General features: G+C 36.5%; 1 protein-coding gene, 1 long non-coding RNA gene and 1 other non-coding gene across 5 annotated transcripts; 1 reads left to right on the top strand and 2 right to left on the bottom strand.

Moving 5' to 3' along the window:
• Positions 1-14,392: 14,392 nt before the first annotated feature.
• LOC122047006 lies at positions 14,393-22,154 on the bottom strand. Of its 2 annotated transcripts, none has more exons than XR_006130457.1 (4): positions 21,746-22,154; positions 21,522-21,658; positions 21,328-21,421; positions 14,393-14,669 (listed from the first exon to the last, which is right to left on the bottom strand). It is a non-coding gene; the product is annotated as an uncharacterized LOC122047006 (long non-coding RNA). The 2 variants fall into 2 exon arrangements; XR_006130456.1 differs by having other exon boundaries at positions 14,393-14,661.
• Positions 22,155-22,620: 466 nt separating this feature from the next.
• LOC122049506 (adenylate isopentenyltransferase 5, chloroplastic-like) lies at positions 22,621-24,138 on the bottom strand. Of its 2 annotated transcripts, none has more exons than XM_042610879.1 (2): positions 24,017-24,138; positions 22,621-23,859 (listed from the first exon to the last, which is right to left on the bottom strand). In XM_042610879.1, the coding sequence occupies exon 2, from the start codon at positions 23,850-23,852 to the stop codon at positions 22,764-22,766; it is 1,089 nt and encodes a 362-aa protein (XP_042466813.1). In that variant the 5' UTR covers positions 23,853-23,859; positions 24,017-24,138; the 3' UTR covers positions 22,621-22,763. The 2 variants fall into 2 exon arrangements, with proteins under 2 accessions (XP_042466813.1, XP_042466812.1); XM_042610878.1 differs by having other exon boundaries at positions 22,621-23,868; positions 24,017-24,112.
• Positions 24,139-36,057: 11,919 nt separating this feature from the next.
• LOC122049845 lies at positions 36,058-36,163 on the top strand. Its single transcript, XR_006131099.1, has one exon. It is a non-coding gene; the product is annotated as a small nucleolar RNA R71 (small nucleolar RNA).
• Positions 36,164-72,089: the final 35,926 nt, after the last annotated feature.

Below are 72,089 nucleotides of genomic sequence, written 5' to 3'. Positions count from 1 at the left end.
TCCTATCAAAAAATAAAGTGTCTGGGATCTACGCCCACTGACCCCAAACAAACACGCATGAGATATTAAATTAATATCTTTCTTGAATGCTTTATTTTTTGACATATTCACATAGAATGCTTATTTTTTCATAATGTTTTTTAATACAAATGTATAAGAGCACATAATCCAAAATAAAAAAAAAATGAAGAGCTATCCTTTAAGAGTGCTAACGATTATACGCCTGACACAAACATTACTCATACTGATGCACGATAACCCTCTCTAGCACTGCAAATAAATAAATAAATTTTAGAAATATTAAAGTATTTTAAATTTAAATTAATTAACCCCTTAATTATTACAAGTACAAGTTAGAAGATATTCTTACCGATAAGATGGATACTAAGGTGTCATCAATTCATTATCGTCCACACCGAGATAAAGTGGTGAATCTCCCGCTGCCATATATACTTACGCCAAGTGTGAGGAAAATAAATATATCTGCTAAAAATTTACATTATGAATAAAAAATATTATTCAAATAATTAAGAAAATATCTCTTAAAATGAGATTTCATTGATTATGCGACCAAACTTGTAAGATATTGTTCAAAATTAATACGTTGGACTCAAAAATAGTCATTTTATCCAAATGTTTAATCAATCAACTAAGATCATCTAGACGGATATCCTCTCTAGAGATAATCCTATCAAAAAATAAAGTGTCGGTGGGATCTAGTAGCTCAGCCATTCCAATTGCAAATGGTTGAATCCCCATAGTGACCATGTGTAGGACAAATAATTCTGTCGTCTGTAATGCAAAATAAAAAAAATGATTAGTAAAACTAAATAGAGTAGGGTAAAGTAAGTTATAGAAGAAAAGGCAGCGTGCAAGTAGCTAATGTGCAAAACATGCAGCATAATAAATTAATTGGTTCACTGTATGATTTTCATACGGAAAGGCCGCGCTATTAAGGAAAGACATGTATTGCAATATAATTAAGAAAACTAAAAGTAGACTAAATTAGTGCATTTAGTTACCATAATATTAAATATTAAGAGACTAAGAAAAAAAGAAATAACATAACAGAGGAATTATTGCTATTAAACTAAAAATTTAAGAAATAACAGTTTTGACAGAAAAGTGATGTTAAATCGATTGCAATCAAGAAAAGTACAATACAATTAATGATGATATAGAGATTAAATTTATCTGAAGGGAGCGAATTAAAACAAAAAAATCCTACCAGTAACATACAAACCGTTAAATCCAAAATTGATAAATAAAATCACTGCAGAATTATTTAATATTGAATGTTATGATAAACAACATAAATTTAAAAAATATAGGCGTTACCTTGTGGAGGAATACTCTGGCCCGGGTTTGAGTTTCGTCGAATATCAAAGACGATCGACGTAGAAAAGATCATAATCTCTCTCACTACAAAAAAAGTCATTGTATCTTGGGAGACGATTGCAAATAAGTTGTAAGTATCTAGACGGGATAATATTATCTTAAGGAAAGAAGGCCTAGCCTTCATCTTGACCTTAATTAATACTCTTATCCTTAGGGATAAACTTATCCGAAAGGGGTGTGTCGATATCCAAAGGACTAACTTGACGACTGACGAGATTAGGACTGTAATGACGATATCGAGAAGAGTATGTCTATTATTCAAAAGGGTGCATCGATATCTGAATGGAGGTGTTGAGAGTTTAAATGGGACAAGATCCACTTTACCATACCAAGCTCTACCGATTAAAGTCATCGACTAATCGTCGAACCGAGCCCAATTGTTGGATCAACACCACAGATCCATCTCCATCTCCATCTCCATATAAAAATTTTGAATAGATATTAGAGAAGTTTTTCGGAGTAATAATACTTTTTGATAGTGTCATTTATTTTTCTATTTCTTGGTATTCTTCCGAATCAACAAATTTTAGAAAATTATTTCTAGTGTTTATGATTGAACCAATGGAATCACTCGTGCCCACAAGATAATCGATATCCCGCTCAACGTCAGTTGGTATCAGAGCTCTAGATCCTAAGGATGATTGTCATAATCGTGGTTGTGGCATATAGTTTTCAACTAAGGAAATCTTGCACTGCGATTGTAACACTCAAGAAGAGATACTTGAAGATCTACCGAGATAAGTTGCAAAAGTTATCCTAGCGTCTAGCGGTGCAAGATTGTAAAGGTCGTAAGTTCTCTTATCATAATTTTGTTTCATTTTGAAAACTCCTATCGCAATCACGAAAGCGGTGATCGAGAGGAGCAGTATAGAAATATCGGGTTTTCAATTGATCTTCCTGAGTTTTTTTGTACGCTATGAGCTGAGGAATTCATTGATTTATTTAACAAAGTGGAGAAAATTTTTTATTATGAGACAATACTCAATCATATAAAAATGAAATTGATTGTCGTCAAACTCAGAAGCCAAGCATCAGTTTGGTGGGAGCGGTTGCGGCGATCACGTGATAGACATGACAAAGTCAAGATTGCTTATTGGGAGAAGATGACAAGTCACTTTTTTTTTGGTTACACTGAAACTTTGTTCCATGGACGATTATGTTTATCAATGGAGAACAATAGCTTCGATGCCTAAGATGACCTAGACAGATTAAAAGATGATTTTGAGGGGCAATTTGACCCAAAGGAGCATGATAAGAAAATGAACGGAATGTTCAAGGTTGATTATTGTGATGATGAGGATACCGATCATCGATTTGAGAGCCAAGAAGAAGGAGATCTAGAGAAGCTCGATTTCGATAAAGAAGATGAATTGCTTGGTCGTGGAAAAGAGTGATTCGAGGTAGTTCGGGAAAGTAGTTGGGGCTTTATTTCGTTTATGTCTCTAAGTGAACTTATGATCCCAGTAGAGATATCTTGTTAATGATCTATGTGTAATTGAGGTTGAAGTTAGTGCTCGTAAGGTTGAAGATTACTGGAGTTATGATATGTTGGCCTTAGAATCAAGAAACGACTTGTTACAAGTTGGTGGATCGACGAAGATTTTCAAAGTTTAGCAGCTATTAGCAGATTTAGCTGATTTGATGTCAGATAATCATCTTTCTGAGCTACTACTTAAAACTATTCTAAACTCGAGTATTATTCCTGATACCATTCTAAATTTGAAGATTAATTCTTTTAAGTCTAGGATGATTGATGTAGAAGGATTCGCTAGATTTTATTTTAATTTTATTTTCATTAAATTATTTTTTCTATATTTTTGACAATTTTTTTCTTAGAATTTTGGATCTATATAAGTGCTTTATTAGTTGATATAAGGAAAGTTTTTTGGATTAATAATATTTTTTGGTAATACTATTTTTCTATTTTCTAATATTCTTTTGAATTAATGGGTTTTAGAAGTTTACTTTCGACGTCCATGTTCGAACCAACAAAATCTAAACTATCTGTAGGCTAATCACAATTCCATTCGACAAGATTCATTTCAAGAATCGACAATGATCCCTCCACTGCCATTTGTCTTTCAAACATCACACTATCCATCTTCTCATACCATGATCACCCTTCACTTGTCTTGTTCAAATGTGTTAGGATACTCTGAATCAGTCTTACTCTTTCCTAGTCCATGCTTCGAGCTCACTGCAAATTGCTCCCTCTTTTGCTTCTCACTCGACGACTTCACCACACTCGCAGAAGCTTGATAAACACTCGCCTCTGCGGTTGCAACATTAGTTTCACGCCTCGATCGTGTACAATTGTGAAATTTGAGCTTCATCTCGAATCCAAATATTTACTGGATATCATTTTTCTAATGTTTACTAATTGCCAAAATTTTAGTACCATTTTTCTATATAAAAAAAGTTAGTATTCAAAATATTTATTTATTATCTTAATATATCTTTTTTATTTAATTTTTTCTCAAAAATTTTTCTAATATTTTCTACCAAGAATATTACATTTTTCTCTGCTAGGCTGGCTTGGGTTGGGCTGAAGTGCTTCATCCAGCCAGCTATCTCCAAAGTTGTAAGTTTAAGTCATCAGGTGGGGCTATCTCCAAAGTCACCTCCATAAATGATAAACCCAATGTTTACCGTCCTAATCAACACCAACTTTCAATAAACCCTAAAGGCAGCCAGACAATCAACTATGAACATTGACCAAATCAAACAAGTTTATTAAAACTAGAACAACTGATGAGTGAGTTTGGCTAATAGAAAGTGTATTTTTGCAGACCATTTATAGCAAACAACAAACAACAACTAACAATATTTGGAACCAATTTTTTTTGTCAAACCCATAACGACCACTACTGCCGGTGCCCTAAACATGTTAATAAGAATTTTAAAAAGCTTATGATACTATCAACAGAAATGACAAAAATAACTTTTCTAACAGTTGAGTTATTATTCAGAACTCTATCTCGCAACCTAACATTGACTAACATTTATTTATAGTATTGATAGTAAGTAGCGGTGAGTAAAAATTTAGTAAAATTAAATTAATTAAACCGATCGAATTTAGAAATTTAGTTGAGTTAATTCAATTTTCAATGGTTTTTTTAAAATTTGGTTCATTTTTCAATTAATTATTTTTATTTTGAAATTTATAATTCGATTAAACTGAATAAATTGAATAAAGATATTAATTTAATTAAATGTAATTTTTCAATTTGAAATTTAAAGATAAATAAATTGAAATTTAAAAATGTAATTAATTAAATAAAATTTAAATTTTATTAATTTGGTTTTAAAATTTTAAATAATTCGATCGAAAACTGAATTAATCGATATTTAATCGGTTTGATTTCCTCGATATTTTAGGAAAATTTGATTAATTCGGTTGGTTTGAAAAAAATTTCAGTTTGTTTAATTTTCAATTTGTTTGATTGGATCGGTTCAATTTTAACTGAATGCGTAGTAGTGATACACAATGAACTAATGTCAGTATAGACAAACTAATTAATTTTTAATAACATTGATGTAGTTATAATTGCACTGATATTTTCCTTTTCTATAATTCAAATAGTTTCATAACACATTAATTTTTAATGTGGCTTGCATTTAATTATTTACATGTTATATATATTATGAATTAATTCTTTCTTTTGTTTCACCGCAAGTGAGAGAATTGTTTGATTTGCACGTCGTCACCATGGGGTCTTTAAGCTGCGATGGTCGAGCTACTAAATTCCACCGGCACTTTATTCTTCGATAGGATTATCTCCAGAGAAGATGCCAGTATAGATGATCTTGATTTATCGGTTAAAAATTAAGATATGTTTTTGAGTCTAGTGCTGATTTTAGACGATACCATGGGAGTTTGGCTGGATGATTAATTGAATCTCATTCTCATTAAGAGGTAAAAAAAAGTAATGCTTATTTAATTATTTGAATAATAGTTTTTATTCATAATTTAGATTGTGACAATTTGATTTAATGTAGATACATCTATTTTCCTTATATTTGGCGTAAGTACATGGCAGCGGGTGATTCACCACTTCATACAGGCGTTGACGATGATGTGTTTTAACATTGGTCTTATTGGTAAGAAATCAATTATTTTTTAACTTACTTTTCAAATAATTAAATAAACATTATGTTTTTTACCTCTTAATGAGAATGAGATTCGATTAATATTCTAACTTACTCTTGTACTAATTAAGAGTGCATGGTTAATTTGAATTTTAAATGTTTTAATATTTATAAATTTATTTTCATTGAGAAGGTACTAGAGAGAGTTTGCGATGACTACCACTTAGTGCATCGGTATGCGAGTCACGTCGACATCAGGAGCATACTCCTGACTACTTTCAAAGCATAACTCTTAATTTGCTATTCTAGATTATATTGCAATTGTATTAATGTGGTACATTTGTATACTTTTAAAATGAAAGTTAAAATATTCAAGAAAAATTTTTATTCATTACTTGGGACTAGTAGCTTAGTTTTCTTGGGACTCCCATTACATTTTGATTATTAGAAAAACACTCAAGTCCAAGAACTTATATAAAAATGAGTAATAATTAGGTACCCTTTCGAGATAGGTTACTAGAACAATATCTAGCTTAACATTGAGTACTACTTTGAGACCTTATATAGATAATTTAATAGCATTAGGGAGGACGATTCTTACGTGTAAGCCATGTAACTGTCTTTTCACTAGACACCACAAAAATATAGAAAATAGAGACGGAATTTTTCCATCTCTATTTCATCACTAAATAAATTTTGTGATGGAATAGCGACGAAAAGTGTTCCGTCAACCAAATATCAGTCGTTACTATATTAGCAACGACAATATAGACATCCGTCGAAAAATTTAGCGACGGATGTTTAAATTTCCGTCGCTAAAAGCCAAACAAAGCAATAACTTTGTCAAAAGTATTTAGCGACAGAATATTGAAATATCCATTTCTATTAGCGACAGAATATTTAAATATCCGTCTCCAATATAGATGAATATTTAAACAATCCGTCATAGAATAGCGACAACATATTTAAAATTCGTCGCTATTTGCGACAGAATATTTAAAAATCTGTCGCTATTTAGTGATGGATTGTTTAAATATCTATCGTTATTTGGTCCGCAAATAGCGACTATCGATATGAACAATAACTACTTATCTTAAACTAATAAGTAGTTTAGCTAACGGACAGTTTTAAAAATACATACATGCATTTCTGAATAAAAATATGCCAAATTTGAAAATGATTATGGAAATATATAAGACTATCAGATATGTATATAATTATTAACAAAAAAAATATTTTTTTATTAAATTAAAAGTTAAGATAAATTATACATACCTCAAAATAATCTACTCTATAGGGGACTCATCGGGATCCAGGTGTCCTGTGACTCCAAACGATGTAGGCGAATCATCTGTGAATCCGAAGATAATGGCGCTTGCAAATGCTTGCATATGACGAACTATTTCCTCAATCTGAACCTGTCGCGGTTGCATGTCTCGTATCTCTGTGTCCCTCTTAGTCATCGTCTGCTCTAATGATGATAGTCGAGTCCTCATTTTCCTCCCACAATTCTCACACCTCACTAGATAAGGAGGAGGAAGTAGGATGCCCCCTGATCTCTGGAGTCCTCATCCACTCATATATAACTTTGGCCTAAGAGTCAAGCCCTAGAGGGATGTCTTCTTCTTTCCATCAACGACATCATAATAAATGTCATTAACTACATCAGTGGAAAGAGGTTGTGACTCCTCCCCTCTGCATTAGGCTAAGACGCCTCAGTAACCCTAGTGGTCATTACTTCCTGTGTCAAAATAATATTTTTAGTAATCTCCACATAAAGTGTATAATTATATTCACAAAATTTAATATACTTACGTTAATTGTTGAGGAACGCTGATCAACAAATGACACATCCTTCTTCTTATGAGTTTTATTAAATATCTCCCAACAAGTGGGAGGTCTCTATAATTCAGTTGTCTATGTACAGAAAATACAAATACATTAAAACAAATAACAAAACATATGTCAAAAATATTTATATAACTTAATTTTAAACAAACCAAGTCAGAGACATGCTCCACCATCGAACATAATCCAGCAGTATGCTTTGTGGATTCGGTGCTCGGCTCAGCTGGCTCTGAATTGCGATTGTTGCATGCAATCGCTGAATTGTGCTGCCAACGCTGGGCAGCCCAAATGGCTCTCCAAGACTGTCAAACTGCATCAGGGACCTCAGATGGCCTGGTGCTCCTCTGCCTCCACTGGTACAACATGTCCCTGTACAGTTTAGAGTAGTAGGCATTCCAAATTTTTTTGAACATTTTCTCCTAGCTCTCCTCCCAAACATATCTTTTCTACAATAATATATTTTGACAATTAATATCATGTTAACTACAAATATGTTTTTATTCTAAATACTTATTAAAAACTCGTCGTAATAAAAATTCTTCATATCTTGGTCTACGAATCGCCATGTAGTATCAGTAGGAGACAATCGTTCTTTAAACTTTTTTGATATATAGGATGTTGCTTGGTGACCATATGGGACAAAACCGCATGGAAAAATATTGCATCAAATATGTTAAATTATTAAAAAGAAGTTAAAGCACTGAAATACTTACTAAATACATAATTACTTACCAGTCACCAATGACTCGCAACACAATTTGGTCACCATGCAGTCTCTGTGTTGGTTGCATGACTATATATGCAAATTCACAGTGTAAGATATACACAGTTGATATAATATTGTCAACTAGGGAGATGAAAAAAAAAAAATTCATAAAATATACCATGACATTGTTAATAATTTTTAATCACCTGATGTCATTCTGAATCAACTAAATGAACATCTTGTAAGTTATCATCGCTAGACTCCATTGATATATCAACTTTCTCATTGTTAGACATCTCTCCAGCATCTATTTCCTAGTAAGTGACATTAACATCTACAAGTAATTGTGATGTAGATTGTATTTCTGAATCAACTGAGTATATCTCGACTTCTTCATTTTGATATGCATCATGGTTTTGGACAGTTATGGTGTTCAGCATTTTTATAGTTGATCAAAGCTTTATCTAACACACTGCTAACCATTCACTAGGTCTTCTTCTCTTTGTTGGGTACTCAAGATAGAATACCTGACCAACTTGTACCGTAAAGATGAAAGACTCAAACTTGTTGAATCTTTTATTCGCGTTAACCTCAACTAAATTGTAGAAACGATGGATTCTAGTACCTGTTCTTGAAGTTGGATCATACCATGAGCATCTAAACAATACACATTTTTTTAAAGGTAAAGCTGGATACTCAATCTTGATGATTTCCTCAAGTCTACCATAATAATCAAATTGAGTATCATTGTCGTTTATGAATCCTTTTACACAAACACCAGAATTATACGTACGTCTTTATGAATCACGTTGGGCCACATGAAATTTGAAGCCATTAACATAATAACCGGAGTAGACAGGCATGATGCAATATTTTTTAATCTTTCATTTTACACATTTGATATTCTACGGTCGTTCGCCTATAACAGTAGTAATTATATAAATAATTTAGTCTTTCATCTTGCACATTCTAATACAGTTGCATTGTAAAATAAATAATTTAATTGCTAATTTACATAAATTTGAAACTAATATGCAAATTCATTCTCTAACTTGGTCTCTACCTCATTTGCACTTATTAATAGATTTTGTAAATATAGTTGTTGTTCATACAAGCTGTCAAAGAAGGTAATTTCAGGATACATTAGATAACATGTAAAATATTCTTCAATACTGTAGTATATTTATACCTAAACTATTACCTTATGTATGGTTTGACCTCTTCACAGTGCAAGAATATGTATGTCCTTGCAGCATGATATTCTTATTCATTTAACCATCTAGTAATAGTTGCACCCATTGTCTTACCATGAAACTTGAAAATAGAAAGCATCTTTGAGTCTGTTGGTTGAGTATCATCAGAATTTCATGAACACTTACGATGTCTCATTTTCACATGATCAACAAAATAATAAGAGCAGAAGGAAGTTGTTTCTTCAACCAAATATACATTACATATTGATCCCTCAACTCTTGCTTTGTTACTAACATTATTTTTTAATTTCCTTAAAAATATTTCAAATGGGTACATTCATCTGTATTGCACAGGACGACTAAGTTGTGCCTCATAAGGTAAATGAACTGTTAGATGTTCCATAGAATAAAAAAATTAGATGGAATATTCGTTCAAGGTTACAAAGTATCATTGGAATGTCTATCTAAAGGCGAAGCATATCTGCGAACATAATAACCCTTGAAGTCAAATCTCTGAAAAATAGACTCAACTCTGTAAGTGCTCGCGAAACATTGTTTGGAAATAGATTATTGAATGTTATTGGAATTAGTCTTTGCATAAACACGTGACAATCATGACTCTTTATTCCAAATATTTTTAGCCTATTCGTATCAACACAGCGAGACATATTCGAGACATCCATCAGGGAATTTGATTGCTTTCGACCAAGTACATAATGTTTGCTTACCTTTTTTGTCTATTGTATAACATGCTTTCAGATATTTACCAGTTTCATTCTGATGCAACTTAGGTTTGTTTACCAATTGTCTTAATTCATCGCATGATTTTGTTACGTCTTTAGTTTTCCCATGAACATTCATCACAGTATTAAAGATGTTATAGAATAAATTTTTCTCAACATGCATTACATCTAAATTATACTGAATGAGTAAATACTTTTAATATGGTAGCTCCTAAAATATGCTTCTTTTTCTCTAACCACACTTGTTTACTCTTGCAATGTATTTATTTATATCATCGGAATCATCCTGATATACTGGAAGAAATCCATAACTGTCACTGATTTTGATACTAGAGGAAGTTTTCTAACTATTTCATTCCTTTTGATTTTTTTAATTTTTTTTTTGAATGGGTGATCACATGGTACACATTTTTATCAAACCAGGATATCTTTCCACTATAAGGTAATGAAAATGCATCAGACTCACTCATCCAATGTGGGCATGCTAATTTGTCAGCCGTGCTCCATCCTTACAACATTGAGTATGCTAGAAAATCACTAATCATCCATAACCAAGCAGTATGGATTGTAAAGTTTGATTTACTTTCAATGTCATAATTCTTAGACCCTACATTCCATAAATGCTTCAGCTTAGCAATCAAAGGTTGTAAAAAAGTATCTATTTATCATTTTGGATTATGAGGACCTGGAATAAGCACAGTAAGAAATATGAATTCGTCTTTCATGCAGATCCAAGGAGGTAAGTTATATGATGTTTAAAATAACTGGCTAAGATGAATATTGTTGTCCATAATTTTCAAATGACTGAAATCCATCTACGGAAAGTCCAAGTCTCACATTACGTAGTTCCATTTCAAAGAAGGAAAATATTGTATCAAGATGTTTTCACGCCAGTGAGTCACAAGGATGACACATTATATCCCTCGTGCACATAGTTTTGATACCACCTCATGTGACTTGCTGTTGCGGCAAATGCATACAAGCGTTGGAACCTAGCAGTTAATGGGAAGTAATACATGACTTTCAAGGGAATATTTTTCTTCTTCTTTCCAGACATGTGACTACTCTGCTTATAATGAGGGTGATTACACATTTTACATTCCATCAGTTCGCTATCTTCATTCCAAAAGATCATGCAATTATTGATACAACAATGAATCTTCTCTACAGGAAAACCAAAATCTCTAATCAATTTCTTTGTTTTGTAAAAGCTATCAATCATGCAGTTATCATTGGGAAGCAACTCTGACATCAATTAACACATTCCATCATAACATCATTTAGAGAAATGATGTTTGTTGGAACCCCGTGGTAGTTTTGATATGATCAACCAAGTTAAAGTTAGGTCATGTTGTGTTTGTCCCTTGTGTCTAAGTGTGCAAGAGCTTAGGAACACAAGAAGTCGAGCGGAAGACGCAGCTAGCGAGAAGGATGACACGGAAAGGGACCCGACGGGCTCGGTGCATTCGAGGGACGAGGTGCTGCGGAAGAGTACACTAGTGGACGAGAAGGATGTGTGCGACGTTCCGAGAGATGAGAAGCCGGAGCGGAAGCCTACTCGAGGAGAAGGCCGGAAAATGGGTCCAGGTGAGCCCTATTTCAGATGGCCGCGATCACCCAGGCGATCAGAGCAGCAAAAGAGCGAAAGGAGGCTGGAATTGCTGTTGGAGGAGCTTTCAAAGTGAATTGAAGGCGCCTCCGCACCTTCACTGTGGAAGGCGCCTTCCATAGATGGAAGATGCCTTCGATGAACAGTACGAAGGCGCCTTCCAACCCTATGGAAGGTGCCTTCGACTAGGTTGATTTTAGCCGTTACCAAAGGATAAAACTTTATTCTTTGGCGCCTCGCTGAAGGTGCCTTTCAGCGCTATGGAAGGCGCCTTCAAGCCACGGATAAGATTTTCCAGAGGCTATAAAAAGACCCCTGGACCTAGAAAATAGACAACTCCTATATTTTTTTCCTAGCAATAGTCTGAGCAATTAATGTCTCCGCCTTCACCGAAGGAGATTTTTAGAGATTTCATTGTCTTGGATTAACAACCATGTAGGTTGTAACCACGTAAACCCTGCGCCTCTTCCTTCATTTTCTTATTGTTTATTTTAATTATACTATTGGTGTAAATCTGAGTTGAACGGTCGAGAAAGGTGTTTGTTTTACTTTTTGACAAATAAACTCAACCCCCTCTTGTCGGCCTTATCTGGTCTAACAATGTTCTTCCTTCATGTTCAGTAATCTTGCAATAATTGATAGTTGAGAATGGTCAGAAGGAATGTCTTCCCACAATTTTCTCTCACTAGCGTTCAACATGTCATACATTTTCTGAACTTCGGGCATAGGTGTTTCCTTTATATTTGATTGATCATATGCATTCATTGCATCGTAAACCATTGATTGCATTGCATTTACATCAAATGATTCCTCTGGAGCAATCGGGCAGGACGACGAAGCAATGGAAGGTCCAATTTCTTCAAATACATACAGCTCTCAATGACAATACCAGTTGTAATAATTTGGAACAACTACATACCTACATATATGAGCGTTCACTATATCCTCATCACAGAAAGTCATATTTCTAGATTTGTGCTTATTACATGGACATTTTATCTCGACGTCATTCAAATATTCTAGATGAGACTTAGCGAAGTTCACAAACTCTTCAACCCTAGCAAAAAAATTTTTGATTGATAAATCCATTATCTAACCTATTGTACATCCAAGCCTTGTTCATATACATTGTATCCTAAAGGGGATAAAATTTAGAACATGATTAATCATGCAAGTAATATTAATATGGTTAATCATGCAGGTAATATCAATATGATAGTTATCTAAATAAGCAATATAGTATCTAAATAAACAATATGCATATACACATAAAATATACTAGTAGAGTATTTACACAATTGTGCAAGAGAAAAATAATCTACTGGCCTGGAAGCAACTTTGCCAGAGGCAGCCGGCCACGGTCGTGGCCTGCCAGAGGATGTCGGCCTCGTCCGCGGCCTGCCAAAGGCTGTTGGTCGAGGTCGTGGCCTGTCAGAGACTATTGGTTACGACCGTGGTATGTTAGAGGCTGTCGGTCGTGGCTTGGCAGAGGCCAGCGAGGGCGACCAGGCAGAGGTCGCCGAGCGCGGGCAGGCAGAGGCTCGGCCAAGTAGAGGTCATCGGTCGCGGCCAGGCAGTGCCTGGCGGGGGTAAGGAAGAGAAGTCAGAGGAGGAGAATGTACCTTAAGTCGAAGGAGCAGGAGAAATGATGTGAAGAGAAAATGAGGAAATCTGCCGACCCAGAAGCAACTCTGCCAAAGGTAGCTGGCCACGGTCGTGTCCTGCCAGAGGCTGCCGGCCTCGGCCGCGGCTTGCCAGAGGCTGCTAGTCGCGGTCGCGGCCTGCCAAAGGCTACTAGCCGCGGTCGTGGCCTACTAGAGGCTGCTGGCCGTAGCCGTGACCTGTCAGAGGCTGTTGGCCGCGACCGTGGTTTGCCAGAGGCTGCCAAGCGCGCCCTGCCAGAGGTCGCCAAGCGCAACCAGGCAGAAGTCGCCAAGCGCAGCCAGGCAGAAGCCGCTAAGCACCACAAGTCGCGGCCAGGCAGAGGCCGTCGGTCGCAGCCAGAAAGTGCTTGGCGAGAGTAAGGAAGAGAAGTCGGAGGAGGGGAATGCACCTTAAGTTGGGGGAAAAGAAGCTGGAGGAGGAAATCGCCGGAGGAGCAGGAGAAATGATGTGAAGAGAAAACGAGCGCGCAAGGAAGATCGACAGCGGCTGCACCCTAATATCCCAAATATTGCGATGGAAATTTAATCCGTCGCTATTAGTGACAAATAATTTAAATATCCGTCGTTATTAGCGACAAATTAAATTATCAGGTTTGAAAGGCAGAAACATATGCAGATAACACTAAGTGACAAAAAATTATTATCCGTCTCTAATAGCGACGGTTAATTATTACCTATCGCTATTAGCGATGGATTAAATAAATTATCAAATTTAAAGGCAAAAAATATATGCATATAACACAGAGTGATCGATATTTAAATTTATCTATATGAATGACGAAATATTTAAATATCCATCACTATTAACGACGGATTAAATTTCATATTTTAGACCTATTGCTATCAGCGACAGTAATTAATTGGACTATCGCTATATAAAGATAGAATTTAAGTGTCTGTCACTAATTCTATCGGTAATAGCTTTTTTTTTTAGTGAGGAACTCTGGGAACATTGATAAAATAACTTGGATTGATAATAGATGTTTTAAAATTGAGTTACATTGCATAGCACACAGAGAACTTTCAGGATTAGGTCACAATGAAATAATTCGCATGGATATGCTCATTAAATAGACCACGGAGACCTTAAATCAAAGTCTTCTGTTGCTAAATTGGAGACCACATCTCAATGCGGTTCCTTATTGAGATAAGGATTTTCATTAATCCAATCAGTGAAAGGAAAATACATTTCAGTGGTTGAAGTGAAAAGGAGAAAGAGACATCCCTGTACCAAATAGAACTTTTAGAACTTAAGCAAAACTAGTCATGTAAGGAATACAAAGGAGTAGCAGAGTCAAACTCGATTTTGAAATTAACAAATATGATTAGTTTTGCATCACTCTTTGCATCGATTTCTTTGTTGGGCTGATATCTTGGTAAGCAGGATGGTTCACATGCATTCGGCTAAGCCCTGAAATACTGAACAAGTTTGAGAAAACATCTAGCTGAAATAGTGACATTGTATATAGAACATTCATAGTGCATCTGACAACAGACAACAAGTAAAAAAGTATGATGCAAGTTGGAAGATCAATGCCGATAGAATTGATTAGGAATTTGGTTGTATGCCTCATTTCCATCTTATTAAGGGTTAGTAGAGTTATAATTATTAGTATAGGTTTATTACCACCTTAGTTATTTAGTTATAGGGTATTATGTTTGTCTTATATATAAGGTAACAATTCAATCCAAAGAATAACAATAGGGTTTTTTTTTTTCTTCTTTCAACTCATCTAAAATAGAACCACAAGAACATAATTTCTTTAAAAGAAAAATTAATAAAGAATCTTCAATATAGTGACAGTATGAAACTCATGGTAAGGAAATAATCATTGAGTCGGCAATTAAATCTTTTTGCATGATGAGTTTAGATAATTTTCTAACAAATCTTTCTATCCTATCGAACCACCCATAGATGTCTCTATGTTCCTGTAATTTCTTTGCACAATAGAGTCGGGGTTGATCCTCAGCAAAATACTGACGATTAAAAATACCCTCTCATGCAATTGCTATCTACAGTTCTCTTATTTACTTTCTCTGTGTTAGTCGTGAAACCAGTTAGCGGGGGTGTTGAAGGTGAGTGTTTCGCCTTTTGCAAAATAGGTTCATGTAATTTCAAATGGTAGAATATAATTTATTTTTCTCCCATGACCACAAAAATTCTGTGGACTAAAATAACATTCACATATTTTATCAGAATTTATAAACAAGATGGGCATCCTCTTATAGATTTAAGTATAGGAAAGTGGTATGAAGTGGATGCTACAATGTGGTTCGCAGTTTCTACAAATACGTTATAGCAGTTATGGTTCGTAGTTGCAACAACACAAATTTGACGTTGTAGCAACTACGGAACTGTAATTACTACAACGTGGTTCGCAGCTTGTACAAATATGTTGTAGCAACTATCGTTTCGTAACTGCTACAACATCAAATTTGTATTGTAACAGCTATGGAACTATAGTTGCTACAATGTGCTTCGTAGCCTTGTACAAACTGAAAATATTTAAGTAGTAACCCATAACCACAAATACGAAAGTACAAAACAAATATTCGAAAGAACCATCAAGATCAAACAACGAAATAAATGACACTAATTGTAACTTAGATAATATACATTAGGAACTAATTCCAACATATTATAGTTAATGGAACACAACCATTAATTATAATAGGTTATAGTTAAGTGAAACAAATAACTGTTTGAATTTGACCAGCTAGTACACAATATTAAAAGCATTATGTATCTTCAAAAGATGTAGAACTAGAGCATGTTGTTAGTACCTAAAACAATAAAGACAATTATTAACTAATATTTCTAAATTAATAAACCATTATTATTAAATAAAATGAAACTTTAATAGTACCAACCCTTCTTTATATGTATCATTATCGCTGTTATGATGATTATCTATACTTGATCTGGCAATCAACACATCTTCACATTTAGAAAATTTCTTAAAATTACTTGATTTGCAAATACAATTATCATACAAATATAAAATTAATCGACACATACCCCTTACTGCAAAATTAGACAATTACGCTTGTCATGTGATACACCTCAATGCCTGCATCTATAACATAGCTTAGACTTTGAGATTGAATTCTCCTTTGATGATTTTAATCTCTTCCCACATCCCTTTGTTCTCACTAAAGAAGGATCAATAATACCAGGGGTGTCATCCATAGGTTTTCTTCCTTTGACTTCCATCACTGAGTATTCTACTAATGTCCATCTCTTTAATTTTGTTGTAGATATAATCGAATTGTTCATCCAAGAAGTTTGTCCCCTCATCAATCAAAGATGAGGCATCAATTAATAATGAAGTTTTATATGATAACCTCGAGTGTCTTAATATTAAAAACCTTTCTGGATCTAGATCATTGATGAAATTTTGCTCCCCCAAAGCATAGTTGCTTCACCTTTTACATCTCGTGTCCATCAATTAATAATGAAGTTTTATATGATAACCTCGAGTGTCTTAATATTAAAAACCTTTCTGGATCTAGATCATTGATGAAATTTTGCTCCCCCAAAGCATAGTTGCTTCACCTTTTACATCTCGTGTCCATCGTTTGAATATATACATATCAAGCAAGTGAAACACTTGGTTGATATAAAAAAAAAAATTAACATATCTGCATGGAATGTCATCGAACTCAAATTTCCTATAACTATAGGATATGTAGTCCCTTTGTTTGACATGTATGAGGACCCTTGGTTTGGAGGACGAACAACTTTGAAATTTCACCACATGGTAAACCATTAACTCAACTCCTATAGATGTTTGTTACATATAATAACCATGACTCTCACTTATTTGACTTTGAAACTCATCCATTTATTTTTCGTGTACACTTTAATCATTTGAGTTTCTATTATCCAATTTGTCTTAATCTTGTGATGTTTATTCATATTGATATAGGCATTAACTAACTCATTATGCCTTTGGTGTCTCAGTGTCCTAAAATGGATGATAAAATCCATCAATGAGTTCTTATTTATGAGATATATCTCTTGAAAAATGAATGTGAGCCTTCAGATCTCTTACTACTTGAAATTCCAGCACAAAATACATAGCTAAAATATGCTAGCACCCACTTGTGTCGTAATTCATACATCAATGATAACTAATCATTTTTCTCTAAGTTAGCGCACTTGATAACCTTTTCCCATGAATTCTTAAATTCATCTGATGTTGTAGATTTTCCAGTAACATTCTTTATGCTTTGATAGTAGTCATGAAAAATCAAAGAGTTCAATTTATCTGGGAATTTGTTAAGTATGTGTCACAAATAATATCAAAGAGTTCAATTTATCTGGGAATTTGTTAAGTATGTGTCACAAATAATATCGATGCACTAACTTGGGCAATGACTTTCATCATAGCAAAATCCTGATAAGTGATAATCATGTTTGGTGCACCTTTAGGCATGACTTCAATGAACTTGTTAAATAGTCAAACAAAAGACTTAGTTTTCTCATCACTTATAAAACTGTATCAAAAATAATTGTCTAGTCATGATGATTAACTACTACAAATGATACAAAAATCAACCCATATTTGTTGGTGTTATATGTCATATCAAAAACTATATCACCAAATACACAATATGTCATCCTTAATACATGATCCGCTCAAAAATACCTACTAAATCTGTTATCCAAATCAATCTCATAATTAAAGAAAAAGGCTGAATTCTTCTCTTCCTCATATGTAAATAACTCGATTAGTGTTTCTACATCGCTATCCTTTTGTTCATCCCTTAACTCTTTTTCAAAATTTCTAATATCTCTTTCTATGCAACCTCTCCGTTCATACCCTCTAAACTCTATCTCTAATAATCACACATTTGTTGATAAGTTGACATATTGGCCTCTGAAAATTGTTAAGTCAATGCTTACTTTGCTGCTGAAACATTACAATGTGAGCGTAGCAAATGCACCTTTGAAGGACTTGAAAGTGGATGATTATGATTTTCCATGAAATTAGTGACAACCCAATTAGGTATAGTCTGTTCCTTGACAATTAAAATCTTTGACATACAACAAGTTCTAATTTCACCATGCACTCTTTCCTTTTTTGATTGATCATCTGTATGACATTCTTTAAAGCATACAAACGTTTTCCAGACAACTTCATTTGTCCTTTTATTTTTCTTGCTACTGTTCATCCTTGTGCTAAATCCAACTTCTTGTGCATATTGATTATAGAACGAAAATGCATCCTCTAGTGATGAGAATTCCATCCCAACTTTTGGCTTTCGATTATCTACAACTTAGGGAATGTATAGCTGCCCCTCGCCGCCATTTTCTTCCATTGCTAGGGAATACCAGATTCTTCAATTATCTAAAGTTCTGAACTAGGTCTTGTTGCAACACAAAGATTCAAGCTTGTACACCAGAAGTAGATATTCTGCTCTGGATTACCAATCTTCTTTAAGCATTACATGACAAAAGATAACTCAACAATAACATATCTCATATATTGTACCACTAAAGTCACATCTCATTTATTCTACAACTAAAGTTACAATAATTACAAAAATGTGCAAGTTCTCATAAATTAAACATATTGCTTAAGCATTTAAATTTAAAGAATTTAAAATATGATGTTGTAGCAGCTACAACATTCTTGTTGTGATCCCACCATGTTGTAACAGATATGGTTTAATAACTGTTATAACGTGTGTTGGGAATTCAATCAAAGTCTCACATTAGAAAGATATGAAAAATATCATGGGTTTAAAAGGATGTAAGATATCTCTATTGACATGAAGCATTTTGGGTAGAGTCCAAGAGCAAAGTCATGAGGGCTTAAGTCCAAAGTGAACAATATCATACCATTATGAAGATATCTTAATTCTTTTGGTCACAACAAATGGTATCAGAGTCAGGGTCAAGACCAGATATCATGTGGAGTGACCTTGAACCAAGTTACGGAAGACCCGGAGTTGGTCAAGGTGATCGGATGCTCGCGGGAAAGTCCGGACCATGAGAGTAATAGTGGTCTTTCGTTTGAGGGGAGGAATGTTGGAGATTCAATCAAAGTCATACATTGGAAAGATATGAAAAAGATCATGAGTTTAAAAGTATATATGATATCTCCATTGGCATGAGGTCTTTTGGGTAAAGTCTAAGAGCAAAGCCATGAGAGTCTAGGCTCAAAATGGACAATATCATGTCTTTGTGGAGATATGTGAATATCCTTTGGTCAAAACAACGTGGTTATTAGACCAGAATGTTATAGCAACTAGAATTTGGTAGCTGCTACAATGTGCTGACCAGAACAAAAATATTTTAGCAACAATAAAATCGTAGTTATTACAACGGATTATAATAGATACAACATTATAGAAGCTACGATTTGATAGCTACTATAACATTTTTATACCAGGACATTATGACGTAACCACGTTGTAGCTGCTAATATACAACGTGCTAAACCATAAACTCTAAGACGAGCAGGAGCAGAGAGTTAAAAGATAAATAGTAGAATATGGGCACATACAAGCACATTAACAGCCACAGGTAGAAAAGTCGAGGTGAGTCGGCACCGAGGGAGTTGATAAGCGAAGACAGTCAAGGGTGGCATGAGGGAGCACTTTGTGAAATGGGCAATAAACTTCGGATATTATCTGAAGTACTAGGTAGATAATTACCTAAGTAGACGCACGTGAAGTAAAATAGTCAATTTATTACTTTGCCACACAATTACCGAAGTCTATCACTGGTCCAAAACCGATTCAAAATCGGATCGTTTTCAAAGTAAAAAGGTTCCATTACTTCATTAGGATCCGTAAAAGTACCAAAATAGTTAATAATATATTACTTCATAGATTACATTGAATGCCGAAGTAAAACATGTATACGACTTTACAAATTTTTTATTCGGGTACAATAAATATTTAATTTTACTTTGCATAATTTGGCTTGGTATAAGTATTTTGTGTTGTATTACTTCATCGTAGTGTAGACGTAATAGAATATATGTTTCTACAACAAAAATTTCAATTTAGTGAAGTAATTTATATGAACGACTTCACAAAGTTGATCAGTGGTGAAGTAAATAATTTCTTTGACTACGCTACTATTTAAATTTATCAAAGTCTTTTGTGTTGTATTACTTTATCATTTATTCATAAGTATCGAAGTAATTGACCATATTTTACTACAATACAATTTTAATTAACAAAAGTGTATATCATAATATTTTACAACAACACAATATTTTTCACCACAAAAATTGAACAAATATATCATAAATATCTATCAAATATAACCTAAAAACTTTTGTATCCACAAATCTCTAAATATAACCTAAAAGTATATTCACAAAGGACAAGTTTGACCAACTTCAAGAAATTTTTTTGTATCCATAGATTTAACTAGGCACCCACATAAAAGTAGACGAATTCATTTCATTCACTTCTGACTTCATCCTACTGAGATTGATAGTAATACTATTTATTTTTTAATGTTGCAAACTGAAGCATTAACAGAAGTATGCATTTCATCTTCAAATATGTCATCGGTCATCAATAATTGTGTGAGTAGTGAAAACGGAAAATAAATATGCATGCATTTCACCTTCAAAATATGTAGGAATTTTTGTGTTGCCAATGATTAGTCAAAATTTGTCGTAATAATACTAATGAAACTTAACACATGGCCCATGTTAGAAAGCAAACAAATATGCATGCATTTCATCTTAAAAGTTGTGAAAACAATGTCTACAATAAAAAAGTTGTGTTTACTGGAGGTTATATAGTATTCAGTCTACATGGGCTTTCTTTCTCTAAGCCTATTTGATTTTATACCAAACTTGTTTTCTAGTATGTCTTAACTCCTTGTGTCAAAAAAAGAGGTGAACCATATCATGTACTCTGATGATGGTCTCAACCACATTAAAAAAAACACTTGAATAGTATTAAATACCAAATTTAAGACAAATTTTTTTTGACAAAATCACAACGCCGCAGCTCTTGATAAGTAAAGTCCGCATTTGAATTAATTCCAGAAGAACATACAAAAAAAAAAATATCATATCCCTCTTCTGGTACAACGACATACCTTCTCCGCAAGCAACTGAATTTCAAGAGCCAAAATATACACAGCTTCCATAGCCCACGCAGTCTCCCAGTTTCGAAATTCCTGTAAGAAAGCACTGAGAAACCACAACATTCAGCTCTCAATGAACAACAACAGGACTGGATTTTTCACATTGCCAACAAAATCCAGAGACGAAAGAACAAATAGATTAGTACTTTGCAGCCTTCTCAAAGGCAACATATGAGTCGAAGTATTGGCCAAGTCGGTAACTTTGGAGACAGCGGAGAAGGGGGGAGAGAATTTCTACAAACTAGGCGTACCTCTCCGCCTGGTTCACCAACTGATTTGAATCCTGAGAAAGAATCGCAGCAGAGTTGGTAAAAAAAGGATAAAATAGTTAAGAGAAAAAAGAAGAGAGCTGTCGAAGTTTCATAAGAACCTAGAAGACATCGAGGGCGTTTGCAGGAGCCTGGAGGGACGCGAAGTTGGAGGAGATGGCGGAGAGGGTAGTGGCATTCTAGGACGAGACGACATCACAAAACCGAAAAAGGTAGTCCGTGATGCGGCGGTGCGCCTCGCCCATGTTTAGATATGCCATGGCCGGAAAAGGTGCTTGCCCGCTCTGCCCAAGGCTTCTCTCCCGGATTGATGAAGAAGGCAGGAAGAGCATGATGCAAGACTGGAAGGCTGCGGAAGAAGAAAGTGAAGACGGAGAAGATCAAAAAGGCGAGGAGGAGGAGCAGCCACGTAAACCCTAAGCGCGGAGTTATGAAACGGAGGAGGCAGCGGAGAGACGATCAAAAACAGGCTAGGCTTTGAACAGCGTGGAATGCTAGGTAAGTGCTTTCGGCGAAAAATACAAGTGTTTAGCATAGGATAGTCATAGATGGAAAAAGCTAAACCGGTTTAATAGGATAAAATATTTGAACCGGTTTAAATTGATTACTAGAATACTTAGGTATATCAATTTAATTATATGACTCAAATATATATTATACAGTAAAATATCAGATAAAATTAAAAGTGAAATTCATATTTTTCTTTTAATCTATAAAATCTGATATTTCCTATATCAAATTTATTATTCAATTAATTATTATACATTATTTCATAATTAATAATTGATAAAGTAAATAATCATAAAATATATCAATAAAATTCACATAATAAAATTACAAGGATTGAGTTTATATATATATATATATATATATCGAGAAAGCGCCAATCTTGTCATTTATTTTATTGTGATATAAATGTTATATAATTCAACGTATATCGAACTAATATAATTTTTCATAAATTAATGGCTCCATATTTCATAAATTAATGTATAATAATTGTCCCGCCAATAACAACAATAAGTTTTTCTTCTCGAACCCAACTCTTCCTCCATAATTAATCACCACTAATGCATTATTTGTCTCCCTTAATTATTATTTATTTTATTTGCTATCTTATTATATGGCCCCCACTACCTGCACTACGGACGAAGGCACCTTGACCAAGTCAACACGACCGTTGATCATCGCCGCTACCGCCGTCTCACCCATATAGGCAGCAACCTCCTCCGGCGCCGCCAGATCCGAAGCGGACTCGTCTTGTACCGCCTCCGCATCCGCCTCCAAGAATTTGGAGACGATCTCGATCCTGGGACTCACCACCTGCGACGACCACGCGGCGTCGGCCTCCGCCTCCAAGAATTTCGAGACGATCTGGATGCTGGGACTCACCACCTGCGCCGCCCACGCGGAATCGGCCTCCGCCCCCTTCTTCCGGAACACCTCGGTGGCGTCCACCCTGACTAGGTTCCAGCCCGACAGGGAGGCGAGGCGGCGGATCTTCTCCAGCTGGCAGCACGTCAGCTTGCAGTTGTTGGCCTTGATCTCGTCGACGGCCGCCTCCAGAAGCCGCGCCTTCTCCACCTGGTCCGCGCCCGACGCTTCGGCCCGGAGGTACCTGTCCAGCTCGGGCACCCCGATGGCGCGCCGCACCCCGCGCGTGTAGTCCGCGGCCGCTATCTGGGGGTCCCACAGCCGCCGAACCTCCTCCACCATCCCCCGTTCCACCATCCGGTCCACCCGGTCCGCCACGAACCGGTGCAGCACCGGCATCTGCACGTCCACCCACAGGAGGCAGCAAGCGTTCCGGCGCCGGAACACCCCCCCGCCCCCGTCCACCAACTCCTCGATGTACGAGTTCGACCCGCCCGCCACAATCGGCAGCCGGCCGCGCCGGGCCACCGACGCCACCGCCCGCGTCGCCGTGCGCCGGAATTCCGCCGCTGTGAAGTCCTCATCGGGCGCCAAGCAGCCGAGGAGGTGGTGAGGGACCCCGGCCGCTTCCTCAGGCGTGACCTTGTTGGTGACCACGTCCAGGGCATCGTAGACTTGCATTTTGTCGGAGTTCACGATCTCGCCGCCGAAATAGATGGCGAGGTCGATGGCGAGGCGGGACTTGCCAGTGCCGGTGGCGCCCATTACCAGCACCACCTTGTTCTTGGCCTTGAACGATCCCATGGCCACCAATTGGCTGACCGGACTAGGCATAACGATACTGTGCATGCTAATTACAATCAATACTTAATATATTTGGATTATTATATATATATAATCAATGAAAGAGCTGCATGATCTTCTTTGCACGTATATAAGCACTAATTAAGCTGTTAATGTATCAACAAGAGCCAGCACGCGGCGATAAGGATTGTTACCTGTGATCGGGAGAAAGTATATATCAGAGAGAGAGAGAGAGAGGAGTTGAGTTGACTCTATCGATCAGGTACAAATGAGAGAATGCAATGCGGCTGCCTTTTTATAGTGGACTTGTGGTTTGGGGTCGTGAGGATGGAGGAGTTGTTAAATGGACGAAAATGTCTGTCACTTTAATTTTTATAGGAATCTCGGGCATGCGAGTAGAGTAGGGGTGGCATGCAATAACACCCAAAAAGAAATCGAGCAAACAAAGAAACAATAAAACAATGCAAGATAAACATAATAATTACCAGAACATAATTACTTTTTTATATTGATTTTCTATTGTAGAATCACATGCTTATTTAAACAGAATGCAAATATGATAAATAATCTCAGTGATTATAGAAATAATAATTATGATTATGATTATGATTATGATTGTACGTGGAACTAAGTAAATCTTCGTCAATAGAAATCAATTTGTGATTGTTATTCTGTATTGTTATTTGTTGGACAATCTTCCATAATGAAGATTGTTAGTCGTAGATTACGGAAATAGTTGTTGAATTAAAATATACTTAAAAAATTCTTTTAGATTTGTTGAGCGAGTTGATAATCTCATAATGCTAAGTAGGAAGAAAGAGTTGCCTCAAAGACTTGGCCGAGATGTTTGAGGTTGAGACGTCGAGACAACCGAGTTAGCTGAGTGCTGAGACAGTCGAGTGGAGATGCCAAGATAGTCGAATCAACAGAATCACTAAGATAGTCGAGTTAGCCGAGTGTTGAGATGTCGAGATATACGAGTCAGCATAGTGTCGAGACGTTGAGATAGTCGAGTCAGTAGAGTGCCGAAACACCAAGACAACTAAGTACCAAGACAGCAGAGTGCGAGACAGTGAGACAACTGAGTGTTGACACTCCGAGAGAGCCAAGTGCTATGAAAGGAAGATGTCAAAACTTGCGTTTGACACAATTTCCTAAAAACAGATTCGCTCCCTCCGGCATGCTTCGAGATTATGATAGAGATAGAGAATGTTCATTGGTTTCTTTGCTTTTTCCGAATAATCACGTTAAGATGAAAATGTCAGGTAAATTTGTCTTGACCGATTCTACATTCGACGTTCTCGTACACGAATCAACTTAGTCAAGTGCAATCCGGACCCTGAATTTGCACCTCTTGCGGGCTCACACGTGAGAGAGAACATCTCGCCATGTATTTGTTTACAACATTAATACTTATGAGTCAATATAAACTAACCAATATACCTTGAAACTCTCAATATGGGACTAAAGTCTCATTCAAAACGGAGCATCTTTCCTTTTTCACCTCTTTTCTATTCACATATTTCTAACAATCTCCCACATGAATGGAAATAAGGTATGTGATAATATTTAACAGTTGAGTCCACTCAAGTATAAAACAAATAGATTCTATCCATTGAACATTCCCTTGTGAAGATTTATTTTCTTACTAGCTAACATTAGACACAAAGTGTTTGAATCGTTTTGTCTTCTATGTAAGCATGGACATATCTCACCTAAGACTTTTCTTGATACAACTCAGTTCTTATGAGTGTGTTCGTTCTTGTCTATAAACACGCATGATTTTATAAGAAATTCTAAGAATTATGTCTCTAATTCTTTTCGAAATGATCATAGTTTTTTCTTATATAGGTGATCGCTTAAGAGTATTTCATATTACTCTACTAGAACATTAAAAGTTATGTACTTAACCTCCATATTTTCATTGGGTAATTCCCCCCACTTAGTCGGTAGAGTTAGATTGTCCCTTTGAACGTAATTCTTGGGATCTCCAGTCTGTATAGGTTGGATTTCTTTTTGCACCAATATTTTCCATTGGCAACAAGCTCATTTCTCATGATAAACTAGTAATTAACTCTTGATTTAACCTTTTGGTTAGTGGATCCACTAAGTTATCCTTTAACTTCACATAGTCAACGATGATAACCCCCATTGAAAGTAGTTGTCTAATGATATTGTGTCTATGACTTATATGTTTAGACTTACTGGTATCCAGATGAGTCCATGCATAGTTAATTATTGATTGACTATTGCAATACATGTAAATTACTGGCACAGATTTCATGTATCTAGGAGCATCTTCTAAGAATTGTCGTAGTCATTCATCATTTTCACCAAATTTGTCAAAAGCTACAAATTTAGATTTCATCATGAATCTAGTTTTTACGATTTTCTTAAAATATTTTCATGAAATAATTGAACATTTTGAAGTGAATAGATATTCACTTGTAGATTTCGAGTCTTTCATGTTGGATATCAAATTCGCATCGTTCTATCGTTCAATTACAGTAGGATATCTTATATAATACAGTCCATATTCATGAGTATGCCTTAAGTATTTAAGTACTCTTGTTATTCCTTTCTAGTTCTCAACACCAGGATTATTCGTATATTTATTTAGTATACTTACTACATAGGTTAAGTCTGGTTATGTACAACCCATTAAGTACATCAAACTTTTAATCACTCAAAAATACTCAATCTAAGAGATACTTTCTCCTTGATGCTTTAATAAATGTTGACCCATATCTATCGACATTTGTGCCAATGTAGTATCACCCTTAGTGAATTTCTCAAGAATCTTGTCTATGCAATAAAATTGACTAAGAACAAGTCCTTTTATTGTTCTAAGAATTTTAATTCCTAGAATCACATTAGCTAGACCCATGCCTATTATGTCAAATCTTGAGTTCAATATATCTTTAGTGGATTTGATTATCTTACCATTACTCTCAATAATAAATATGTCATCTATATATAGATACAAGATGACATAGTCACTCTCTATTATTTTCATGTACATATATTTATCACATTCATTGATTTTGAATCCACATTCCTTCATGTATTATTAAATTTTTTATGTCACTCCTTTGATGCTTATTTCAAGTTGTAATGACTTCACCAATCTACAAATCTTATTTTGCTAGCTCGACACAAAAAACCCTTCAAGTTGCTTCATATAATTTCCTCTTCTAAATCCTCATTTAGAAAGACTGTCATTATATCCATTTGATTTATTTCTAAATTTCATAGACAATGATAGATAATAATACTCTAATGGATGTTATTTTTGATACCAGAGAATGTGTTTCAAAGTAATCAAGTCATTTTCATTGTCGGTAATCTTTAATTATCAATCTAGCCTTGTACTTATCAATTATGTCATCTTATTTTAATTTCTTCTGGAAGATTCACTTGCAATATATTGGTTTGCTTTCTAGAGGAAAGTCCACAAGTTTCCAAGTGTGATTTTTCAAAAAAAAGTCTATCTTATATGCAACTGTCTCTTTCAGTGAAGTCCATCAGAAGAGCTCATTACTTTTGAGTAACTTTGGGGCTCAATTTTCAACATGAAAGTAATAAAATCCTACCCGTAGGGATCCCCCCCAATGTCTTTTACTTTATTTGAGTTAACTTTAACTAGTTCATCATCTTCTTCTTCCTCTTGTGTTTAATATGCGCATTTTGAGAAATTTACTTCCTCTTAGATCTTATACAGAAACACATATTAGAAGAACGAGACATTTCTCAATTTTATTATCGAGTTCTTATGGATATCCAGTATTTGTGACTCATATATAAAAAATTGATATGTATTGTTATTATGTGCATATCTAATAAATATGCAATTAATAGTTTTGGTCCTATCATAATCATTTTCAAATCAGACACCAAAACTTTGGTAAGACACCTCATATTTGTAAACATTTCTAGGATGATTATCTTCCATTCCACAACTTATAAAGACTCTTATATATTTTCTTTTAGGGCATCTTATTTAAAAGAAAATTAGCTATTAGAACAACTTCCCCTATATGAACTCTGATAGTCCAGAGCTTAATAGAGAAGCATTCATCATCTTCTTTAGAGTATGATTCTTTTGCTCAACAACACCATTTTATTGAGTAGGATAAGTAGCTATTATTTTGTGTCTAATCTCATATTTAACACACAACTTAGCGAATGGTGATACATAATCACCACCTCAGTCACTTCAAATCACCTTATTTTTTTTATTAATTAAGTTCGTTTTCAACCTCATTCTTATAGAGAATAAATTTTTCTATAACTTCATCCTTATTTTTGAGAAGATACACATAATAATATTTTGTGTTATCATCTACAAAAGTGATGAACTACTTATTTCCACCATGTATCGATGTACCTTTTAGGTCGCATACATAGGTGTGAATTATGTTGAGTGGTTCATTGCCGCTTTCAACATATTGAAAGGATGATCTTATCATTTTTGCTTCAACATAAATCTCACATTTATGTTTCAGATTAAGTGGAATGTAGGTATGCTTTGCATGTTAATCAATCTACGTATTATATCTTAGTCAAATGTCTTAGTCTATCATGTTACAAACACGAAGACTCAGGCATATAAATATAAGAATTTTTAATTTTATTAATCTTAGACCTAATAACCATTACACTGAGTTTGAATAACTCATCGATTACATAATCTTTTCCTAAAAACACTCCATTTTTAGATAGAATAATTCTATCCGACTAAAAATAATACGGAAGTTAGGCTTATTTAACATTGATCCGAACACTAGATTCTTCCAAACCTCCGAAACATAACACATTGTTCAAAGTGAGTTCCTTGCCCGAGGTCATCTTTAGTACAACTTTTCCTTAGCCCATGATGTCCGAGGTAGCTAAGTTCCCCATGAATAACTTATCCCCATCTTTGACTTCTTCAAAGTTGTGGAGTAATTCCTTGTTGTAACATATATGTCTAGTGACACTGATATCGATCCACCATTATTGTAGATTTGAACCCATTAGGTTTAGTTAGGAGACTATGTTGGTCCCTTAGGGGTGAATAGCCTGAAATAAAAAATAAAACCTTTCTCATCTTTTCAAGCTAAATTAAGAAACACTTGCATAAAAATAAACTTAATTAAAGAGAGAAAAAGGCAGATTGTTTACTTGGTTACAACCTAGGTGGTTGTTAATCTAAGGCAAGTAAAGCTCACTAGAAAGTTTCCTTCAAGTAGAGAAGCCTCTTACAGCAGTTGAAGCACACAATTAAAAAGCTAAACAGAAAGATAAATGATTAGAAGTGTTATGTATAGTTTCTGGAATCAGGGCTGTATTTATAGCCTTGATCGGGGCTCCTGGAAGGGTTCTAGGCGCCTAGACGCGTATAGAATTTTATTCGCGTCGCAATGGTTCGCAACATATGTCATTTTGATAAAATTTCTGGACCGAGCACCCGAAGCTATTTCGGGCGCCTGGATAGGGTTGACCTAGGGCGCAGCCAGGGTGCGTACCGAGGGCACCTTGGCTGCCCCTGGTGGTCCAGATGGCCGGACCAAGTCTGGGTGCTTGGACCAAGAAAGTCAACACCAATTAACTTTTTCGATCTAGGACTTCCGCTCCGGTTCCGCTCGCTTAGATGATTTCGGCCATCCAGAATAGGGCTCACCCAAATCCATTTTCTGGCCTTCGAGCAGTCTTCTGCTCTGGCTTCTCGTCCCTCGGAAATGTTGCACACCTCTTTCTCGTCCACCAGCGTACTCTTCTATAGCGCCTCGTCTCTCGGACGCACCAAGTCTGTCGGCTCTCTCCTGTGCCGTCCTTTTCGCTAGCTGCGCCTTTCGCTCGACTTTCTGTGCTACTAAGTTCCTACACACTTAGACACAAGACATGAAAATAACAACATGACCTAACTTGACCTGGTTGATCACATCAAAACCATCACGGGGTACTTACAATCTCCCCCTTTTTGATGTGGATGAACCCAAATGAACTTAGGATAATACAAGATATAAATTTAAATGAAGTAAATGAAATTGTAAGTTTTGAAATACTAGATATGCAATAAAATATACGTACCCCTTAACTTAACTTTTAACTCTCCCCCTTTGATTACATTAAAATAGAGGTTTTACTAAAATAAGTTGAATTTAAAGTTCAAGGAATTTTGACTTAAAATTTAAAACCAGTGACTAACACTTAAGAAAATTTTGGAATTTATACTCAAAATTTTGATTTTTGTGATTAAAGAATATTTTTTTTAAAAATAAATTTTAAGCAGTAAATTATTTTTAAAAAAATGGCTTAAGAATATTTTTAAAGTTCAAAATTTTCTGAGAGTGTAATAGAGCAAGTATCTTTGCAGAGAAAAAATTAAAATTTCAAAAATTGAGTTTTTGAGATTTTAATAGTTAGTTTTTAATAGAAAATTCACAGAAAAATCAATAACAGTAAAATAAATTTTGTAAAAATAACTTTGTGAGCTATTTTTAATTTCCAAGATATAATTTTTTGCACAAACGAGTTAACTTAAAAAAACTTAAACTACCCATTTTGAGTAAATAACAAATATTTTTAGATTGGGTAAATTAAAAAAAAATATAACAGCTAACTATTTAACAGTTAGTCAATTAAACATTCATTTTAATAATTGACTTCCAAGCTATAGCGAGGTACTAAGCCTTCTTGGATATTGGAACAACAACTACTTCTAGACAAAGCTTTTTAAAGAAATTAAACATTTACTTTTCTTTCTGCAAGTTGTAACCCTTAAAAATTGAATTTATTCTAAGTAGGATTTGGGAACCCAATATAGATTTTTTCCTACTAGATTGATCAAGTATCTTTTAGGTGTTGTATCCAAAGGATGTTTACATATCTCCACAATGACATGATATTGTCCACTTTAGGCCTAGGCTCTCATGACTTTGCTCTTGGGCTCTTCCTAAAAGGCCTCATTCCAATGGAGATATTCTATATTCTTTTAACCCCATGATCTTTCCCAAATCTTTCCAATATGGATCTTTGAATGAATCCCAACAACCCTCCTCTCAAACAAAGGACCATCATTACTCTCATGGTCTAGGCCTCCCCGTGAGCATCCAGTCACTCTGGACCTACTTCGGGCCTCTCCGTGAGCATCCGGTTACCCTAACCCGCTCTAGGCCTCCCCGTGAGCATCCAGTCACCCTGACCTGCTCCAGACCTTCCTCGTGAGCATTCGGTCACCCTAATTTACTTTAGGTCATCCCCGCGAGTATTCTGTCACCTTAACCCGCTCCGGGCCTTCCTCGTAAGCATCCGGTCACCCTGACCCGCTCTAGCCCTTTCCGCGAGCATTCTGTTCCGGTTACTCTTGACCTACTCTGGGCCTCCCTACAGCATCCGGTCACCCTGACCTACTTCGGCCCTACCCTCAACTTTGTTCAAGGTCACCCGACATTGCATCTGGCCTGGGCCATGGCTCTGATACCAATTGTTGTGCCCAAAAGATGTTTACATATCTCCACAATGACATAATATTGCCCACTTTGGGCCTAAACCCTCATGACTTTACTCTTGGGCTCTCCCCAAAAGACTTCATTCTAATGGAGATATTCTACATTCTTTTAACCCCATGATCTTTCCCAAATCTTTCTAATGTGGGACTTTTATTGAATCCCAACATTAGGAACATATTTTGGTGATAACTTTCTAATTTGACCCTTATGGTATCTAAAATACAAATTTAGTCCTTTATAGTTTCTCAAATTTGAAGTGGCGAAATTTAAACATGCAGAATTTTTTAAATTTTTTATTTGTTCTTTCAAATTAGCATTTTTAATTTTTAACTTATCTAGATCCTCTATTAAGCATGATTTAGCTAAGGTTCTTTTTATTTCTAAGTTTTCAATTTTTAATTTGTCATTTTTAGTTTTCAATTTATACATTGATTTTGCCATTGATTTAATGCTAAAATAAAGTTGATCATGTGGTAAGAGGCATATGCCACTTACTATATCAGATAAGAAGTTTGATTCTCCCCCTTCTTCGCTACATTTGTCTGAAGTCACTTCCCCTTCATTAATGTTGGCTTCTGATATGCTTTGATCTTCATGACTAGCTGTTACGATTTCGCAAGTGCACGGATTCGTCGTCAGTAATATATAAGATTGTCGAACCACAGAGTCTGTTGATTAAGCACTAGAGATGTCACAAAGTAAGTTATTTAGACAGTCGAAAGTTGGCTTTGGTGCTTGCAAACTAATGAGAGTGATTGAAGGGAGAAAGAGAAGATTGAGATGAAGAGAGAGGAGAGAGAGAGAGAATTGATCTTGGAGAGAATGAGCTTTGGGAGATGGATTCTAGGATTTCGATTTTATTATAATGCTAGGAGATATTACATAGATTGCTTAGTTTCTACCCTCTATGTCCATGCTCTTGCAGGAAGTTGAATTGGTCAATATCCTTAAGTATCGAATAGAGATGATTCCTGTGAAATCCAGTATCGGTTAACCCCGGTCACGAGGGCGCCTCGGTAGATCACAAGAATACATGTCTAGTAAATAATAATAAGGATAAAGGTAGAGATTTGGTATGATTTCCTACTTCCTTATGGAGGAATTGCCTCTCCTTTCAAGAGAATGTCTTAGACGTCTGTGAACGGGTTACCTTGTCACTAGGACCCCTCGGGTATATGATCTAGAGCACTCTTTCTACGAGAGCAGCAATTCCTAAGGGACTGTTTCTCCTTTTAAAGGAAATTCCTAGACGTCTAGAAAGGGTTACCCCTGTCACTAGGGCACCTTTGTCAATACGCTCTAGGGCATCCTCTTTGCGTGATTAACAAACCTCCACATCAATCAACAAAGCATGCAAAGAAATATAAATATGTCACACACACAATTCATCATGAACAAGGTATTAACAAGTCATTGAATTGAAATATTGCGAATCTACATAGTTATACATCTCCATCACATTACAAATACTTCCTAATCCTAGAAAATGACCTCTACTCCATTGTGAGGGAAGAACAACCCCAAAACATAAAGTAAAGCATACTTACAACCCTTGATATGAGAAGAAGGGGAAGAAGAGATGCTTGCCGAGGTTTCCGATGTCTTGGGGATGCCTCCTTGCTCTGTAGATGGACGGAACGTAAAGGGATGGCGGTGGATGAAGCTCTAGGGTTTCCCCCGAAGGGGAGAACCATTTCCCAAGGAGAGGAATGAAGTCCCGAACCAAAGATGATCCTAAGAATAAGGTTCTTAACCCTTTTATAAGCTAGGGCACGGGGGTCGCACGGGCCGTGCCACGGCCGTGCGAGATCCACACGACCAAGTGCATCCTCCCTTCGGGTTGAGTGGCACGGTCATGCGAGATCCGCACGACCGTGTCTTCCTTCTGTTCTGGCCGCACTACATGGTCGTGCCAATTGGAACGACCGTGTGGATCTGGGGCTCGACTCCTGGGACACGACCGTGCAGGAATTGCACGACCGTTCACTTCTTGGCTGCGGTCGTGGGTGGCATGGCCGTGCAGGATTGCACGGCCATGCAAAGATCTATCTCTGGTTGGTCGCACGACCGTACAAGAGTTGCATGGCCATGCACTTCTCTTCTGCTGTTTGGCCACACGACTGTGTGAGGTTGCACGACCATGTTCTCTGTCTCGTTCCGGTGCGTCGATAATCACTATTTTTGCTTTGAAAGTTGTCCCTGTCAGTATAAAACCAAACAAAGAGCAGATATCCGAACAAAAGAGTATTCATGATGAGTTTATGATAAAAGAGACGATCATGTAAAGAATATATACGTATCAAGCAAGTCAATATGCGTTAAAACATGCATAAACGATCATAATATTTACGTACATCGCACCCCCAGACTTGAACCTTTGCTTGTCCTCAAACAAAACCCGCAATATATATTTATGTGTGTAGATGACATATAATAATCCCTAATGAATCAATATAAACCTATCATATAGTTTCATTGATGAGCATGATACAAAAATTATTTGAGTGTGGCCTAAGTAGAAGTTCTCCGTGCTCAGTGTAATACGTGGCTTAACTTTTTCAAGTGTCAACCTCTAAGCCTAGTCAATTTTCCATTTAACTGTGTTCCTCATACTTCTGGCGATAGGCACTTACCTGCCACACACAAAGTTCGTTCCCCTCAAAAATGCTATGCATCGTCTACACAAGGTCTTAAAGGATACTCAGTATCAAGAGAAACATAGTATTCATTTCCCTAGTAACCTAACTTGGTCTCAAAGGGGTGAATTGTTAGTTTCCACTCACGATAACTATTTTTTTATCCCTTATTCTTTTTCCTTTTTTTTATTGTTTGAAAAGTATCAAACTTGAACAAACTTTCATTTTTTTATTTTTTTTTTGGGATTAATTTTTCCAAATGAGTTTACATGATCTGAGTTTATCTAGTAACCAAAATGTAGTTGAGAGGTCACCATAGAAGCAAGAGTACTAGTCCAGTTCTATGCATCATGACTATTTTCAAAAATATCTACGATCAAAGTCAAGCATAATGTGAAGAGATCCTAAAACTAGGCCAACATTCAAATTCTTCTAGTAATAACAATGCTCACTTCATGCTACTATGGATAGGAAAATAAAGATCAATAGGCATACTAGCATACCAAATCACACAACATAAATATCTAGATGAAACATGTTAGTATTTTACATTAAGGAACAAACAATTATGATGTGATGAATGATGCAACTAGGAAAAATTTATTATGCAAAAGAAATAAGCAAAAACTAAACTAAACCAAATGCATCTAATGCATCCCCCCAGACTTAAACTTTTCATTGTCCCAATGAAAACTAAAAATAATGTGGAGGAGATTAAAAGTAAGAGAAGTTACCAAATGATGTATGTCAAATGCCTATATTATTAACTTCTCCATCATGTAATTGCATTCCTCCTAATCTTTGAGTCCTATAAAATAAAATTGACAATAAAAATTAAGTAGAGGATACATGCTTATTATGAGGAAAGAAATGAAAACAAGAAATAACTAAAGACATAAATAAAATAAGAAAGAACTTGGGTTGCCTCCTAAAAAGCGCTTGTTTAAGGTCATTAGCTCGACCACCTCATTAGATTCAACGAAATCTCGCTCTTGGAAGGCTAAGATATTTCAACATCCCCCTACCAAGGGCTCTTATTATGGAGAGAGATTTCATCAAAGGAGCTATAGAGTAAAGTATAACTCTCTCCATCTTCGTCTTCTTTGAAGTTCTTTCAGGTGGTCGAACACGGTTCAGTCTGAGCTTCCAAATATAGGCCTCATGAAAATCTGTACACCCAAAAGAAAAACATACCTCTCCCAAGCATGCTATATTAGATAGAACTAGAACCTTATTAAGATGAATTGAATATGTATCATAAATTGAATCACATCCAACAAAATCTACTATTGGTACATCTATGAAATTTTCCAAAAGATCACAAAAGATACTAACCTTACTTTCCTGAGAGATACCTGAAAGTTCTAAACCTTTGTGGAAAAGGAACCTTGCTTTTCCAGAAATCTACATTCAACCATATTAGTGTCACAGAATTTGCCAAAGTCTTCATTTTCATTGACCCTCACTAATCTTTGTGGAAAAGGAACCTTTAGTGAAGGTCTTGGGAAAGGTACTTCCTTTTTCCCATATTCTCTTTGAGCTCGTGGAGGAGGTCCAACTGTAGGTGTGATCAATCGTTGAGGGAAAGGTACTTGTGGCCTTTGGGAACTTCCTAGAGTAATAAAATTGAGTTCTTGAGGTCTTCTATTGTTCTTCTCCTTAATTCTAAACAAATCCTTCTTCAGTAGTTCTTCATGATTCTTACCACTTCTCAACTTAAAATTATTACACTGTTCACTAGACACTGTCTGTGTAGGAGGGAGATCTTGTTTGAACCATTTTGAAACAATGCTATCAATCTTAGCCCCCAAATGTTTGAACTCCTCATTCTGTGACTTGTAGATTTCAAAACTCTTGGATGGTTGAATTGTATTTTGTTTAACAGGCTCTCTTGTATATATGGCTTGTACTTCTTGAATTTTTAAGGGAGATTCCATCCAACTTTTGTTCGGCCATTCATGTAGATTCATTGCCACTTGATCAATTAACATATATACTTTATCTACACTCTTGTCCATAAAAGAACCTCCAGCTGATGAATCTAACAAACATTTATCTGAGGAAGAAATTTCCCTATAGAATATGTGTAGGGTCAACCATTTTTCCAAACTATGATGAGGGCACTGTCTTTGTAGACTCTTGAATCTATTACATGCTTCAAATAATGATTCTTCGTATGCCTGAGCAAAATTTGTGATGTAATTCCTCATATAAATCGTTCTACTTGGAGGAAAAAAATTATTCAGAAATTGCTTCTCCAATTATTCCCAACTTGTGATGCTTTGAGGACAGAGAGAATATAACCAAGTCCTTGCTTTATCCTTGATGCTAAAAGGAAATGCCATCAATCGAACTGCGTCTGCTGACACTCATTCACAATTAACCATATCACTAAGTTCTAGAAATATCTCAAGATGTAGATAAGGACTTTCTGATACTTCTCCTCCAAATTTGTGACTTTGTATCATGAAAATCAACTCTGGGTCTAGTTGGAAATTTTCTGCTTCAATATGAGGCTGCACAATGGGAGACATAAACCTTGCAGAAATAGGTGCCGAGAAATCTCTTAAGGGTCTGCCTGACATGTTAGTGCTCAAGAAAAAACAAATTTAAGTAAAAATAAAAATGAAGAATTAAAGATAAGAAATAAAATGTTATATGAAAAAAAAGAAACAAAATGCAGAATTTAAATTGATAAAAAAAAATAAATGTAGAATTTAAAGACAAGAAAGAAAATACAATTTTTTTTTTCAATTATGAAAATGGAAAAACAAAAACTATTCACAAGTCTAGATACACTAAATTGCTAATCTACTAATGTTAATGCGAACAGTCCTCCGCAACGGTGTCAAAAACTTATTACGATTCCGTAAGTTCACGGATTCGTCGTCAGTAATATATAAGATTGTCGAACCATAGAGTCTGTTGATTAAGCACTAGAGATGTCACAAAGTAAGTTATTTAGACAGTCGAAAGTTGGCTTTGGTGCTTGCAAACTAACGAGAGTGATTGAAGAGAGAAAGAGAAGATTGAGATGAAGAGAGAGGAGAGAGAGAGAGAATTGATCTTGGAGGGAATGAGCTTTGGGAGATGGATTCTAGGATTTCGATTTTATTATAATGCTAGGAGATATTACATAGATTGCTTAGTTTCTACCCTCTATGTCCATGCTCTTGCAGGAAGTTGAATTGGTCAATATCCTTAAGTATCGAATAGAGATGATTCCTGTGAAATCCAGTATCGGTTAACCCCGGTCACGAGGGCGCCTCGGTAGATCACAAGAATACATGTCTAGTAAATAATAATAAGGATAAAGGTAGAGATTTGGTATGATTTCCTACTTCCTTATGGAGGAATTGCCTCTCCTTTCAAGAGAATGTCCTAGACGTCTGTGAACGGGTTACCTTGTCACTAGGACCCCTCGGGTATATGATCTAGAGCACTCTTTCTACGAGAGCAGCAATTCCTAAGGGACTGTTTCTCCTTTTAAAGGAAATTCCTAGACGTCTAGAAAGGGTTACCCCTGTCACTAGGGCACCTTTGTCAATACGCTCTAGGGCATCCTCTTTGCGTGATTAACAAACCTCCACATCAATCAACAAAGCATGCAAAGAAATATAAATATGTCACACACACAATTCATCATGAACAAGGTATTAACAAGTCATTGAATTGAAATATTGCGAATCTACATAGTTATACATCTCCATCACATTACAAATACTTCCTAATCCTAGAAAATGACCTCTACTCCATTGTGAGGGAAGAACAACCCCAAAACATAAAGTAAAGCATACTTACAACCCTTGATATGAGAAGAAGGGGAAGAAGAGATGCTTGCCGAGGTTTCCGATGTCTTGGGGATGCCTCCTTGCTCTGTAGATGGACGGAACGTCAAGGGATGGCGGTGGATGAAGCTCTAGGGTTTCCCCCGAAGGGGAGAACCATTTCCCAAGGAGAGGAATGAAGTCCCGAACCAAAGATGATCCTAAGAATAAGGTTCTTAACCCTTTTATAAGCTAGGGCACGGGGGTCGCACGGGCCGTGCCACGGCCGTGCGAGATCCACACGACCAAGTGCATCCTCCCTTCGGGTTGAGTGGCACGGTCATGCGAGATCCGCACGACCGTGTCTTCCTTCTGTTCTGGCCGCACTACATGGTCGTGCCAATTGGAACGACCGTGTGGATCTGGGGCTCGACTCCTGGGACACGACCGTGCAGGAATTGCACGACCGTTCACTTCTTGGCTGCGGTCGTGGGTGGCATGGCTGTGCAGGATTGCACGGCCATGCAAAGATCTATCTCTGGTTGGTCGCACGACCGTACAAGAGTTGCATGGCCATGCACTTCTCTTCTGCTGTTTGGCCACACGACTGTGTGAGGTTGCACGACCATGTTCTCTGTCTCGTTCCGGTGCGTCGATAATCACTATTTTTGCTTTGAAAGTTGTCCCTGTCAGTATAAAACCAAACAAAGAGCAGATATCCGAACAAAAGAGTATTCATGATGAGTTTATGATAAAAGAGACGATCTTGTAAAGAATATATATATATATATATAAAGCAAGTGAATGTGCGTTAAAACATGCATAAAAGATCATAATATTTACGCACATCACTAGCCATCAATGCTAGTCCGACATATGCTTCTATTTCTTATTCAGATGATGAGCTTTCGTCCCAAATAGCCTTAAAATTCTTGCCCTTGTTTTGTTTAGGCCTCTTATCTTTTTCCTTTTTGAGTTCTGGGCAGTCCTCCTTTATGTGTCCTGCTTTTTAACACTGGTAGCATTGAACCTTTCTTTTATTTCTTAGATTCTTCCTGTTCTATATTTCTTTAAATTTGTTAGATCTAAAATTTTTCCTAAATTTCCTTACCATGTAAGCTTCTTGGCCCCCTTCTAAATTTGAGTCTGATTCGAGTTCATCCTTTTTTGTGACTTTTAGTGCCAGATTTTGGCTTGACTCTTTACTTGATTATGCACATCTGAATTCATGTAATTCTAAAGTCGAAAACAATTCTTCAAGTGTACTTACCTCCAAGTCCTTCAAGATGTAGTAGGCGTCGATTATCGAAGTCCATTCTAGAGTCCTGGGAAAGACATTGAGTGCGTAGCATACCGAGTCCCGATTGGTTATTGTTTCACCGAGATTTACCAGTTCGGTGATCAGCTCCTTGATCTTCGTGTGTAGTTTGGCTACCTTCTCACCTTTTTTAAAACGAATATTTGTTAGTTTGTTCCGAAGTATGTCCTGTCATGCGAGCTTCGCTTCGAATGTGCCTTTGTGGAGTTCTAGGAATTTCTCCCAAATGTCTTTAGACGACGAGTAGCTTCCGATATGGTTGACTTCTTGAGGTGGTAATACACTTAGCAGGTGATATTCTGCTCTACTATTAGCGATGAAATCACTTTGTTCCTTCTTTATCCAGAGGTACTCTTCTTTCTTTATGCCTTGTTGATCTTTTAGAATTGCAAAACCGTACTTAATTATTAAAAGAATTTCAAAGTCACTTTTTAGGAATACCTCCATTCGGCGTTTCCAGTGTACTCATTTTCCCTCGAATTTTGGTGGGTTGAGGCTTGAACCGACCATCGATTCCTTTGCTTCGGTCGGCGGTTAGTCCTTCTAAAGTAACCTTGCTCTAATACCAATTGTTGATCTCTTGGCGACCGACTAGAGGGGGGGGGGGGTAAATAGCCTAAAATAAAAAATAAAACCTTTCTCGTCTTTTCAAGCTAAATTAAGAAACACTTGCATAAAAATAAACTTAATCAAAGAGAGAAAGAGGCGGATCGTTTACTGGGTTACAACTTGGATGGTTGTTAATCCAAGGCAAGTAAAGCTCATTAGAAAGTCTCCTTTAGGTGGAGAAGCCTTTTACAATAGTTGAAGCACACAATTAAAAATCTAAATAGAAAGATAAATGATTACAAGTGTTGTGTATAGATTTTGGGATCAGGGTTGTATTTATAGCCTTGATCGGGGTACTTGGAAGAGTTCCAGGTGCCTGGATGTGGATAGAATTTTATCCGCATCGCAACAGTTCACGACATCTGTCGTTTTGATAAAATTTCTGGTTCGAGGGCCCAAAGCTATTCCGGGCGCTCAGACCAGGTTGACCCAAGGTGTGTACCGGGGGCGCCTTGGCTGCCCTTGGTGGTCCGGGTGCCTAGACCAAGTTCGGGTGCTCAGAACAAGAAAGTCAACACCAGTTGACTTTTTCAGTCCGGGACTTCCACTCGCTTAGGTCCGAGTCTTCCTCTCTGGTTCTGTTCGCTTAGGCGATTTTGGCCATCCGGAATATGACTCATCCAAACTCATTTTCTGACCTTAGAGCAGTCTTACGCTCTGGCTTCTCGTCCCTTAGAAATGCTGCACGCCTCCTTTTTGTCCGCCAGCATACTCTTCCGCAGCGCCTTATCCCTCAGACGCACCAAGCCCATTGGCTCTCTCCTGTGTCATCCTTCTCGCTAACTACGTCTTTAGCTCGACTTCCTGTGCTCCTAAGTTCCTGCATACTTAGACACAAAGCATCAAAATATCAACAGGACCTAACTTGACTTTCTTGATCACATCAAAACCATCATGGGGTACTTACAGACTACTGTGCAGAGGTCATCTATTTCTGGTCTTTTATTCAGGTTGGTCTCCTACTTCTTCTTCGACTTTCTATACTTCGAAGATTTGTGAGAAACTTGGTCACAATTGAAGCACTTTTCAGATAACTTCTTTTTGCTAATGCCTTCTTTGGGTCTTATCTTGGAAGATTTGAGATTCTTCCATTTTGAATTTTGACCGTGCTTAACCATATTAGCTTTTACAATAGCTTAAGAGAATAACTTTCTCTCTGAACTCTTATTGTCTTATTCAATACAAAGTCGAACAACAAGTTCATCCAAATTCATCTCCTTCTGCTTATGCTTCAGGTAATTCTTGAAGTCCTTCCAGCAAAGAGGTAGCTTCTCAATGATAGCTGTCACCTAAAATATTTCACTTAGCACCATGCCTTCTGAGTGAATCTCATCCAAGATCACCTGAAGCTTCTAGACTTGGCTAATCATCACCCTAGAGTCAACCATCTTGTAATCCAAGAAATTATCCCATAATGAATTTCTTGGCTCCCGCATCATCCTTCTTGTACTTCTTATCCAGGGACTCATATAGCTTCTTAACCATTCTCTTCGTGATATACACAATGTATAATGAGTTAGCAAGGTAGTCGAGGATGTAGTTTCAGCAAAGGAATTTAGAATAATACTAATGGTCTGGACATCAGTAGCACCTTCGACATGTTTGGGAGGTTCCTTGGTCAAGAATCTAGTGAGATTTAGCGTCCTCAAGTAAGAGAGCATCTTTTGCTGCCACCGCATGAAGTTTAACCTAGTGAACTTCTCTAGCCTTTCCCCATGATTGGTTGAAATATTTTCAATTAGGATGAAGGGGGTCTTCATGCCTTGAGCCTGTTTCATCTCAACTGCTTTTGTGGCTATCTCAATATAATAGAGTATGTTTTAAGATTGTTATACAATCTTCCACAATGAAGATTGCTCATCGCAGATTATAGGGATAGTTGCTGAATTGAAATATACTCAAAAATTAACTTCAGAATAAGACTTATTGAGATGACCCGAGTTAATAATATTAGGATACCAAGCAGGAAGGAAGAGTTACTTGAAAAGCTGGGCTGCCTTAAAGACTTGTCCAATATGTCTGAGGTTGAGATAGAGTTGTTTAAGGCTAAGGCTGAGATGTCCTAGGCTGAGACCAAGTTGTCTGAGGCCAAGATCGAAATGTCCGAGGCCAAGACCGAGATCGAAATGTCCGAGGTCGAGAGTGCTGAGACAGCCAAGTGTCGAGATGCTGAGCTAGCCGAGACAGTCGAGTCAGCCAAGTAGATAAGACAGTCAAGTCAACTAAGTGTCTTTTGGTGTTGGATGCATAACATGTAACATAGGATTTTGATATATGTCTAAGATTAAAGTTAAGTTACTTGTGATCTAACTTATTGTGTCAAGTTTGTAGGTAGAGAATAATACTTACAGAATTTAAAGTCCCAGTTGTGAACCAAGTAATGACTAACTCCTGATTATGAATCAGATATGAGCAAAGTCTTGGTTGGGACCAAGCAAAAAATTCTTAGTGGATGCTAGGTGAATCAAGTCCAAGTAATTAAGGCTTGGCAAACAAAATTCTAGCTAGAGACTAAGTGAATCAAGTCCAGGTGGTTAAGACTTGGCATAAAAATTCCTAGCTGAGTGCTAGGTGAATCAAGTCCAAGTATGTAAAACTCCCTAGAAGTTGGTTACTTGACAAATAGTCCAAGTGTCTAGAATTAGCTAGAGGATGATTACTTGGCACAAGTCCAAGTGTGTGGGATTAGCTGAAGGTTGAATCGAATTAGATGGGTTAATCTAGTCAAGTAAGTATGAGCAACTTTATGTCTCATATCATACTCATTACATGTAAAAATTGTAGGAAGCATGTTCGACTATTCCATGCAACCGGGGGAGTCCGGGGGCGACTAACTGGTTTTAACTCTCGACAAAGGGATTTCAGAGGGTCCAAGCGACCATGTAGGGTTCAAGTGACTAGACACACGGGTGACCAGAGCAACTTCAAGCGATCGTGAGACAATATTATCAACAATCTGAGCAAGATGGTGCAGCCATGTTAACAACTACACAAGCGACCGGGAGAGTCCTATATAAGGAGTTTCGAGGTATAGATTGAAATTATCCCATCTATAAGCAATTCACTTTTATTCTCGTGCTCTGAGTACTCTTTTATCTTTTGTGATACGACACGCTACAACTTGCTCTTCATTTCTAATCAACAACACTTAGAATAACATTTTATTTATAGTGTTTCCTTATTCTTGTTATTGTGTTTAAATTTTTAGATTTATTTTCTATAAGGTTTCTCCACCTAGGAGAAATTAGAAAAAAGAATCATTTTTTTAAACACTACAAAAAAAACAGTATTACCGACGGAAATATCCGTCGGTATTCCGTCGGTACATGCCTATAGCGATGGACATTCGACGGAATAATTTCCGTCAGTAAAAATCCGACGACCCAAGATTACCGACTGAAAACGTAATTCCGTGGGCATATTTACCGACGGATATTAAATTCTGTCGGTATAGTGTTGGTTAGTCCTAGGAAAACGTACTGGTTCCATTGTATAAAAATTTTTATACAAGTGTCGAACCTTTCCTTAAATAACCTATTGTGTTCTTTAGAAGTTAAATTAGGAATCGCAGACGGAACTTAACATCATTGATTCCAAATTTAACTTATATGTTCTTAATGGTTTAGATTTGAATCGCAAGCGGAACTTAACACTATTGATTCAAATCTACCTAAGTTATTAATTCCATTAAATATTAATTTCCAAAATTGGCTTCCAGGACTGCATGGCGAGGCACATGACCTTCTTGGATATGGGAGCAACGACCATCGCCTAGGCAAAGCTTTTTAAGGAAAGCTAATATTTAATTTCCTTAAATAACTCTAGGTTAACCAAAAAGAACAATCGAATCACAAATTCGAAAAAGAAGAAAACACAAACTCGAAAAAACTAATTCGAAAAACTAAATCTAATTGCCTCTTGTATTTAGAATTCTTACAAAGAAAATAACTAGTATAATGCGGAAGAAAATTACTAGTTATACCTTCTCTTTGCAAGCTAATGACCTCGAGATCTTCTGCCGTATTCCTCGTCTCGCCTTGGACGTCGTGTGGGCGACAATCCTCCAAGATGAACACCACCCAAAACCTTCTTCCTCTTCTTCTAAAATCCGACCGCCACCACCACCAAGGAGAAGAGAGCAAAGGGAAAAGAGAAGGAGAGAGGGCCGACCACCACCTAGAGAGACTCCTCCAAAAGAATAAGAATTGTATCTCATGAAGTTCCCTCACCCCTTCTTTTATATTACTTGCCCAAGGCAAATAAGGAAAAACTTTTTACAAAAATTAAAATCATCCTCTAGTTTTTCCTTTTCCCTTTTTATTTTTCCTTTTCTTTCCTCTTGATTGAATCAATCACCAATTTTGATTTTGTGATGATTTTTTTTAATTTAATTATGGCCGGCCACTTGCTTGGACACCAAGCAAGGTGGTCGGCCACCTCATCAAGAGAAAAAGGAAATATATTTTTAAAATTTTACAAGAAGAAATTCTCTTATAAATTTACAAGCTCTCTTTCCTAAAGTAGGAGTTAAAAAAGGAAAGTTCTAAAAATTAAAACCATGTTTAAAATTTAAAACTTCTCTTATAAAATTTCTTTTTTTAACATGATGATAAAAAATTTTAATTTTAAAACTTATCTTCCTTTTTTTCTTAAACCATGAGGATGGTTAAAAAAGGAAAGTTTTAAAATTTTTAAAACTCTCTATTAAAACATGTGGTCAAATTCAAATAAGGAAAGTTTTTAAAATTAAAATCTCTCTTTTAAAACTTATAGTTTTCTACAAAGAGAAGATTTTAAAAATTCAAAAACAACCCTCCTTGTTTGAATATTGTGGCCGACCCCTTTATGCTTGGTCACCAAGCAAAGGGCCGGCCCCTATAGAAGAGGATGTAGCCGACCCTTGCTTGGTCACCAACCATTGGACCGACCCACTTCTTGGACACCAAGAAGAGCCTTACATTTGGATGGACTTGAGGCTATAATGAGGCTACGACAGGGACCTAGAGGAGAAATTGGTTTTGATCTTTTGATGAGCTTGAGTATCCCGTGTTCGCCCCGAACACACAACTCAAGTTCATCGATAATAACTCATTTCACTAGAGAGTTTATTATCGCACTACCGCACCAATCCCAAATTACATTATGGGTTCCTTCTTATCATGAGTGTGTTAGTCTACCTGTGTTTAAGATTACGAATGCCCACTAATTAAGTAAATTACTGACAACTCACTTAATTAATATCTAGCTCCAAGAGTAGTACCACTCAACTTCATTGCCATGTCGGACTAAGTCCACCTGCAGGGTTTAACATGGCAATCTTTATGAGCTCCTCTTGGAGACATTCTCAACCTAGATAACTAGGACACAGATTTCTTCTATAATCAACAACACATACTATAAGTAATATCATTTCCCAACTTATCGGACATATTGATTTATCGAGCTAAATCTCACTCTTTGATAAGTCAAAGAAATAAATATTAAATATATGTGCTTGTTATTATATTAGGATTAAGAGCACACACTTCCATAATAACTAAGGTCTTATTCCTTTACTAAGTCAGTACAAAAAGAACTTACCTAAATGGTCCTACTCAATATACTTAAAGTGTATCAGTGTAATTTATTAGTCAAGATAAACTAATACTTAATTACACTACAACTATTCTGATGGTTTGTTCCTTTCCATCTTAGTCGTGAGCAACTTTTTATAATTTATAGAGAACCGACAATATAATCTTCTGAGTGTGACACCACACTCCATGTTATCTACTATAAATCAATTGAACAATTACATTTAACAAATAAATGCAGATATTGACCAATGTGATTCTTTTATTTCAAAAATAAATCTTTACAAAAGCTAGGCTTTTAGTATACATTCCAACAATCTCCCACTTATACTAAAAGACTAAGCTGCCATATCTGTTGCCATACATCTGATTCCCATCCCCTCCACATGTCGATCAAAAGCTTTCGCCGGAAGGTTATCTGCTGATGCAATCTTGGCGACGACAACTTCTCCTCGCTTGACGATGTCTCGTATCAGGTGGTACTTGTGCTCTATATGTTTACTTGCCTTATGGGCTCGTGGTTCCTTCGAGTTTGCAACTACACCACTATTATCACAATAAATTGTGATGATTTTGGGCAAACTAGGAATCACATATAGGTCCATTAGAAAGTTCCTGAGCCATACAGCTTCTTTGGCTGCCTCAGAAGCTGCCACATACTCAGCTTCCATGGTTGAGTCTGAGACGCATTTCTGCTTAACACTCCTCCATGCAATGGCTCCACCTCCTAAAGTAAACACATAGCCTGACGTAGACTTACTATTGTCCCTATCTGATTGGAAGTCTGAATCCGTGTAACCCACAGGGAGCAAATCGTCTGCTTGGTAGACTAGCATATAATCTCTAGTCCTTCTCAAGTACTTTAATATATGTTTCACAGCAGTCCAATTTCCTTGTCCAGGGTTACTCTGATATCTGCTAACCATGCCCACGGCAAAACAGATATCAGGTCTCGTACATAACATTGCATACATAAGGCTTCCTACAGCTGAAGCATTAGGAACTACCTTCATGTCCTCTATCTCCTTTGATGTCTTCAGAGACATCTCTTTAGATAAGGTCACTCCATACCTAAAAGGTAAGAAACTTTTCTTGGAGTTTTGCATGCTAAAATGAGCAAGGATTGTATCTATATATAAAGCTTGGGATAGGCACAACATTCTTTTCTTGCGATCCCTTATAACTTTGATCCCAAGAATGTGTGCACATTTTCCTAAGTCCTTCATATCAAATTATTTAGACAACCATACCCTTACATCTGATAATACCTTGACATTGTTGTCAATTAACAAAATATCATCTACGTATAGTACAAGAAATACCACCACGTTTCCGTTACACTTCTTGTATACACAAGACTCATCCGGACACTGAATAAATCCATATGATTGGATTACTTCATTAAACTGGATGTTCCAAGATCTTGAAGCTTGCTTCAATCCATAAATGGACCGATTGAGCTTGCACACTAGATGCTCTTTGCCCTTTTCAATGAACCCTTCTGGTTGCTTCATATGGATGTTTTCTTCAAGACTTCCATTAAGGAAAGCTGTCTTGACATCCATTTGCCAAATCTCATAATCCATGTGAGCGGCAATGAATAAGAGTATCCGGATAGACTTAAGCATGGCTACCGGTGAAAAAGTCTCCTCATAATCAATTCTGTCTTTCTGAGTATACCCTTTCGCAACAAGCCTTGCTTTAAAGGTTTCTACCTTCCCATCTATCCCTCTTTTCCTTTTGTAGATCCACTTGTATCCAATGGCTTTTACACCATCAGGTGGTTCTACAAGCTCCCAGACCTTATTAGAATACATAGATTCTATTTCGGAATTCATTGCCTTTTGCCAAGATACTGCATCTATATCTTGGAGTGCTTCGTCATATGTTCGGGGATCAAGTTCATGTTTACCTGGGATCAAGTCCAAAGACTCTCCCAAAAACATGAATCTCTCAGGTTGCCTCACACCCCTCCCACTACCACGAGGCACTATCTCTGGCTGTGTATCATGTGTGACTCGTGTTGCAGTTTCTTGTGGTACTTCATCTTGTACTGTTGGTACTAAAGTAGACGTGCCCTCTCTAATTTCTTCTAGAACAATTTTACTCATGGGCTTATGGTTCATTACATAATCTTCTTCTAAAAATCGAGCATTAGTGCTAACAATGATCTTCTGATTTTTAGGATTATAAAATAAACCACCTTTCGTTCCTTTAGGATATCCCACAAACAGACAAACTTCTGTACGTGATTCCAACTTGTCAGTATCTCCCTTCAGCACATATGCTGGACTACCCCATATCCGGATATGATTCAGACTAGGCTTACGCCCACTCCATAATTCCATGAGAGTAGAAGGAACTGTTTTAGAAGGTACCATATTCAGAATGTACACTATTGTTTCTAGAGCATATCCCCAAAACGAATTTGGTAATTCTGAATAACTCATCATCGATCTAACCATTTCCATAAGAGTCATATTTCTTCGTTCTGCCACACCATTCTGTTGGGGTGTACCAGTGTAGACAATTGAATCCCGACTTCTGAAAAGTAATTTCTAAACTCTCCAAAGAGGTATTCGCCACCACGGTCAGACCGTAGTGTCTTGATACTTTTACCAAGACGTTTCTCCACATCAGCCCTATATTCTTTGAACTTGTCAAAGCATTCAGACTTGCAGTGCATCAGGTAAATGTATTCGTATCTTGAATAATCGTCTATAAAGGAGACGAAGTATTCATAACCACCTCTTTCCTAGATAGACATAGGACCACACAAATCAGAATGAACCAGTTCTAACGCATCTTTGGCTCTATACCCCTTGCTTTAAAAGGTCTCTTGGTCATTTTACCTTCCAAGCAGGATTCACATGTTGGAAAGTTTTCCAACTCTAATGAACCCAAGAGTCCATCGGCTACAAGCGTTTGAATCCTACTTAAGTTAATATGTCCAAGCCTTAGATGCCAAAAATACGTTTGGTTCATTTCTGAAGGTTCTTTTCTCTTATTAGAGTTAGAAGATGTGTTATTAATTTCCATATTTTGCTTTGTGGGAGAAATTAGATTTAAAGTGTATAAATTGCCAACCAATGCACCAAAATAGATAATCACCTTATTTCTCTTTATAACGACATTGTTACTAAAGGAAACATAATATCCATCCAAATACAGTTTAGAAACTGGAATTAAATTCTTTCTAAAACTAGGTACATAAAGATAATTTCTTAAAATCAAATTTATATTCCTATCAAATGATAAGTAGACGTCTCCCACTACAACAGCCGCCACCTTAGTAGCATTACCCATGTAGACAGTTATCTCTCCATCAAATAGTCGCCGGGTTTCCTGGAACCCCTGTAAAGAATTACAGACATGATCAGTGGCTCCCGTATCTACACACCAGGTGCTGGTAGATAACACCGCTAAACATGTTTCAACTACTAGAGTATGAGATATACCTTTATTGTTCTGATTCCTACGAAGACAGCCCGCTTTCCAATGTCCAGACTGCTTGCAGATGAAGCACTTGCCCTTCGACTTCTTCATTCCAACTTTCTGTCATGTACCCTGAGATTTATTCACCTTCTTTGCTGAAAAGACTTGTTTCTTCTTCTTCTTGCCTTTCGACTTAGAAGTAGAACCATTTTCAGCATAGTGAATCTGAGAACTGTGATGAAATATTCCTTCTGCTGCCTGTAGTTCTGTCAGAAGTTCTGTTCATGTTATAGTTCAGGCGGAACTGCACAAAACTTCTGGGTAGCGTTTGGAGAATTATATCGACCTGGGTTTACCCATCGATTTCTCCTCCAAGGACTTGTATTTCATTCAGATAAGCCATCATTTTGAGGATATGGTCCCTTACGGGTGTCCCCTCAGAAATGGTGGCTGTCATTAGCTTTCTCATTGCCTCTTGCCTAGCAGTCCGACTCTGGTGCCCAAAGAGTTCTTTGAGATTGTTTATTATATCATAAGCTATTGGTAAATCTTGATGCTGATGTTGCAATACATTTGACATTGATGCCAAAATGTAACACTGCGCCATCTCATCAGCTTTTACCCATTTCTTATGATACTCAATCTCCTCTGAGGTAGAGTCACCGTCAGGTGCATCAGGGCAAGCCTTAGTCAGTACAAATTTATAACTTTCAGCAGTAAGAACAATGCCCAGGTTTCTTTTCCAATCAATATAGTTGGGACCTGTAAGTTTGTTCTCTTTCAATATAATGGCTAGTAGGTTGAAAGTCATCCTAAGAATCACAAAAATAAACTTTGGTCAAGACTCTAAATTTAGAATAATATTGATTCCTTAAACAATATTATTTTAAATTAACCAACACCTCAAATCATCGTGAATATTGCATGCCACGTTAGTGTGGACGTATACAAATTCAACATTTGTAAGAGGAGGGTGTGACCCATTAATTTTATTATCTTGTCATCCTAAGTTTATGACAAATAAAATTAATAGTTGATTTCACTTTGGTCACACAATACAATAGCAGTGACTCCGTTGGGAGGATACTATTGAATGCGTCTAAGTGTATACCATTACTTGATACTAAGTCCATTAAATAGGATTGTGCCCCTTCAGTTGAAGAAGATCACACGCTCCAAAATAATTTCCTATAACCATCCATTAAGGAAATTTGATCTAGTGATCCGCAACAAACCCATCCGTTGTGGAGGGAGGCACTCAAAGCCAACACGCAAGCTTGTTGCATCACTTATAAACCAGTAATGGAGACCATGGGATTTATTAAAATTCCTCTCCCACTTAGTTATTTAAAAATGAGGATTTTAAACTATCCTAGCATACATCACATGCATACACACACATCACAGTAAATAAAAACAATAAATATGGAAATTATTTTCCAACTATTATGACATTTTTCTGTTACTGTCCTCTATGTGCTCCAACCCTAGCTGCTGCCAACTTTAGCCATTGCCATCGGGTCGAGTCATCGCATCCATCTTGCTTCTTATTCCGCTGCGCCTCTGGTGCTCCAAAAGTATCACGCCTCGCAAGAATCCGATCCGCGACAAAAAATAGAATTTTACATATATCGATCCTATATTCCACGAGGGAATGTACATGTATTCTAGATTGAACAAAAAATAAAATTCTAAAAATAATACAGCTCCTGCTGTATTTGATACATACAATCATGCATACAAAATAATGCCCTTGACATGTCCAAGAGTCCAATCACACACAATATCTAAATAAGTCATAATAGTTGGAGCCTGCAACCAAAGAGTTAGCACATCCTACTATTATTCTGCCTAAATTATGTATGACATGTGCATAACCTATTTGAATTCTAAACACAGAGAGGCAAACCCTAGCTCTGATACCAATTGTTGGTTAGTCCTAGGAAAACGTATCGGTTCCACTGTACAAAAATTTTTGTACAAGTGTCGAACCTTTCCTTAAATAACCTATTGTGTTCTTTAGAAGTTAAATTAGGAATCACAGATAGAACTTAACATCATTGATTCCAAATTTAACTTATTTGTTCTTAATGGTTTAGATTTGAATCGCAAGCGGAACTTAACACTATTGATTCAAATCTACCTAAGCTATTAATTCTATTAAATATTAATTTTCAAAATTGGCTTCCAGGACTGCATGGCGAGGCACATGGCCTTCTTGGATATGGGAGCAACCACCACCGCCTATGCAAAGTCTTTTAAGGAAAGCTAATATTTAATTTCCTTAAATAACTCTAGGTTAACCAAAAAGAACAATCGAATCACAAATTCGAAAAAGAAGAAAACACAAACTCGAAAAATTAGATCTAATTGCCTCTTGTATTTAGAATTCTTATAAAGAAAATAACTAGTATGATGCGGAAGAAAATTACTAGTTATGCCTTCTCTTTGCAAGCTAATGACCTCGAGATCTTCTACCGTATTCCTCGCCTCGCCTTGGACGTCGTGTGGACAACGATCCTCCAAGATGAACACCACCCAAAACCTTCTTCCTCTTCTTCTAAAATCCGGCCGCCACCACCACCAAGGAGAAGAGAGCAAAGGGAAAAGAGAAGGAGAGAGGGCTGACCACCACCTAGAGAGACTCCTCCAAAAGAATAAGAATTGTATCTCATGAAACCCCCTCACCCCTTCTTTTATATTACTTGCCCAAGGCAAATAAGGAAAATCTTTTTACAAAAATTAAAATCATCCTCTAGTTTTTCCTTTTCCCTTTTTATTTTTCCTTTTCTTTCCTCTTGATTGAATCAATCACCAATTTTGATTTTGTGATGATTTTTTTTTTAAATTTAATTATGGCCGGCCACTTGCTTGGGCACCAAGCAAGGTGGTCGGCCACCTCATCAAGAAAAAAAAGAAATATATTTTTAAAATTTTACAAGAAGAAATCTTCTTATAAAATTTACAAGCTCTCTTTCCTAAAGTAGGAGTTAAAAAAGGAAAGTTCTAAAAATTAAAACCATATTTTAAAATTTAAAACTTTTCTTATAAAATTTCCTTTTTTTAACATGATGATAGAAAATTTTAATTTTAAAACTTATCTTCCTTTTTTATCTTAAACCATGAGGATGGTTAAAAAAGGAAGGTTTTAAACCTTTAAAACTCTCTATTAAAACATGTGGCCAAATTCAAATAAGGAAAGTTTTAAAAATTAAAATCTCTCTTTTAAAACTTATAGTTTTCTACAAAGAGAAGATTTTAAAAATTCAAAAACAACCCTCCTTGTTTGAATATTGTGGTCGGCCCCTTTATGCTTGGTCACCAAGCAAAGGGCCGGCCCCTATAGAAGAGGATGTGGCCGACCCTTGCTTGGCCACCAACCATTGGACCGACCCACTTCTTGGACACTAAGAAGAGCCTTACATTTGGATGGACTTGAGGCTATAATGAGGCTACGACAAGGACCTAGAGGAGAAATTAGTTTTGGTCTTTCGATGAGCTTGAGTATCCCGTGTTCGCCCCGAACACACAACTCAAGTTCATCGATAATAACTCATTTCACTAGAGAGTTTATGATCGCACTACCGCACCAATCCTAAATTACATTATGGGTTCCTTCTTATCATAAGTGTGTTAGTCTCCCTGTGTTTAAGATTACGAATGTCCACTAATTAAGTAAATTACTGACAACTCACTTAATTAATATCTAGCTCCAAGAGTAGTACCACTCAACTTCATTGTTATGTCGGACTAAGTCCACCTGCAGGGTTTAACATGACAATCCTTATGATTTATCATAAGTAATATCATTTCCTAACTTATCGGACATATTGATTTATCGAGCTAAACCTCACTCTTTGATAAGTCAAAGAAATAAATATTAAATATATGTGCTTGTTATTATATTAGGATTAAGAGCACACACTTCCATAATAACTAAGGTCTTGTTCTTTTACTAAGTCAGTACAAAAAGAACTTACCTAAATGATCCTACTCAGTACACTTAAAGTGTATCAGTGTAATTTATTAGTCAAGATAAACTAATACTTAATTACACTACGACTATTCTGATGGTTTGTTCCTTTCCATCTTAGTCGTAAGCAACTGTTTATAATTTATAGAGAACCGACAACGTAATCTTCTGAGTGTGACACCACACTCCATGTTATCTACTATAAATTAATTGAACAATTACATTTAATAAATAAATGTAGATATTGACTAATGTGATTCTTTTATTTCAAAAATAAATGTTTACAAAAGCTAGACTTTTAATATACATTCCAACATATAGTTGGTAAATAACACTTTTGCCAAATGGAATAAATCTCCCGACGGAACCTACTGTTCCGTCGGGAAATTGCAAATATACAGATGAAATCAAAGTTTCTGTCGATAATCATTGACGAAACTATCGTTTCCATCAGTATTACCGACGGAACTAGCTAGTGTCATCGGTAATCTATCGAAAATGTGGGTTTGATAATTTTCGACGGAACTCTGTTCTGTCGGTATTCCGACGGGAAATCAAAAAAAAATTCACAGATTCATTTCATTTACATGTTGTTCCCATATACCTTTTCCAAATATATAAACAAACCATCACAATATATGGTATCATACAATCCACACAACAAATACAATCCATAACAAATATAATCCACATCAAATATAATCTACACACATATATATATATCATATGACAATATAATCACACACTAATAAAATCCACAAAAAAAAACATTTTCCATACAATCCATAGCTAACCAAATCTACAAAATATATATTCCACACATATCCATATCCAAAGTCAAGTTTATATAATACATACCGAACTAGAATGTACTCCAAATAATACAAGAACACGAAATCATAAAGAAAATCCTGTAGAAAGGCAAATACAAAATGATGTATAAATAAACAGTTTGCATATATATGTATAACAAATTTTATATGAAATGATACCTGAATAAAAATGAGCAAATGATGTAGTAAAGAACTAATATGTAAATAGGACTGAACGTAACTCTTGAAACATATAGTAATAAAACCTTTAGAAATAAACATGTTATAATATCAAAACAGGCTCACACTCTATATAATAAATAAAAAACTAAAGTGTAGTTGAACAAACCTCAAAAAAGCTAATGATCACCGTTTGATGGATCTTGAGTCTCCTGTGACTCAGAACCCTGTGATGCCTGGGTGAAAAAAGCCACGATTACCCACATTTGGGCCATGAGATCTTCATTACTCTTGTCACATTCAGCTCTCTTCTTCTCCTCATCAGCTCTCCATTGATCCATATCAACCATCCTCTGATCCATTGATTTCAGTTGAGAATGCAGTTTTTGATTTTCACGTCTTAAAGACTGCATCTTATTAGAAGAAGAGGAACTAGCACGACCTACTGGATTCCTCAAACGATCAAATGTCACTTTGGCTTGAGAGCCAAGGCCGTAGAGGGTGGAGTTTTTTGTCCTTCCACCGACAATATCATAATAAATCTCATTTAGATCGTCGGTGGATAAAGACTGTGACTCTACACCCTCTATTGATGGCTGAGATGCCTGAGCCACCCTTTTTGTCATTTGTTGTTGGATAAAAAATAATATAATATCTAATTTGATCTGTATTACTAAATACTAATCAAGATAGAAATGAACAAATGTAATAAAGTTAATAATCTTACAGGTAGAGTTTGAGATCGAGAATCAACAAATGACCCATCCTTCTTCTTGTGGGTCTTGAGAAAAATCTCCATACATGTAGGCTGTCGGGCAAGCTCACGTTCCTACATTCAAAATATTCGGGAAAAAATTAGTATGCTCAACAATATAAGGTTGGTAATAAATGTTAGGGTGTATACTAAACGCCTAGCTTTTGTAAACATTTATTTTAAAATAAAGAATCACATTGGTCAAAAATGTCTATATTTATATGCTAAGTGTAGTTGTTCAATTAATTTATATTATAGATAACATGGTGTCTGGTGTCACACATAGAAGATCATGTTATTAGTTCCTTATAAATTATAAACAGTAGTTCATGACCGAGATGGAAAGGAACAAACCATCTAATCTGACTTTTTTTAGTCTGGGACCTCTGTTCCGGTTTTGCTCGCCTTGGTCCGGGTCTTCTGTTTCGGCTCCGCTCGCTTGGGTGATTTCGACCATCCGGAATAGGGCTCACTTGAACCCAATTCTCGGCCTTCTCCTCGAGTAGCCTTCCTCCCCGACTTCTCATCCCTCGAACGTTGCATACGTTCTTCTCGTCCACCGGTGTACTCTTCCGCGGCACCTTATCATTGAGTTCGTCGGCTTTCTCCAGTATCGTCCTTCTCACTAGCCGCGCCTTCCGCTCAACTTTCTATGTTCCTAAGCTTCTGCACACTTAGACATAGGGGTTAAACCAAATAGGACCTAACCTAACTTAGTTGATCACATCAAAGTAACCACGAGGTTCAATAATCTCCCACATTTTGATGTGAATCAACCAAAGTTAAGTTAGGATTAAAAAATATCTGAAATTAAAGACATGAAATATTATGTAATAGATTGAAGATTGACAAATATACTTCTCCCTTAAACTTAACTTCTAATTCTCCCCCTTTGATCACATTAAAAAGAGGAGTACTAAATAAAATCTTAAGGGGGGAAAAAATTAACAGAAACAATTTAAATAAAGCTTGCAATTAAAAAAAAATTCTAAGTGAGATTTGAAAAAAAATATTCTAAGTGAAGCTTGCAAGTAAAAAAATATTTTAACAAATGTTAAACTATTGACAAATATTGAAAGTATTTAATTTAATTAACTATTTTATGCTTATCAGTTTGTCAATTAAATATTCAATTCATAAATTGGCTTCTAGGTTGTGGCGAGACACTAGGCCTTCTTGGTTATTAGATCATCAACCACTTCTAGACAAAGCCTTTTAATGAATTCAAATATTTAATCTTCTATCTGAAAGCCCTAAGTCTAATTTCACTTTTAATTTAAACAAATTTTTAGAACTCAATATAGGTTTCTTCCTACAGAGTTAATTAGGTATTTTCTAGGGATATAAGATTTTGTTACTTTTCTGATCTGACCTTTGTGAAATCTATAGTACCAGTTTAATCCTCTATAGTTTCTAATCTTTAAATCAGAGACATTTGAACATGAATAATTTTTTAAGTTTTCTATTTCTTCCTTTAATTTAGCATTTTCAAGTTTTACTTTTTCAAAATCTTCTATTATGCATGATTTTGCTAAAATTCTTTTTATTTCTAAGTTTTCAATTTTCAATTTATCATTTTTACTTTTTAACTTACATATTGATTTTGCCATAGATTTAATACCAAAATAGAGTTGATTAGGAGGTAAGAGGCATACCTCATTTACCATATCAGACTTGAAGCCTGACTCTCGCCCTGCTTCGCTGCATTCATTTAGAATTGCTCCCCCTTCATCGATGCTGGCTTTTGAGGTGCTTTGCTCTTCATAGCTCACTATCAATACTAGTCTAGCATATTCTTCTATTTCTAACTCAGATGATGAGCTGTCATCCCAAGTAGCCTTTAGAGTCTTGTACTTGTTTTGCTTGGGGATCTTGCCTTTTTTGTTTTTGAGTTATGGGCAGTCCTCTTTTATGTGTCATTCCTTTTGACACTGGTAGCACCGAACCCTTCTTCTATTTCTTGGATTTTTCCTGTTCTGCATTTCTTTAAATTTGTTAGATCTAAAGAATTTTCTGAATTTCTTTACCATGTAAGCTTCTTGTTCTTCTTCTGAGTTTGACTCGGGTTCATCCTTCTTGGTTGCATTTAGTGCCATAATTTAGCTTGACTCTTTTGTTGTACCTGCACATCTGGTTTCATGTAATTCTAAAGTAGAAAAGAGTTCCTCTAGGGTACTTACCTCCAGGTCCTTTGAGATGTAGTAGGCGTCGATTATCGAGGTCCATTCTGGGGTCCTGGGAAAGGCATTGAGTGTGCAGCGTATCGAGTCCCGGTTGATTACCGTTTCATCAAGGTTTTCGAGTCCGGTGATTAGTTCTTTGACCTTCGCGTGTAGATCGACTACCTTCTCACCTCTTTCTAGACGTATACTTGTCAGTTTGTTCCGAAGTATGTCTCGTCTTGTGAGCTTGTCTTTGGATATGCCTTGGTGGAGTTCCAGGAATTTTTCCCAAAGTTCTTTGGCCGATGAGTAGCTCTCGATGCGGTTGACTTCTTGAGCTGGCAGCATACTCAGCAAGTGATATTCCACTCTGTTATTTGCTACGGAATTATTTTAGTTCTTTCTTCGTCCAAAGACTCTCCTCCTTCTCCTCTCTGTTTTGATTCATAGGAACTGCAAAACCATACTTGATTATTAAACGAATCTCAAAGTCAGTTTTTAGAAATACCTCCATTCGGCGTTTTCAGTGTGCAAATTCTCCCTCGAATTTTGGTGGAACGATGCTTGGTCCGACCATTGATTTTTTTTTACTTCGGTCTACGGTTAGTCCTTTTGAAGCGTCTTTTCTCTAATACCACTTGTTGACCCCTCGATGGCCGGCAAGAGGGGAGGGGTGAATTGTCCTGCACAAACAAACTCAACCCTTTCTCAACTTATAACTTAATTAAGAACACTTGTAATAAAAGTTAAGAGACTAATTAAACAGACAAACACACAAGGAGAATTACTTGGTTTGCAATAAGAAGATTGCTAATCCAAGGAAAATGAAGTGTACTTTATGAAGATCTCCTTCGGGCAGAGTAGCCTCTTACAACGTTAATAGCTCACAATCAGTAGTAGAATAGAAAGAAAGTAATTACAAGTTATTGTCTGATCTACTAAAATCAGAGCTATATTTATAGCATTATTCTAGGCGCCTGGAAGGATTCCGGGCGCTTGGAGTGGGATAGAATTCTATCCCCGATGCGTCGATCAACGTACATGTCGAACTTGATAAAAGTTAAGTTCCGGGCGGCCGAACCACCAAAGTCAATAATGTTGACTTTTTTAGTTTGGGCCCTCTGCTCCGGTTTTGCTCGTCTCGGTCCGGGTCTTCCGCTTCGGCTCCATTCGCTTGGGTGATTTCGGCCATCTGGAATAGGGCTCCCCCGAACCCAATTTTCAGTCTTCTCCTCGAGCAACCTTCCTCCCCGGCTTCTCGTCCCTCGAACGTTGCGTACGTTCTTCTCGTCCACTGGTGTATTCTTCCGCGGCACCTCGTCCCTCGGACGCATTGAGCCCGTTGGCTCTCTCCCGTGCCATCCTTCTCGCTAGTCGCGTCTTCCACTCAACTTCCTGTGCTCCTAAGCTCCTGTACACTTAGATACAGGGATTAAACTAAACAGAACCTAACCTAACTTAGTTGATCACATCAAAACAATCACGGGGTCCAACAGATGACACCTAAGTTAACTCTGAAATATGGTTAAGTGGTAATAAAAGAAAGACTCAAGTTAATGTTAGAGCCATAACTACATTGTAATGTGGGCTTGCTTAGGAAAACCTGAGTAAAGTTGGTCCATTCAACAATGCTAAGCAACTCTAGGAAAAACTAATCAAGTTGCACGAAGGTTTAGCTGACTTACGATCCGCTAAGAAAGAATTTCTATTAAGTCAACTCCAAAATATCCAAATGAAAGAAAATGAATCAATAAGTCAAAGTATAACCGCTTTAAAGAAATCCTAAACCACATCCACACAATTAGCGAATAAGTAAAAAATTGTGATTTGATCAGGTATACATTTAAGGCATTTCCAAGGACTGCCTTATGACCATCAATGACTAATGCGTACAAAATATATAAGGATTTGTCTATTATAAAGTTAGATGAATTCTTTTATGATTTTGAATTCTATGAACAGACTAATCTTGATCAGAAAGAGAAAGGTAAATCTTTGATTACAAGAAAATCTAAGTCTAAATCCAAATCCAAAGAAGAGACTAAGTCTGAATCTGAGTCTGAATCAACATTTGACGAAGATGATATTTCTTCAGGAGTTGCACACTTAGCTAAAATGATGATCCTGTTGGAGTGTATACTGAAAGCCTAAGCTTTGTAAACATTCATTATGAATAAAGAATCACATTTGGTCTAATTATCTACATTTGTTTGTAGTTGTTCATTTAATTTATATTGTAGATAACATAGTATGTGGTGTCACATACAGAAGATGATGTTATCAGTACCTTATAAATTATAAACAGAAGCTCACGACCAGAATGGAAAGGAACAAACCATTAGAAGGTCGTAGTGTAATTAGGTAATAGTTTATCTTGACTATATAATTACACTAGTACACTCAGAGTGTATTGAGTAGGACCATTTGAGGTCGTTCCTTTTATACTGACTTTATAAAGGAACAAAGACCTCAGTTATTATGGAAGTGTGTGCTCTTAATCCTAATATAATAACAAGCACATATGTTTGATATTTATTTCTTTAATTTATCAATGGGTGAGATTTAGTTCGATGAATCAATAAACCCGATAAATTGGGAAATGGTATCACTCATAGTGTGTGTTGTTGATTATAGAAGGAAACTGTGTCCTAGTGATACTAGGTTGATAATGTCCTCAAGAGGAGCTCATAAAGATTGTCATGTTAAACCCTGCAGGTGGACTTAGTCCGACATGATAATAAGGTTGAGTGGTACTACTCTTGGACTTAGATATTAATTAAATGAGTTGTCAGTAACTCACTTAATTAGTGGACATTCGATATCTTAAACACAGGGAGACTAACACACTCATAATAAGAAGGAGCCCAAAATGTAATTTGGGATTGGTGCGGTAGTTCAATGATAGTTCTCTAGTGGAATGAATTATCATTGATAAAATTAAGTTGTGTGTTCGGGGCGAACACGGGATGCTTAATTTTATCGGGAGACCAAAACCAATTCCTCCTCTCGGTCCCTATCGTAGCCTCTTATTTATAGAGTACTATACCCACATATACCCACCTTCTATACCCACCTAAAGGGGGCCGGCCTAAGCTTGGGTTTAAGGTGGCCGGCCCTAGCTTGAACCCAAGCTAGTAGGGCCGGCCATAATTAAATAAAAAAGAAATTTAATTTTAGATTTTATTATTATGTGGAAGATATATTTTAAAGAGAATTAAAATTAAAATATCTCTCTTGAAAAAGATTTACAAAAGATTAAAGAAAGAGATTAGATTTCTTTCCTTATTTGTAGATTGGAGAGTTTTTTATTTTCTCTTTAAAATTATTCACATGTTAATAAAATTAAAATTATAGATATTTCCTTTTATTAACCATGAAGAGATTTTTTAAAGAGAAATTTTATTTTTTAAAATTTCCGGAAACAAATAAGGAAAGTTTTAATTGTTGATTAAAACTTGTCCAATTTGCTTCCTCTTGATGTGGCCGGCCATCATTGTTTAATTGGGGAAATATTATTTTATTTTTCTCAATTAAATCATGTCAAGGAAATTAAGGAAAATTTGTTGTAATTAAATTTCCTAATTTACCTAGGCCAAGGAATATAAAAGAAGGGGTGAGGGTGCCTTCACAAGAGACAACATCTATTATTCCTCTCCCTCTCTTGTTCCTTGTGGTGGCCGGTCCATCCTCTCCCTCTCTTCCTCTTGTGGTGGCCGAACCTCTCTCCCCTCCTTGGAGCTCTTGTGGTGGCCGGATACTACTTGGAGAAGAAGAAGAAGAAGGAGAGAAAGCTAGCATCTCTTGGAGCTTGGTTAGTATTTTGGTTTTTCTCCTTGGTGAAGCTTTTCTTTTGTGGCCGAACCTTGCTTGGAGAAGAAGAAGGTGGTTGGTGGTTTCTCATCTTGGAAGATCGTTGCCCACACAACGTCCAAGGTTAGAAGAGGAATACGGTAGAAGATCAAGAGGTTTTTCTACAAGGTATAACTAGTAATTTCTATTTCCGCATCATGCTAGTTATTTATGGAAATAATACCAAATACAAGAGGCTTACGTTCTAGTATTTCGAATATGTTTTTCGAAGTTGTGTTCTTTTGTTTCTTTCTTTTCCTTGTGATTTGATTGTTCTCTTTGGTTAACCTAAAGTTATTTTAGGAAATTAAATATTAGCTTTCTATTAAAGGTTTTGTCTAGTCGGTGGTGGTTGCTCCCATATCCAAGAAGGCCATGTGCCTCGCCACGTCAGTACTGGGAACCTTTTATGGAAATTAATATTTAATGGAATTAATAACTTAAGGAGACTTGGGTCGAACGTGTTAAGTTCCGCAGGAGATCCAAGTCAAAACCTAAAAGAACAAATAGATTAAGTTTTGGATCAAACGTGTTAAGTTCCGCAGGAGATCCAAAATTTAATTTAAAAGAACACATGGTAGCTAGGAAAAGGTTCAGACCTTTGTACAAAATTTTTGTACAGTGGAACCTATAGGCTTTCCGAGTAGCAACCAACAGATCCTTTGGAAGAAGTTCACTAGGAGATTCATGAAAAAGGAAATCTCAAAGAAGGATCTAGCAAACGTTTGATATTTTGAATGCAAGAAGAAGAGTCACTTCAGAACCAACTATCTTCTACTAGAAGAAAAAGAGAGAGAACCTAAAAAGAGAAAGAAAAAGAAGAAGAAATCCTTAAAAGCAACTTAGGATGAGTCATTATCAGAATTTGAATTAGACTCAAATCAAGTCAACCTTTTGACATTGACAGCAATCAAAGAATCATCAAGTCCAGAGTTCAAGTCTAACTACAACTCAACATCAGACTCAAGTCAAATTAGCGACTCAGACAAGTCAGCTGATGAAGTAACAGATCCACTTATTGAAATGTATATGTTAATATTACATATTTGACTAAGGCCCTTCGTATTTGACTATGGCTCTCGCTAAATACAAGTCTAAGATTAAGACTTTGCTTAAGGAGGTTAAAGACCTTAAGGAAATACCTAACTTGGACTCATTGATCTAGATTAGTCATGATGGAATCTCAATTTAAGTGTCAAAGCTTGAGGAAGAGAATTCTAGTTTAAAAAACCAAGTTACTAAATTAAAATCCATATTGAACAAGTTGACATCTGAGTCTAAGTATTTAAATATGATGCTTGGGACTATATGGGCTGCATACAACAAGAATGAACTTGGATTTAGCTGGAGTCAAAATCATATTTCATACTTTACTTTATTCAAAATAAATTCTAAAGATAAAATGACTTGGATTCTTAAATCTTTCTTAGACAATCAAATAGAGAATTAATGCTAATGTTTTCTATATTAACCCTATTGCTAAATTGAAATCTCTTAAGGCTCTTGTTTGTGTTTAAAAAAACATAGAAATACGTGAGATACTTAGGATTACCGTCTTTGTTTTCAGATATTTATATATGTGCATCAATATGAATTGAGGCTAAGAACTATACATTTATCAAGTTAAGTAATTTCTACATGTTAACAACTTGATTTTCATAAGATTAAATAGAAAATTCTCTTACTTTACTTGACCAACCGATTGAAAGCTTTTATCCTACATATAGTCAAACCCGAAATTAAAGTTGAAGATTTTCAAAATAATTTGAAATTTTTATTTTGATAAAAACTTAAATATTTTCATAAATATCTTTTTCAATATCTTCATTTCAATTGCATGTTAACTTATTTTTAAAGATTTGGACTTAAGATATGATTGAAGAACTTGGTTTGAAATCACATTTTCAAAAAGTCAATATCATTAACCCTTCAGTCGCCCATAAGGTAGACCAACCCATGTCTGACAACTCTACTAGAATAAATACGAGACTTTGGATATAATATATACGGAAGAGGCAATGAATCTTCTGGAACTGGGAAAGCTACACCTCGCTTGCACTCTTGTTCCCCCACTGAATCCCTGAACAAAAAGAGAGTGCCTTGATTAGAGCTCATTACTTTATATATTGTGGTGTGTAGTAGTACTTGAGGCTATATTGATTATCCCTCCTGGAACACTTGAGTTGGTACTTGAGATAAGGTGGGCAGCTTGTTGTTTTCACAAAAAGCTACCAGTGGGCAAAATTAAAAAAACAAAAAACAATAGTTCAGTCCTTTTTCATTTCTTCTGCACATAAATACGTATTTTTTCCTTCTTTCTTTTTGTGTATATTGGCGGTGCAGGTACTCATAATCAATCATTAGCAACAACCCACGCATACTGTTTTAAGGTCTATCCATTAGTTATATATATACATTTGCATCTGCTCAAGGTGTTTAGTTATCAAGAAGAGAAAGTAATAATGGTTAAGTTTAAGCATGCATGATGAATATTTTCTTGCATGAGTTAGTTTCACTGAGAATTATTAGAATCTTGACGACCGGCTTGAGAGAGTGAATTGCCTGTGAGACAACCTTTCTCGTTATTTCAACTTAGATTAGTAGCAACAGTATAATTAAGAATGAATTAAACAAAAAAAAATTGAAAGAAGAGGCACTGAGTTTACTTGGTTACAACCTAGATGGTTGTTAATCCAAGACAAATGAAAAGTTCTAAAAGATCTCCTTTGGTGAAGGCGGAGAAGCCTCTTACACTTGTTGATTACTCAGACTATTGATAGGAAATGAATACTAGAGTTGATACTGAAGTTGTTGTCTATTTCCTAACTTCAGTGACCTTTTTATAGCTCTTAGAAAATCCCATCCGTGGGTGGAAGACGCATCCAGTGAGGCTCCAAAGGATAAAGCTTTATCCCTTGGCAACGGTAAAATTAGCCTTGTCAAAGGCGCCTTCCATAAGGCTAGAAAGCGCCTTTGTACTGTTCATCGAAGGCGCCTTCCACAGTGAAGGTGCGGAGGCGCCTTCAATTCACTTTGAAGGCGCCTCCAGTAGCAATTTCAGCCTCCTTTCGTTCTTCTGCTGCTCTGATCGCCTGGGTGATCGCGACCATCCGAAATATGGCTCACCCGGACCCATTTTCCGGCCTTCTCCTTGAGTAGACTTCTGCTCTGGCTTCTCGTCCCTCGGAACATCGCACACGTCCTTCTCGTCCACTGGTGTACTCTTCCGCAGCACCTCGCCCCTCGGATGCACCGAGCCCATCGACTCCCTTCCCGTATCATCATTCTCGCTAGCTGTGTCTTCCGCTCAACTTCTTGTATTCCTAAGCTCCTGCACATTTAGACACAATGGTCAAATATAACAGGACCTAACTTAACCTAGTTGGTCACATCAAAACTACCACGGGGTTCAAACAATCTCCCCTTTTTTTATGTGTATTAACTCAGGTTCAAGTTAGGTAACAATGATGCAATAAAACTATAAAGAAATTGCAATAATAACATTTTAGGAACATTAAGTATAATGTTGTAAAATTCAAAATTTTACAAAAATTCAAAAATTTAAAATCTCCTCATAAAATCTCCAACTTGTACCTATTCCTCCCCCTTTGATGACATCAAAAAATAGAAAAAATAACATAAGAAGTTGAAATTAATTTTGAGGGGTACTTAAAATAGTAAATAGAATGGTTAAAAATTTTCATAAAGTCATACTTTGTATTTTAAAAAAATTAGCGAAAAAATATTTTGTAAAAAAAAATTCTAACTTTGTTAACAAATTATAACAGTAAATCATTTTAACAGTTAGTCAATTAAATATTTGTTTAGACTTCCAGACTGTGGCGAGACACTAGGCCTTCTTGGATATTGGAGCAATAACCACTTTCTTAGAAAAAGTCTTTTAAAGAAATTAATATTTATTTTTTTTCTTGCATTCAACCCTTTTAAAAAGAATTTTACTCTAAGTATGTTTTTGGAACCCAATATAAGTTCCTATCTACTGGGTTAATTAAAAATTAGGGGGGGGTACATAATTTTTAGAAATATTTCTAATTTACCCTTGGTGATGTCTAATATACCAGTTTAGTCTACCATACTTTCTAGATTTTGGGTTCTGACAATTATTCAAATTCAAGAATGCGTGGTCATTCTTCGAACTTTTGACTTGAGTTTTTAATTTATCATTTTCTAATTTCAAATTATCATACATTTCTAAAGGAGATGAATTTGCTAATTTTAATTTTAACTTAGCATTTTATTTATCTAATTTGCATAAATTTTTAGAAAGTATTTTGATAAAATTAAAAGACTGCTCGGGAGATAGTGCACGCACCTCACTTACCTCGTGATCTGACACTCCCCCTTCATCGCAGCTTTCCTCTGAGGATCCTCCCACTTCGTCGATGCTCATTTCTGAGATGCTTTCATCTTCTTGATGGCTTGCCATTAGGGCTAGTCCGGAGAAGGTCTCGATCTTGGACTCAGAGGATGATGATTCGTCCCATGTGACCTTCAAGTTCTTGTACTTTGGTCTGTTGCCCTTGTCTTTCTCCTTGTCCCTGCTCTTCAATTTTGGGCAATCATCCTTGATGTGCCCTTCTTCGTTGCAGTTGTAATATCGGATCTTCCTTTTGTTCCGATAATGCTTTCTTGACTGCGATTTAAATTTATTAGTTTTAATAAATTTATTAAACTTTCTTACCAGTAGCGCTGCTTCATCTTCGTCGATCGATGAGTCAGAGTCAGGATCTTCCTTATTGGCTTTCAAGGTAATATTGTTGTTCGACTTTTCGATTTCTTTAGAATCTGCACATCGAGTTTCATGAAGTTCAAAAGTAGAAAACAAATTCTCTAGAGTACTTACCTCAAAGTCCTTAGAGATGTAGTATGCATCTACTAAAGATGACCATTCTGGGGTTCTCGGGAAGGCATTGAGCACGTACCGAATTGAGTCTCGATTCATTACCATTTCTCTGAGATTATTGAGCGGAGTGATGAGTTTTTGATCCGTGCTTGGATTTTTTCTCCATTGTTCATTCGTAGGTTTATCAGCTGGGTTCGGAGGATGTCTCGCCTTGCTAACTTTACTTCCGAAGTGTCTTTACGGAGTTCTAGGAACTTCTCCCATAGCTCTTTGGCGGAGTCGTAGCTGCCGATTCGATTTACTCCCTGGGAGAGGGGGGAGGATGCCGAGCAGATGGAACTCTGCTTTACCATTCGCCACAAAGTCGGCTTGCTCCTTCATTCACTGATATTCTTCTTTGTCTTTCAAAACTACAAGGCCATATTTCATAATTAACAGAATTTCAAAATCCGTTTTAAAGAATACCTCCATCCGACGTTTCCATTGTGCGAAGTCTCCCTCAAATTTGGTGGGTGAATGCTTGCACCGGTCATCGTCTCGTTGCTTCAGTCAGCAGTTAGTCTATTTGAGGCGTCCTGACTCTGATACCACTTGTTAGGACCCTTGGCGGCCAGCTTGAGGGAGTGAATTGCCTGTGAGACAACCTTTCTCGTTCTTTCAACTAAGATTAGTAGCAACAGCATAGTTAAGAATGAATTAAACAAAAAAACTGAAAGAAGAGGCACAAGGTTTACTTGGTTACAACCTATATGGTTGTTAATCAAGACAAATGAAAAGCTCTAAAAGATCTCCTTTGGTGAAGGCGGAGAAGCCTCTCACACTTGTTGATTGCTTAGACTATTGCTAGGAAATGAATACTAGAGTTGATACTGAAGTTGTTTTCTATTTCCTAACTCTAGAGGCATTTTTATAGCTCCTAGAAAATCCTATATGTGGGGGGAAGGCGCCTCCAGCAAGGCGTCAAAGGATAAAGTTTTATCCCTTAGCAATGGTAAAATTAGCTTGGTCAAAGGCGCTTTCCATAGGGCTGGAAGGTGCCTTTGTACTGTTCAACGAAGGCGCCTTCCAGCAATGGAAGGCGCCTTCCACAGTGAAGGTGCGGAGGCACCTTTAATTCACTTTGAAGGTGCCTCCAGTAGTAATTCCAGCCTTCTTTCGTTCTTTTGCTGCTCCGATAGCCTGGGTGATTACAACTATCCGAAATAGGGCTCATCCGGACCCATTTTTCGGCCTTCTCCTCAAGCAGGCTTCCACTCCGGCTTCTTGTCTCTTGGAATGTCGCACACGTCCTTCTCGTTCACCAGTGTACTCTTCCGTAGCACCTCGTCCCTCGGATGCACCGAGCCCGTGGGCTCCCTTCCCGTGTCATCCTTCTCACTAGCTGCGTCTTCCGCTTGACTTCTTGTATTCCTAAACTCCTGCACACTTAGACACAAGGGGCAAATACAACAGGATCTAACTTAACCTGGTTGATCATATCAAAAGTACCACAGGATTCCAACAAGAATTTCATGTAGCTAGCCTCCTCTTCGGAGTGATCGAGTAGTGTTGCTATAAGTCGTGTTGCCTTAGTAATTTAAGGCATGTTACCGACGAACCAATAACAACTTCAAGATGAATTATTGTTAAAATCAACTATAAAGTTGGATGTCTACCAAGTGTACCTAGCTATATATGCTTTGTAATATCTTTCCACTTTTGATATAAATAATTATTAAGTTATGAATTATAAAGCTGGTCAAAGGCAGAGTAGCTAGCCTAGTAGGATCATCATCTCCCTATAGTCTCTTAAAGGGCCCCACTCCATGACTCTGTCAGACACCCACGAGGCTCTATCGTCGATCGGACATGCTTTCAAGGGGCCCCACTCTCTGACTTTGTCGAACACCCACAGGGCCCTGCTCGCCGTTCTCTCCCAATCATCTATCGTCGATCAAACAAGATCTTAAAGGGTCCCACTCCCCTTCTTAGCTAGACACCTATGGGGCCTTACTCCTTGTTCCCTCCCGATCAGCTGGCGCTTATCAAATAGGCTCTTAAAGGGCCCCACTCCACGGTTTTGTCGAACACCTACTATGCTCTGCTCCTTGTTTTCTCCCGATCAGCTACCACCGATCGAACAAGCTCTCAAGAGGCTCCACTCCCCTACTTTGCAAGAGACTCGCAGGGCCCTACTTCCCATTCTCTCCTGATTGGCTATTGCCGATCAGACATGCTCTTAAAGGGCCCCACTCCTTGGCTTTGTCGAACATCTACTACCCTCTGCTCCTTGTTCTCTCCCGATCAGCTACGACCAATCGGACAAGCTCTCAAGAGGCCCCACTCCCTAGCTTTGCAAGACGCCTGCAGGGCCCTGCTTCCTGTTCTCTCCCGATCGGCTGTCACCAATCAGACAAGTTCTTAAAGGGCCGCACTCCCCAGCTTTGTCGTACACCCGTGGAGCCTTGTTCCTAATTCTCTCCCAATCATCTATTGTCGATCAGACATGCTCTTAAAGAGCCCCACTCCCTGTCTTTGCAAGACACTTACAAGGCTCTGCTTCCCATTCTCTCCTGATCAGCTGTCGACACCGATCGGACAAGCTCTTAAATGGCCCCACTCCTCAGCTTTGCCGAATACTCACAGGGATCTGCTTCCCGTTACCAGTCTATAAAGCTTCACTCCCTCTTGGGATACTATCACAATCCATTTAAGCTTCATGAGAAAATGAGCTCCCTATGCTGAGTCCATCTTCTAAACTAGCAACCCAATAGGCCTCCTGGCCTGAGCCTATTTCTCCATTTATACAACACGTGAGTTTGTTAGAGAGTCAGAAGTTTGTATCTATAAATAGATACACAATACACCCTCCTATACTCATGATGTAACTACTAGATACGGTGGAAGCATGACGATGGGACAAGTTGTCTGGTAGTGAGATGATACCTCATTAAATGCAGGAATGGTAAAAGACATTATAAAAGGAGATCCTTCTCTGCTGATACAAGTACATGCATGCATATTCTCATACTTTCTTTCATTTACGCCACTACTTTGCTCCCTTCATTTTTAACTTGATCAACGGAGTAGCTATGCCAGGGACTCCCCCTGGTTCGCTTATTGATGATTTTCCTCCCCTTTTGTTGGTATTTGTAGGTAATTCCCGAAGTTCTTCAGCGGAAGTCTTGTTCCCAATCAACTTCCATGTCAGCTCATTGACGGCCCACGGCTCACCATTTCCAGACAGAATCATATATGCGTATAATATTCATGTTCTATAACTATTAGATTTTCAACTTGATAAAACGATGGACCACCTTGCCATTAGTGAAAGTAACCCAACTTATTCGACCTTTTGAAGATAAACTCGTTTTTGTAACAATTTCAACCTTGAAAATGAAATCTATGATACAATGATGTACTTCCTCCATAATCGATATTTTTTCCCGAAAATAATGATCAACCTTTATACTTCCAACATCATCAACAACTAATATGGCTAGGCATTGAATGTCCGATTGCAAAGTTATGAAACCCTTGGAGAAAAATGACACTTAGGGCTTAGTCAAAGTGCATACAAAACCATTTGATGCAAGTAAATTTTTAAAATTAATTAAATTAAAAGAAGATGATATATTTTCGATATAAAGCTTGACTCGTTGTAAAAGGCTATAATTAAGATGAAAATGAAAAGAACTTTGCACAAATAGCTTGACCTATTTTCACATAATTAAACATTTATCCTTATTAGATTTGTAATAAGAAATGCATTTGTGGTCACCCATTAGACTTGCTCACCAACTTTTCCTCCTTAATAAAGCACAAGAGGGCTTAAAACAAATTCAACAGTACGATATGGACTCCCTTGGTATCGAACATAGTCCGTATTCTCGCGATTATTCTCAAGTGACTAACCTTTTATTGTCAATATTGTGGATATGATGATAATAGGCGATGACCTTAAGAATTCCCTTAGTAATTGCTACAAACTAAAGGACTTAGGCATCTTAGGTACTACTTTGGCAATATTGAAGTCTATCATGCTTCGACAAGAATAGCTCTCTCTCTCTCTCAAATGCTAGGCAAATCAAATGTGAACCTAACCTATTTACATATGCTAGTTAGGTTGATATATGATACAGTTGTTCCCACCCATCAGAAGTCAATGAAAAACTAGAAAAGAGTTATCGAAAAAATTTAGCACAAAAACAACAAGACATAGAGAAGTTGTTGGCCATCTAGTGTGTCTCACTAGCACTCTCACTAGCACTCAATAAAATGTCAACCTCTGACACCACTCATTAGTTGCAATACTTTGCATCTTGTGCTACCTAAAAAGAAATCTATACATTGACCTTCTTCTAAGAAGATCTTTTTCATCATCCTACAAGCATTTATGGTAATGGTTGCTACCGAAAATGTATAAATGACCAACTACTAGATTAATGATCCTCTTGAATTGAATGACTTTCTTATATCCTAGTGCATGAATATATTGTTGGATATATGTAAATGGAAAATAGATGGAAAGGAAAGTAGTTCTATTGTGAACGAGACTTTAGTTCTTCATTAGGAGTTTTAAGGTATATTGATTAATTTATATTGATTCACATGCATTGTTGATGTAAACAAATGTATGGGGCGAGCACAACTTGCGCGTGCTGAATACCAGACCGGTCGGGGCAAAAATGTATTGTGTTGTTGACATAATATTTAAAGTGATTTGTCCATACAACCAAATCAAATTGGAAGAGATGTTTATATAGTCACTTATCCTCATAATCTACAACTTCCTTTGTTCTACACCTATTATTAGTGAATAGAAAAGAAAGATAAAATGATTCCATGATCTTACCCTCTTTTATTTACAAGTGCATGATTTTTTTTAAATAATAATAATTCAAGACACCTTAATACTAACATTTGATCATCTAAAAACTCATATAATAGCAATTTCTTGATTTTTTTTAATATAATTACAATGGAGGAGTCCATGTTTGCCAATCAATTTCATCTTTTGAGGCTAGAAATGACACCACTTCATGATCAAATTTTATAAGAATTAGAAAGACAAATAAAATAACTTAAAGTCACTTTTTATGGTGTGTGTGTGTGCATTTTCTAAAAAGTGGCCACCATCTATTTTGAAAAGCTCCTTATAAGATAGAAGGGCATTGGAAGTGCTTCCATGATCTCCATGAAAGGATAGCAATGGGACAGAAAGGATTGAATTTTTAAGATTCTTTTCTGGACTATTAACAGTGGAATAATATGAACTTACACTAATTTTTTTTTCTTTTAAAAAATAATTAAAATAAAAAACTTCATGTTTTTCTCTCATATGGCTTAAAATTGTGCAAAAACTAAAAGAAGATTAGCATTCCATGTTGATTAATTGGTGTTCGTTGATCTAAATTATAGTTAATATAGATTTACGATCATCATTGTTGTTGGTTTTTAGTTTGGGAATCTTATAATTTAATTAAGGACATGACTCTTTATTAAATAATTAAAATAGAGACAAAAGCATTTGCTTGTTCCACTGAAGTGGTGATGCTTAGACTTATTTTATAATCCTCGGAGGAATTGCAGCATTTCATTCGCAATCATGAGAAGAAGTAATCAAAAGCTTCACTAATCATTAATTAATTATTGTTTCAAGCATTAATCATTAATTAGACTATGACGTGCATACTTGTTCATTCTTTTATTATGGGGAAGGATCGATCGAAAACTAGTGGCTCATCAAATACTTGGGACATTATATCTCTTAAATCAAAAGGTTTCAATTACATACTTTGCTAATCAAAATTAACAAGGAAAAAAAAGTGTTCATCTTAGATTGACCTAAAGAAACATGATTGGAGGTTGACCATGTCAATATTTAGGGTTTAGTCATTTGACAAGATCATCTAGCAATAACATGACTGATGTACTAGTTAAAAGGTGGACCATTTTTTGAGAGAGTTGTTTAAGATGAGATGAAGACCTGAGAATTTTCATTGGTGAAGAAAAAAGTATGATAAAATTTAAAAGATTAAACAAAATTATGATCACAAAATTTAGTTGATCAAGAAAGAAGACATTAGGAACCAAAAGAGCTATTAGAAATAGAAGCTTTATGATTCTATGACAATAAGGTGGATTCTTCATCTTTTGTACTAGGATAATAAAGAAAAGATCATTTGTAATATAATGTGGTTCCATCGAAGCCTTAGTATATATTATGAAATAAATTAAGTCATTATGATCTAAGATCAAAAACATTGAGACACCTACTTGTACTTTGTTCACACTATCTATAAAAGTCTCTTACTTGCTTTGACATATCTCTAAACTTCATCTCGATCTCTCTAACGACCAAAATCTTACTAGAAAAGAATTTTTTGACTTCTAATGTGCATTATATGCATCTCAAGGTGTCATTGCTACTCTAGCACATAAACTAAAATGAGGTGAAAATCACAACCTCAAACAAACAAAAAAAATCAAGGTGAACATGTATTATTGGGATTTGTACTCCATATATTGGGTCGCTTGCTATGCATTTGCAAAATCACAACAATCTTTTAACTTGTAGGTAAACACATAGTGGCTACACAATTTGTTTTATATATTATTTTATCTAAGCCGTCGCATCTAAATCTACAATGTAATACTCTAGGTGCAACTCATCTTGGTTTGCCCCATAGCTACAAACATTAAAGCCATCCATATGGCGCCTCAAGCTTCGCCATGGTCATATATAGTATAGATCTCCTTTTTGTTTGTTTGATATTCCTTAAGGTGCATTAGCTACTTGAACTCATTACTGTTGTAAAATATAAAGCAATATAAGCAGTATTATATTCGCACAAAAAATA

Source organism: Zingiber officinale, chromosome 2B, assembly GCF_018446385.1.
Source record: "Zingiber officinale cultivar Zhangliang chromosome 2B, Zo_v1.1, whole genome shotgun sequence".
Classification (NCBI taxonomy): domain Eukaryota; kingdom Viridiplantae; phylum Streptophyta; class Magnoliopsida; order Zingiberales; family Zingiberaceae; genus Zingiber; species Zingiber officinale.
This window is presented reverse-complemented; position numbering and strand designations above follow the sequence as displayed.

What these genes read in the sequence shown, in the direction of transcription:
- LOC122049506 (XM_042610878.1), bottom strand. Translation starts at nt 23,867, where the DNA reads ATGCACAGTATCGTTATGCCTAGTCCGGTCAGCCAATTGGTGGCCATG.